General features: G+C 39.5%; 3 protein-coding genes across 7 annotated transcripts in view; all 3 read left to right on the top strand.

The window, feature by feature from the left end:
- The window catches only part of SERPINB2 (serpin family B member 2), a gene marked incomplete at its 3' end in the record, with an annotated part of 13322 nt that extends 3632 nt beyond the window's left edge, over positions 1–9690 (top strand). Inside the window, exons 2-8 of the mRNA XM_080684833.1 lie at positions 621–797; positions 2822–2938; positions 4956–5084; positions 5595–5712; positions 8056–8198; positions 8792–8956; positions 9286–9690. Of these exons, the coding sequence (XP_080540959.1) occupies positions 630–797; positions 2822–2938; positions 4956–5084; positions 5595–5712; positions 8056–8198; positions 8792–8956; positions 9286–9690 (1245 nt within the window). The 5' untranslated portion in view covers positions 621–629. The remainder of the gene's footprint in view (positions 1–620; positions 798–2821; positions 2939–4955; positions 5085–5594; positions 5713–8055; positions 8199–8791; positions 8957–9285) is intronic.
- A 4260-nt stretch (positions 9691–13950) lies between these two features.
- Positions 13951–31875, top strand: SERPINB10 (serpin family B member 10). Its single transcript, XM_080684832.1, has 8 exons — positions 13951–14040; positions 17560–17736; positions 19918–19983; positions 20428–20565; positions 21556–21673; positions 25598–25740; positions 27411–27566; positions 29604–31875. Exons 2-8 carry the CDS (start codon positions 17569–17571, stop codon positions 30006–30008), a joined length of 1194 nt encoding a protein of 397 aa, XP_080540958.1. The 5' UTR covers positions 13951–14040; positions 17560–17568; the 3' UTR covers positions 30009–31875.
- A 305-nt stretch (positions 31876–32180) lies between these two features.
- Positions 32181–56186, top strand: SERPINB8 (serpin family B member 8). Of its 5 annotated transcripts, XM_080683413.1 has the most exons (8): positions 32253–32405; positions 35941–36180; positions 37427–37564; positions 38547–38632; positions 39293–39410; positions 41058–41200; positions 42579–42731; positions 43814–45832. In XM_080683413.1, exons 6-8 carry the CDS (start codon positions 41180–41182, stop codon positions 44216–44218), a joined length of 579 nt encoding a protein of 192 aa, XP_080539539.1. In that variant the 5' UTR covers positions 32253–32405; positions 35941–36180; positions 37427–37564; positions 38547–38632; positions 39293–39410; positions 41058–41179; the 3' UTR covers positions 44219–45832. The 5 variants fall into 5 exon arrangements, with proteins under 5 accessions (XP_080539537.1, XP_080539538.1, XP_080539539.1 ...); XM_080683411.1 differs by lacking the exon at positions 38547–38632 and having other exon boundaries at positions 32181–32405; XM_080683412.1 differs by lacking the exons at positions 38547–38632; positions 43814–45832 and adding an exon at positions 55812–56186 and having other exon boundaries at positions 32195–32405.
- Positions 56187–71850: the final 15664 nt, after the last annotated feature.

Here is a 71850-nt window from a genome sequence, read left to right as displayed (position 1 = left end):
GTGTGTATTTGCAGGTGTATCATAGAGGTTGAGAGCATGACCCTGGAGTCCACTCACCTGACTTCAATTCCTAGTCAAGTGACATTGGTTACTTTTCTCATCTTCTCTGTGCAGTAGTTTCTTCCTCTGTAAAAGAGGAATTAGGGTTTCCTTGTAGGGTTTCAGTAAGTACAAAATGGTTAGTACAGGTAAAATATTTCGAACAGACTCTCTTACATAGTAAGACTCAGTAAGTGCTATTTATTGTTATTGCTGTTATTATCATTATTATTATATGAAGTGTCACTACTCATCATAAGACTGTTCACTACATCTTGGGATTGGCTGCAAAATTTGCAGAATCCAATGCAAAAGGGAAATGTAGAGCCCTTGTTTAAAATTATTGAGAATTTCAAGATGGTAAACAGCACAGTTTTGCACCAAGCTTGGGGCCCATATGGCTGCATGGGTCACATGACCCTAACACTGTCCCTGCTCTACTTCTTGTTGTTTCATGAAGGCAGAACAGAGAGGAAGCCCCTACCCTGTGCAGAGTACAGCCTGTACTACACCTCTGATGACATCCCCAAAATGTTGTCTCCTTTTTTAGAGATGTATTTTCTTCCTCACTTTCATTCTAGATTGAAACAATGGAAGACCTTTATGTGGCAAACACAATTTTTGCCATCAATTTCTTCAAGCATCTGGCAAATACAAGCACCACCCAGAATCTCTTCTTCTCTCCATGGGGCATCTCGTCCACCATGGTCATGGTCTACCTGGGTGCCAAAGGCAACACTGCAGACCAGATGGCAAAGGTAAGTTTCTGTTGAAGCTCCAAATAAGGACTGAATGATTCCTGAACCAAATTGTTGAATTGCTCTGAGTGTGAGCTTGCGATATCTTGACAATCTCAAGGTCAGCAATTATCACCTGCTATTACAACATTAGTTCCTTAGATTCAAATCTACAAAATAGGCAAATCATGAACCATTGACTGTAGATAGCAGAAGGCATATAGGAGTTTCTTATATTGCAGGGCTGCAAGTGATGAAAACTGATAACATCTTACATTATAATATTCTAATGTTTGAGAGTGTTTTGCATTCTCTATATCTCTTTTGTGTTTGTTGCTTATTACTGGGATTAATTACTCCTAATAGTTTTAAGAGAGTGTCACAAAAGGAAAGAATGTCCCAGAGCAGTGGTCATCACACTCTTGGAGATACAAGGAGAGCAATGTTGACTCAGCCATGTTATCAACCCTGTGAGATCATGTCAGCAAAATGCAGCCTGGCCTGATGATCAGTCTTCAAAATCAAGATGGACAGGGTGTCCGGCAGCTGGTTTCCTTCCTGAGTGAAGGGACAAAACTCAGCCAGGGGACCCTTTTACTGAGTCTAGGGCCTTAAAAATACATTGGACTACTTCAACTGCACATTGCAATATTCCTATGGGATGAATTCAACACATTGAAAATTCACATGATTCTATTATCTCCTAGGTCAGTGACCCAGACGAGGTCATCCTATAATTAAAATTCTTTTATACACACATGTACATGAACATTAATATTGAATGCTCTGGTTACTCACAGGCATATATTGTGCTTTCAAGTCACACCAAAGTGCCGCTGGCTACTTTGGGGTTTCCCGTGAGAATTGTACCTGAGTGTGTATATCCTTCCCAAGTACACGGTGACCCATTTAGAATGGACCTTGTTTGAAGAGTGAGAGTGTTGGCCAATGTCCTCGCAGGAGGAAAGTGATAGCTGCATCCTCCCTGTGTTTGTGGCAGTTTAAACATCAAGACTTACAACAAAACTCAATTTGCTCAACTCTAATGGCAGCAACATTTTGCAACCTTCCTTCCTCTTTATTTTCTTTGCCTTAAAAAAAATAAAGACAGTAAACTGCACAACTTTAGAACACATCAGGGTCTTAATTTTGTAAAAGTAAAGAAATCACTAGCACTCTGAAGCAATATATTTTGAGGGCATAAGCTAAATAAAGTACTTTAAGTTGTTAAAATAAAACCATTAATTTTGATACCAAAAGAAAATTAGCTTATGGGTTGCTCTGGGCCCAAGACAGTTTCTCTGTACCTGAAAAGTGCTTGAGCACATGGGACTATGCTAAAATTTTAAATCATTTTTTGTTGTTGTTCTGCTGCATGTACAGGTTTTAAAATTCAAAAGCAAATTTGGTTAATTCCCTACTTAAAGCAAGAGGAGAAGCTCTTTGGCTTGGAGGAGGGAGCACAAACTTTTGGAACAAGACCTATCTGTGTTTAAAATGGTGGCTTTGCCAGTGCTTATGAAGTGTATGAATGAAGGCATTGAAGTTCTCTGAGCCGAGAGACTAATGAGTAATATATATATATATATATATTGTGTGTGTGTGTGTGTGTGTGTGTGTGTGTGTGTGTGTGAGTAGTGTGAGGGGGTGCAGATATGGGTTTGACTATGAAATATATATATTATATATATATATATAATTATATATATATATTATATATATATATATAATTATATATATTATATATATATAATTATATATATATATAATATATATATATTATATATATATTATATATATATAATTACTCATTAGTCTCTCTCTCTATATATATTAGTATAAAATACATCATACTGATTCCTGTGAGGAAAATTTAGGTTGACTGACACATATTACATATAAAAAGTATCTGTGCTTGTATCCCATACACAATGACAGGGAACGAGACATCGGGCCACTAAGAGGTACCTGTTGGCAATGGTTTAAAAGTTAAGTAATTTAGCAGGAAAATGTAATGTAATCATTTCCTCTAATTCCAATTGTAGGTGCTTCAGTTTAACAGTATTGGAGTCCATGAAGTGACCCCAGTGACCCCAGAGAATGACACCAGCTGTGAGCTCATGCAGCAGATGCAGGTCACTTATCCTGATGCTATTTTGAAGGTATCTGACTCATTCATTCATATTTCTTTTGTACTTTATTTCTAAAATCTTCTTATCTTAAAGTCATGACCTTAGACTGAGAAGGAACTTAGTACAGATCTCCCCACTTTCAGAAAAAAAAAAAGATTCAGAATCCTTAAGTAACTATTCTAGGGTCTCACTGCTAAAAAAGGATAGAGCCAGAGCAGAATCCAGACTTCCTGACTTCTAGGCCAAGACTCTTTCTAAATTATGTCACACCAACCTGCCTCTAGTTGGGTTTGTGTAATTTATTCTAAAACTATGATAGACTCCTAGAATACACAAGCATGAATGCAGACTTCCAGAGGAGAAAGGATAAGGAGTGACAAATAGTTGACGAATGAAGAAGGTCAGGATCAATGACTTCATAAGAGGCCAATGACCTTTATATATCCCCCATATCTATCTATCTATCTATCTATCTATCTATCTATCTATCTATCTATCTATCATCTATCTATCATCTATCTATCTCAGGATGTATGATCTTTTCTCAATACTCAATTCATTAATTATTAGCTATCCAGCTGAGTTATAGGAATGGACACAGATGTGTTCCTATTGGTAACCAACTTCCATAATTACACTCCTGAGAATGGTTATGTGGCAATATCTCCCATAGTTTTCTGGCTATTGCAGAGGGAATTGTGGGCTAAAGGAGGTGGAGAGGGCCCATATATAGAGATCCAGCCGGGTCTCTGGAGACAGCTGTCTGTCACCTGCAAGTCTTCTGCTTTGACTGAGTCCCATGTCCATCATCCTGTTTACAAACTTTAGGTACAGTTCTATGACACGTGCTTGAATATTGCATTGTGAGCCCATCAACCAAAATCAAATAATGTCTTGTAAAGTAACATTTGAATATAAAAATTCCTTAGAGACCTTAAGGTTTACAAAACTATAGAAGAAGCCTCACTTTCTTCTAGAATGTTGGTTATTTCATGGTAAAATCCAATCTATGGGCAAAATAATGAAACAAGTAAAACATTATCTTATATGTTTTGCACCACATCCATATCAAAAGTATTTGTTCAGAGATTCCTCTTAAGTACCAGAAAAAAGTATATGTTAATGCAGTATTTTCTTTTTTTAAAAAATAAATCTTTATTGTTCAGATTATTACAGATGTTCCTCTTCTTTCCCCCCATAGCTCTGTAGATTTCTCCTCTTTGCTTGGGGTTTGGAAGTTGGAGCTGTCTGACCCAGCTGCAGTGTTAGGTTAAGCCAGTGGTCCGCAAACTCATTAGTCAACAGAGCAGCAAACTGCGGCTCGAGAGCCGCATGTGGCTCCAGAGCCGCAGTTTGCCGACCAATGGTTAAGCTGCAAAAGGGCAGGCTATTCATATGCAAAAGCTGCTGCGCACAGTTTGGGTAGGTTTGTAAATTGGGTGGGGCAGTGTCTCAGGGAATCAACAGGGCGTGGCAAACAGTGATGGCTGCCAGTCAGCTGTCTCTGCGTCTCTGCGTCCCACGCACCAGCGCAATAAACAATGATTCCTGAGCTGAGCGCACCTCTGCAGAAAGCCACCCTCACTTTCCGACCCGATGCCAGACAGTCCAGCTTCTCCCCGTAGGAGTCTGGGTCCCCAGAGTCTCGCTGGAAATGAGTTCAGAGCAGTTGGGAGCTTATATCTCCTTCCCGACTGAAAAAAACAGCACACCCAGTCGTCAGCCTGATTCACGCGCCTCCATACCTCTGCTTTTCCATGCCTCTACAGGTCCTACTCGGTCTCAATGCGCTTTTTTTCTCTCCTTCTAGTTGTAGAACTTCTCCTCAGCCAGCTTTCCCGTGGTTCTGGGTGATAGTCGTTTTGTCTTTTATTTGTAGTTTTGGTGTGGTTGTGAGAGGTAGCACGTACAGGTGTATACCTTATGCTGCCATCTTGGTTTTCCCTCCAGTATTTTATTATTGTATAGAAAAAAATACCATTGCTTAAGAAAGATCTTACTTAGCAGTCCCATGTCATATAAAGAGAATCCCTCCTTTCTGTTCAAGGTACAAGCTGAAAACGCAATCCATTCAGGCTTCCATGCTCTCATCTCTGCTATCAATGAGACCAAGGGGGGTTACATATTGGAAAGTGCCAATAAGCTGTTTGGAGAGAAGACTGCGCAATTCAAGGAAGTAAGTGTATTTCCTGTTATTGAAATTCAGGGACCTAAACCTGCAATGAGGTCACTTTCAAAGCTGTTCTCTAGGATTCATGCTTGTAGGGAAAGTCAGAATTGCACAGGGCTCCCTAAGGCTCCCTAAGGCCTTGGCAGTGTCCTTGTGCTCCCCCTGTTGGTACTTCTCTACCTGCTGAGAAGGTAGAGAAGTAAGGAGGAATACAACTGACTTCCAGAGTCACTGTCTGCAAGGTCCACCTCCTTCTTATTCGCTGTCTATAATGTGAATAATGCGGGAGGGCAAATAGTATTGGGACTGGAGTGTGGGGAAGGAGGTCCACTGACCTCCTTTATAATCTGCTTAAAATTTTCTTTGTCAGCAGCATCCCCCCATAGTCAACCTCTGCCCCCACTGCACCCCAACCTCAGGCCCTCCAGTCTTGACAGGAAGCCCATAATGCACAATTGCACCAAGGCTTGTTCAGCATATATTCTATGTAACCTCCTGCATTTTTCTGCTTTAAAGGAATACATCCGACTCTCTGAAAAATATTACTCTACAGAACCCCAGGAAGTTGACTTCCTAGAATGTGCAGAAGGAGCCAGAAAAAAGATTAATTTCTGGGTTGAGACTCAAACCAAAGGTAAAACCAAGGAAATATTTTCTGTTCTTTCCACTTAGAAAATTGAATCTATTTTTTAAAACCATCCTTGAACTTAGTCCTTAATCCCTTAAAATTCATTCAACCCTAGTTATTTTGGTTAATGCAACCTTATTCTTTTTTTTTTTTTTAAATATATTTTATTGATTTTTACAGACAGGAAGGGAGAGGGATAGAAAGTTAGAAACATCGATGAGAGAGAAACATCGATCAGCTGCCTGCTGCACACCCCCCACTGGGGATGTGCCCGCAACCAAGGTACATGCCCCTGACTGGAATCGAACCCGGGACCCCTCAGTCCCCAGGCCGACGCTCTATCCACTGAGCCAAACCAGCTAGAGCAATGCAACCTTATTCTTATTTAGCTGAGTGGGTGTTTTAATTGAGGGCTACTAATAGAAGACATGTTTAATACGCAAATAATTGGATTTTTGATATTACATTAGAATAGAATATGACAGATGGCAGGTGTTTTCAAATATAGAAAACATCAGGATTGAAATAATTGTGACACTCCATCCACTGTGGACAAAAAACAACCAAAAAAAAAAAAAAAAAAAGGATTTTCTTAACTTCTCAGATTAAAACATCATTTCCAGCAATAATTTTGTGTCTTGATTGCTTAGCTACCATAATGGGGGGAAAAAGCACATGAACTAAGTGCTATAGAATTTAAAATATTTTTGTCTCTCTGAAAGTAGTTGATCTATTTATATTACTTCTCCATTTCCATTCTGGATTTTTAAACCACTGTTCTAAAACACCGACAAACTGCTGCCACAAAGGAGATGGGAAAAGTGAAGATTAAAGAAGTGAGAGTAAAAATGAAGTGCAAAATTAAAGACACATGGAAGTTATGTCTTTTGAGAACAGCATAAATTTTCTCTTTAAGCATTGTGCCAAATGGCTGTAAATGAATATCAGTTGTATTGCTAAAATGCCAAGGAGTAATTGGGGCTGATTGTTTTACCAAATTTTATAATTTGAGAGAATTTTCTGTTTTATTTGTTATGATCAAACACTAGTTTTGTCACATGCATCATAAAGTTAAATAAAACGTTAGTAGATTTCAATAGCAATCAAGAATTTTAATTGCCTGGAGAATGTATTGAATGGAGATATTGAGCAGATATATTGAAGCTGGTCAGAATACAGTGACCTTTTTATTAGTCCTTTTTCTGTCAGTAGGACTGGAGGGTGGAGGACAGTGGAGACAGAATCCTAACTAGCTTACCAAGAAGATTATTAACCTCTCTCACAATGGTGTTCTTTTGTGTAAAATGGCACTCATACTCACCTAATAGAGTAGTTGTGAGGATTAAATAAAATAATCCATTTAGTGGTTGAAATAATGCAGAGGAGGTATTCACTATAATGGGCTATTTCTTAAACAACTTAAAAAAAAAAGCTTTCATGCTCAGATGTTTTCATTTCTGAGAACCTTCTCTAGCTCACTCTTTTACTTCCTTTTCTTTTTTTGTCATAGTACTATGCATTATTTAGCTCTATTATAGAATTTATCACACATTTTTCAGAACTGATTTTGAATGCCACTTCCAATAATACTCCCACCAGAACATTTCCTCCTTGCTCAGCTCATGAATCTGCATTACTCCTTGTATAGGTCTAGTCCAGCCGTGGGCAAACTACGGCCCGCGGGCTGGATCCGGCTGTTCTATCCGGTTCTCTTGCTCTCCCCTCTGCTCCTTTACTTTGAATTTATTTTAGTTCACACAAACACTCCATCCATGCTTTTGTTCCGGCCCTCCGGTCCAGATTAAGAACCCATTGTGGCCCTCGAGTCAAAAAGTTTGCCCACCCCTGGTCTAGTCTAAACTTCCAAAAAAATTGTCTTGAGTGAATCAATGGGTCAGACCCATAGACTGTCTAGACCAGATCTAGCAGGAGCACTATGTGACATAATGTGGAAAGACACTATTATCTTCCTTAAGAGAGTATATTTCACTTCCAATGGAATTAAATAACTTTATGCAACTGTAAAACTGAGAAAACAATATAAAAGGAAGTAAACATTTCCACTGCAAATTTGATAGTAATTCTAAATTTTAAATCCATTACTTCTTCATTTTCCCTTGAATTTTGGAAACATTCTGAGAAATTTGCTCTGATTTTTACTTATGCTTTAAATAAATAGAGAGGGAAACTTGAGTTTGAAGATCAACATCTCTGTAGAGTTTTCCAAATGTGTCTTCTGAGTTAAATGGCAGCGCAAAAGATTCAAGAAATTATAGCAATTTCACAGTTTTTGATCATGAGATCTAAACAGACATCTTTTTTTCTTTTTCTTCTTTTTTTTTTTTGTAGGTAAAATTTCAAACTTGTTACCGGAAGGTTCTGTAGATTCCTACACCAGGATGGTCCTGGTGAATGCTGTCTACTTCAAAGGAAAATGGAAAACTCCATTTGAGAAGAAATTAAGTGGGCTTTATCCTTTCCGTGTGAACTCGGTATGAGACAACAAGACAGATTTTCCTAACATGTATTGTAGGGTCTTAGACAAGACAGAGAAAGAAAAAATAGAGACCACTTGTTAATGTCACTACATGATGTGCTAGTTATAACTTATGGACATTGGATAGTTCATTAACTCTTTCTAGCTACTGAATACCACTCAGTAATTTTATGAGGTCATAAGAGTAATGATGAAAAACCATGGGCTTTATACTTAAATCCTAGACTCAAATGTAGGCTCTACCACTTACTTATGTTCCATGAATTCCACTTCATAATCAACAAAACTTGGATAATAATAATATCGAACTCCAAGGGTTATTATAAGGATTCAATGAGGTTTAGCAGAGTTTTTGGCCCATGATAGGTACTAACAAATGTTTTAGTATTATTATTATTATTGTCCATAATGGGTGTAATCTTGAAAAAGGTAATAAGATCAGAATATTATATACAAACAATTTATTTTGTTGATTTAAAAAATATATTTCTTAAACACTAAAGCAGAACCCATTCTCTTTTATGTTAAATTGCAAGTCTCTTGATGTATTAGTATTAACTTTCATATTTTACTCTTTAATCACTTTAGACTCAGCGTAAATCTGTACAGATGATGTACTTGCATGAAAAACTGAACATTGGATACATAGAAGACCTAAAGGTTCAGATTCTAGAACTGCCATATGCTGGAGATGTCAGCATGTTCATATTGCTTCCAGATGAAATTGCTAATGTGTCTACTGGCTTAGAGTTGGTAAGCCATTCCAACTTTAGTTGTTTTTGACTTCTGGGACTAAACTTGCTTTTTATGATGAACATGTATACATCTTAGGAAATTGTGTGCAATTTCTTACATGAATATATGAATTGGTTGATAGTAAGTGTGGCTTGTCTCAAACTTTCATTCATTTTATGTCATACCTATTACCTTCTTGCAAAAACTTTACCAATCTATTAAACTTTTATATCACCCACATTGTAGTAACATTAAAGTCACTGATTTTTAACATTAGACTTAGAAGTTGTTTTCCTTCTTTTCTAAGCACTCACTGTGTTTTTGTTTTTTAACTTTTGGATTTGTAGCTGGAACATGAACTAACTTATGACAATCTCAACAACTGGATCAGCAAAGACACAATGGCAGAAGATGATGTTGAGGTGTATATCCCCCAGTTCAAATTAGAAGAGCACTATGAACTCAAACCCATTCTGAGAAGCATGGGCATGAATGATGCCTTCGTCAAGGGCCAGGCCAATTTCTTAGGAATGTCAGAAGGAGATGAACTGTTTCTGTCTGAAGTGTTTCATCAAGCCACTGTGGATGTCAATGAGGAGGGCACTGAAGCAACTGCTGGAACCGGGGCTATCATGTCAGGTAGAACTGGCCACGGAGGCCCACAGTTTGTGGCTGATCATCCTTTCCTCTTCTTTATAATGCACAAAACAACTAAGACCATTCTCTTTTTTGGCAGATTTGTGTCACCCTAAAATTGGAAGTTTCTGTTTCTATACAGAATTTTGTAGCATGAGGTATAAGCCTCAGAATTGCTATAAGTACCAAAAATGTAGGGACTTTTTCTATGTGTTTCTGTGTTTCTGAACAATTTCTACTACACACTAAATATAAATATAGAAATAACTAGACAACTGTCAATCATAACATTGCAACCCTAAAATGGGATGATGTCGAATTTAGTTCTCCCTTATTCTTTGTTTATTTTATAGCATTAAGTTTTATTGTATTATTTATTATTTTATATAATTTTATTATTGTTAACTGTCTATTTAATGTAGCTGATACAGTTACAGAAAGCAGGTGATTGGTTATGCTTCTTTCTAAGGAAGTACATTTATTTGTTTTTATGAGGAAGGATGAATAGGTGTCTTTCCATCCCCTTCTATGATAAAAACCTAGAAGATAGCATTGAACAACAAGCAAATATACATTATGTACATTTATAACATTATATATCACATAGATGTGACTGTAACTGATGTAAGATTACAAATACATAATAAATAAATATGTTTCCACACAATCATTTGTTTGTTGCCATTTTATGTCATTTTAAGTCTCATCTTTGGATCATGAGACTTGTTATAGCTTGATTCCCAGGACAGAATAAAGGAGCCAAAGAGATAACCACCCCTTTTACACAGAGCCCCACTCTTGGGATTGAATGGAGTTGTGTGAAAAATGGTTTAGAGCTGCCTTTTCAAGGCAGCCAAAGGTGTAGCAATTCAGAGGAATAGTCAGCATTCTTTGGACACTGGTGTTTAAACCTCAAGAACATCAGGAATAAATGCCAAATCCAGTGGTTCATACATAGAATCAAGGTCACAGTCATTGATCTGAGAGTTCAAAGGAGTTAAGATGGGCTGGTGGCAGAGCAGGAGTGGAAACACAAGAGACCTTCTTTAAAAAAATATTTTTATTGATTTCGGAGAGGAAAAGAGAGATAGAAAGATCAATGCTGAGAGAGAAAATTTGATCAGCTGCCTCCTGCATGCCCCACCCTGGTGATTGCCCCACATTAGGGATTGAGCCTGCAACCTGGGTTTATTTCCTGAGAATCGGACTGTGACCTCCTGGTTCATAGGTTGATGCTCAACCACTGAGTCACACCAGTCAGGAGAGCTTCTTTTAATGGTGTTTGTTCCAAATAACACTCAATGCTTTTGAGTGGGTCAGAGGTAGAATTTAACATAATTTAAGACCTAGGAACTAAGACATCTAACGTTTGGGGGAATCTGAACTGGCTTGAGAGTCTGGCTACAGAAGTGTAGCTGGATGCTGGAAATGTATCCCAGGTTCCACCCTCCCTATGATGGAAGGGAGGCAGGGGTGGATGACCCATGGAGCATGGTGGTTAAATAGGCCACCTCAGGACTGACTATATGCACCTAAATCCCAGTTCTAACACTTTTGAGTTGTCTAACCATGGATGAGGAATGGTGTTTTGCTATGCTTCCTTTCTTTCAGTGTAAACTATAGAAAATAATGCTTTTCTTAAAAGGTTGCTATGATGGTTAAATGAATTCATGTGTAATAAGCAATTAAAATAATTTTTGGTGCATACAGTATTTAAAAATACTAGTGATTATGATTATTATCTTTGTAAGTAATAAACTGTCTCTGGTTTTATTTACTTACTGTCAGCTGATCAAACATAAAATCTCAGAAAATTATTCAGTTAAATAATTTTTAAGGCTTGAATTGTGGTTTATTTTCTCCAAGACATTCTTGAAAATTAGAGATTCTTTGTGCATTCTCTCACTTACTTTTAGATTCATTTGTCTATGTACTTCCATAATTCATTCAGCAAGGCAATAAGTTGTGAGTCTTAAGATATCCATATTGCACTGTCATTATTGAGTTAGGGTCTGAGTGTAGAATTCTAAGTTCAAAACACTTTTCAGCATGTTAGGGTATAATTTTATTATCTTCTGGCACCAAAGTTGCTGATGGGAAAGTTGAGGTCAAGATCATCCTTACTCCTTGTAGTTCTAGTAATTTTCTTTTTGTTCTTGGTAATGTTCTTGAAATTTTGTTGCATTGAGTACTTTTTAAAATGGGTTTTAAAAATTAATCTTGTTCATCAGCAGCTTTATTCCATCTGGAAGCTTGTATCTTGCTTCAGTTCTGGGGAACTCTCAGCCATTGCTATGAACTGAATGTTTGTGTCCTCCCCACTACCATACATATGTTGAAACTCTAATTCCCAATGTAATGGTATATAGAGGTAGGGCATTTGGGAGTTAGGATTAGGTTAGGTCATGAGGGTGAAGTCCTTATGATGTAATTAGTGTCCTTATAAGGAGATGAAGGGAACAGAGCTTCCTGTCTCCAGGTGAGGACACGGAGAGGAGACAGCTATCTGTGAATCAAGAAGATAGCCCTCACCAAGAACTCAACCATATCAGCACCCTGATCTCCAGGCTCCAGAACAGTCAGAAATACTCTTGTTTAAGCCTTCCAGTCAATGGTATTCTGTTATAGCAATGCAAACTGAATAAGACACAGTTATTAGGCCCTTGTCTCTGCCGGACTCCACCTATTTTCTTTTTCTGGACTCCTATTAGAATAACATTGATTCACCTGGAGTAGTTCTTCTCCTCCTCCTCCTCCTCCTCTTCCTCCTCCTCCTCCTCCTCCTCCTCCTCCTCCTCCTCCTCCTCCTCCTCCTCCTCTTCCTTCTCCTCCTCCTTCTCCTCCTCCTTCTTCTCCTTCTTCTTCTTCTTTGCATACCGAATCAATTTATGTTGTCTAAACATCAAATATAAAAAAAACTAGAACAAAAACTCTCCCTCCCACCCTCCTTCCCTATTCATTTAGTTCCTCTCCCTCAACCCCCCTAATAATATCTGTACCTATTGCTAAATATACATAGGGCAGGCCATAAATAAGAACAACAAACAAATAAAATCATGCTAATAATATTACATTGTTAACTTAGGATACTAATACCTCTTCCCCCACCCTCTAAACAGGCATCAGAATTGTGCACAACCATGTTGTTGTTTTTTAATGTAGGTAATCTATTTGTAAGAATTTTAATCAAGAGGTAAGTGAGAAAGGAATCTGGTGAAGGTTTGGGGGAAAATAAATAAAACTTAGCCTGTGACTTTAAAGAGATGAAACAATTTTTTGGCTGTTTCAGCCACATCTACATTGATACATTTAATGGATCATATAACTGGAATGTCTTCATGATGTGCCAAGAGGCAGTGCAAGTCGCTCTCTGGTGGACTACTGTCTGTCACGATAGACAGTCCCTCTATCTAGAGCCTCCATTTGATACTTGCAGCTAAGAATAGTCTGGAGGCATCCATGGATAATAATATCTGCTCAGCACACATCAGGCAGGCATCACAGAACTTCCTACCACAAGTCACACTCCCTAGTGAAATCCAGAGGAACATTCTGCTCTAAGTTCCACACCAACCTTCAAATACCAAACTCTGAGCCAGTTTACCAGAATGTTTGTGTGCCCCTAGGCAGAGAAAAATAAAAACCGCATGCAGGAAAATGTGCCAAGTACATTACAAATAGGCTCCTCCTTTCCTTTCATCCCTTTTGGATTGTTCCTCCATTCCCACCGCTCCCTTCACTCTCTCCTGCATTCCCCCAAGCAATGCAGCTGTGATAGAAAATAAAACTATACCCTATTATCTTCCTTTCCAATAAATATGGTGGAGAAGTGAGGGGAACATTTATAAGGAGAAACAAAAGAGAACTAGAAACTGATGAAGCAACACCAGACTCAGTAACTGATCCAGACCCCTTGTGCCTGGGGCAGGGAGATGGACATCCCACTCATCGTAGTTATTCTCAGGTTTCTACACCAACATAAGCGGGAAGAGGTGCTTTCGCAGTAAATACTTCACCAGTTATATTTTCATTTTATTGTCCATTGTTTTCCCACTAATTTGAGGCTTTCTTTCTTTCTTTTTTTTTCTTAAGAAGAAGCACTCTAATAATTTCCATTTGGCAGATTAGGAAGAGATTAAGTAAGGAAACTGTGAGTTACAATTTGTCAGAATTCAGGTCTCCACATGTGGAGACATGGAAAATGTGAGTAATTAAAGAATGCAGGCAAAACCTTGCTCATCTGTTTCTCTGTCTTTTGATTTGAGCTTCTGGCCATGATGAACCTGAAAGGAAGAGTGTAAGGGCTTGTGAAAGTGAATCAAAGGGGTGGGGCTAAGAAGAGGGAGGTGTTACCATTTTTTTTTTTTTAAGTTCCTACAGTTAAAAGTTACTTAACTACTTAACTCAGCCACAATTTCTTACTTTAGGAACAAATTTCCACTTCTGCTCCAGGGGAAGAAAACAAGGTATTGTAAATACTTTTTTGTTTAAAAGTGTTTATTTATGTTTTCCTTTTTTGTTGAAGTGCCTAGCTCATTAACAAATGATCAAGAGGCCCAGAAACAGAAACAGTATATAGAGCTCCATCCCCTGGGAATTCTGTGCAAGTCAGAGAGATTTAATCCCGAGCTGGTTCAACATTTCTTCTGGAAAGAGGGCGAAGGGAGGAGAGAGCAGTCATTTTCAAAGAAGCTAGAAAAATAGTTTTATCAGGATTGTGAAACTATGAATGGAGTTTTTTTCAGTCACATTTCTGTATCTGTCACCCTAGGCAGAGAAATAGAATCTTCTCAGAATAACTGAGCTCAAATCCTTCACTTGGCAACATGAATTTGATCGTAGTCATTAATATGTGGGACTAATGGCTTGACTCTCTACACTCCTGTCTTGGCCACCATACCATGAGCCATTAACTTTCCTCTCTTTCATCAAATAATATAAATCCCTCTCCCCTCCCAACGTTATACTAGGTGCTCATCATAAAACACCCCAAGCTATTACTTCCTTCGGAAAATAGCATTAGGTGAATATAGACATGCTGGGGGGTGGGGAGATGTCATCTTCTGACATGCTCAACTCCATGAAGTAGATGAAAACATCATCAGGATCACGAGGAAGTCAAGGGACTTTGGACCTCCTCTTGTGGAAAAGGGCACGGGACTCCTTTCCATGCCATCCTCCTGCTCATCATTCCTCTTTTCACCCTCCTCTTGTCCGTCTTCTTTCATAACCTGATTCCTTGATTTACCATTAAAATCTTAGCAACAATGAAATACAAGGACAAAAGCAAGTGTATTCAGAATCCAGAGAACGGGATTGTAGAAAACTCTGCTATGAGATAGCTGTGCCTGCTGGTCGGCACATTTAACCTCTCTGGCCTTAGTTTCCTAGCTGATAAAATGAGGTAATTGGATCTGAAATTCTTCCCAATTCTGATATGCAAGAGTATGTGTATTTACAATGAGACATTCTGATGAAAGACATAATCATTTTCTTATTTTCATAGTTCTCTAGATTATCCTCTAAGCCCCTTCACAGATTGAGCAAAAGAGCATTTCATTCTGAAAAAGGCACAATAGGCTTCTGATTTAGAGATTTATAGTCTTCTCTGAAAAAAAATTGTACAACCTTTATATGGACAAACTATTTCCTATAGAATTACATCATGAAATTTCATATCCTTCAGAAAATACTTTCCACTGTTGGGTTAAACTTTACTAATAACTGGCTTAGCACTTCTGTAAAAAATTTTTTTTTTCTGTTGAATATGAGCTAATATATCCGGGCTACATCTGATATATTAATAATGATATTAATGAGAGAATTCATGAAGTGGGAGATAACTGAATATTAGTTTTCCACAAGAAATTAGCTTTCATTGGAGAGAATTATTGTTTGCAGGAATTTGTTATAAGTAACTAAATTCTACAATAACTAGTTAAAAAGATAAAAATCCCAGACCCTAAGGTAGTATTTTTTCTTCTTCTACCTTCATGGTGAGTATGGTTTGGCTAACCAGACAAACATTTTCCATATGAATGTAATGCATGAAAAAGATGAAGTAATATATAGGCAGCAAAGAAAGCATTATCTGAATAAATATCACCCTAAAGGAAAGAGAGAGGTTATTTCCAAGTTGACATTGAATCTGATAAGAAACAAAATACTCACAGTAAAGTTTCTAATGTTTTATGAGGGTGTAGCATTACTATAAAACTAAACTTTTTTTTCTTTTCCTTTAATCAACAATGTCAGCCTAGATTAGCATCAGCCTCTGGAATACACAGGAGCTGAAAGTAGGACATGATTTAGAGGCTGGGAAGCTGTTTTGTTAAGTACAAGACTGTGGCTAGGAGTAATGTCAATGGTATCACTTAATCCCAGTTGTGATGAAACCAAGACTTTGCCTACACATGTCTCTCCCTTGATTCAACTATTTGACTAGGGAGAACTGGCTTTTCTTAAGTTCTCATTCTAGTTTCCTCAGAGTGTCAATGGAAGACTCAGTTGTAGATAATATTTTAGGAGGTTCCAGGCCCAGGCATTTGATTTAGTTTTAGTCATTTAACAAGGTTGAAAAATTATTTGACTATAAAGTGACAGTAAATTAAACTGCTATTTTTAAAAATAGAGACCTGGTTCGAAAAGACTTAAATTCAAATGTTAGGGTAACTAAAGGTGATATTTAGAAGTTGAAGATAATATCAAAAGAGAGAGAGAGAAATCCTGAGTTCCTTTGTTCAAGAAGACCAGTTTCAGAAGGTCACGAGTCAGTGAGAATAAAGGCAAAAAAAAATATATTGGTTTCTCTACTTCTCTACAAGCATTTCCCATTAAATTGTGCATGATTTCAAGTTCAAGTAGCTAAAAAAAAAAAAAGGGTAGCGAGAGCCCAACAACGAACATGATGAACAAAGTATTTCTATGAATCCATTTTGTGCAAAGTGCGATTACTAGATGTGGGATGTATGAAGTAGCATAAGAAAATTTCACTCCGCCGAAACTGGTTTGGCTCAGTGGATAGAGCGTCAGCCTGTGGACTGAAAGGTCCCAGGTTCGATTCCAGTAAAGGGCGCGTACCTTGGTTGTGGGCACATCCCCAGTAGGAGGTGTGCAGGAGGCAGCTGATCGATGTTTCTCTCTCATTGATGTTTCTAACTCTCTATCTCTCTCCCTTCCTCTCTGTAAAAAATCAATAAAATATATTAAAAAAAAAAAGAAAATTTCACTCTGGAGGAACTTACCCTGGAGTTGGAAAGACAGAAATAGAACTAGCAGTGTGACAAATGTCAAGCATGTGGCCAGAGCTATGTTATGGGACCTGGTGGCAGACAAGCTCCTGTTCACCCCAAAGGTCAGGAAAAGCTTTCAGGGAAAAGGAGGTACAGGAGGTACTTGGACAGAGTTTGGATTTCAATAGAATAAAGGAGGAGAAAAGGCATTCTAGGAAACAGGAATATCATATATAAAGTGATAAACAAGGTTAAGAAATAAAAATATGGATGAAAGTGGGTGAGAAAAAGTATAAAGTTGAAGAGATGCATCCATATTCCTCATTTTCTGTGCAAAGTCAAGCAGTAATGCATTGTATTGAAAAGAGGCACTGGCTGAGAGGGGGACCTGGATACATTGCCACTTTTATCATGACTGTCTCATCAAGGAGCTGCTGACACACCAGAACCCAACTGTTCTCTGATGTACATCAGCACTAAAATTTGAGAAAATTTTCTTAAACACCCTGGACTTCAGTTTTCCAATATGTAAAATAATAATGTTGGACTAATACTTTTTTAAAGCCCATAAGTCCATTTAGGTCTTAGGAATACAAATTGGATAATATATATTTGTGTTATTTCACTGAAGTATAGTAAAAAAGTAATATATAAGCCAACAAATTGTTTTACAAAAGTAAAATGAATAAAAAGAATTATTAAAATTATTAACATGGTCTCTCTTTCTCTACTTTTTTTTTTTTTTTTTTTTAGATTTTCCCAATGGATTCTCTAACAAAATCAATCAATCAATTTGCCCTGGAATTTAGCAAAAATCTAGCTAAATCTGCTGAGGGTAAAAATATTTTCTTTTCTCCTTGGGGCATCTCAACCTCCTTAGCCATGGTGTATTTGGGCACCAGATGTACCACTGCATCCCAAATAGCCCAGGTGAGTGGCAAAGCTCAGTCACCCTCTCTTGCCTTAAAACAAAATGTTTTCTTTACCTTTTATCTTCATTTTCTCCCAAATTACAGATAGCTCACATTTTATAACCATAGCCTCCAAAACAAAAGATGCGCTTTAAGAAGTTTTCTAGCCTGGCCAGTGTGGTTCAGTGGTTGAGCACTGACCTAGTAGCAAGGAGGTCAAAGTTCGATTTTTGGTCAGGGCATATGCCTGGGTAGTGGGCTTGATTCCAAGTGTGGGGCGTGTGTGCAGGAGGCACCTGATCAATGATTCTCTTTCCTCATTAATGTTTCTATCTCTCTCTCCCTCTCTAAAATAAATAAAAATATATTTAAAAAAGTTTCATGGACCATAAAAAAAAAGTCTGTGAAAGGAAGTTGATTTGCTAGGAAAACCATTTAAGAACCTGTGTTCTCTAGCAAAATCATACACAGAGATGATGAGTTTATCAAGTTTGGTTCAACACCAAAAATTATTTTATTTGGATTATCAAGACATTGCAAGAAGTAATGGCTCAGACATTAAATAGTAGAATTAGTATGTTTTGAATTTCAGAAGGATTTTCTTGAAAACATAAATAGAAAAGTCAAGTGAAATCTGTTCTTTGTACCTTGGTTGTTTCTTTTTTCAATCCCTATTTGTCTTGAATCTAAAAAGCCTATTTGGAGCATGAAAATGCAAAACAACATTATTGTATAAGCAATTACTTATTTGGTATAAGCATCCTCAAAACAGTGTAAGTATGTATGTATGTGTGTATGTGTAAGCATAAATAACATAATAAAATAGTCACATATATGTGTATGCATGCATATGTAAACTTATACATATATGTGTGTGCATTTTAAATAAAAATAAACCAAAAAAGAATAAATCCAGCCCTAAATCATATAACAATGGAAAGTCCAAATGACAGAATTTCCATCCAAGAAGGTGTCTTCTGTGCCAAGTATGGACATGGGTACAGCCAATAATTCTGGGTAAGACAGGCAGAATATATATTCTGTGAGTTTAGGTTTAGGCTATCAACTTTATTCTTGTAGTTCACAAGATACTATGGGGTTTAAAACAGCAACAACAGAATCGTGGTTAATAATTATCAAAGGTTTAACCATTCAGTGATAGACTTAATCTTAGGTGAATTTCACTTTGGGTTTGTTTCATATAAATATATTGCTGGGTGTTTCTTGCCCTTGTTTTATTTCATATCTATTTAAACATTAACAGCTTCAGTTTGCACCCCTTTTCCCTATGGCGAATGGTCCCCGTGCTGTTACTGTGTGTCAGCAGGAGCTTTGGTCAGACTTTGTTCCTCATTGTGAGCTGGGTCAGGATGTGGGAGATGGAATTATCGCCTTGTTTTTTTACTGTTGTACAATTCAGGGGAAACAAGGGTGCCCACATCCTTCCTATTAACCTGCAAATAAAACTCTGAGATGTAAATAAAGAATGCATTCATATGTCAAGTGGTGATAAACAATGGGAACAAAAGCACTAACCTTGGAAAAACAACAATTAAAACCCCTGCATTTCCCAGATAATAGGGTGGTGACTTTTGCTTAAATTGCTAATTGGACTCAATTGAACACATAGCCTTCTTTTCAAAGCAATCATAGATAAAAATGAAACTTGTGAAACAAGAGAATTTTACCTCTAAGGGCATTTCTAACATCATCCTAAATGTCCTATATAAAATATTATAATAAAGAGCAACTTAAATTAGACTTTCAAAAATTTTATTTAAAAGCAACTCTTTTTAAAAAAATTATTGATTTTAGAGAGGAAGGGAGACGGAGAGAGAGATAGAAACATCAATGATGAGAGAGGATCATTGATCAGCTGCCTCTGCATGCTCCACGCTGGGGATGGAGGTCACAACCTAGGGATTGAGCTCACAACCTGGGCATGTGCCCTGACCAGGAATTGAACTGTGACCTCCTGGTTCATAGGTCCATGCTCAACCACTGAGCCATGCTGGCTGGGCTAAAAGCAATTCTTTCTTGACTTACTGTACTAGTTCAGCTAACATACTGTTAAATCAAATCAGAACCCCCTTGGTTCATTAATTATATGTTCTGTAGCAATGAATTTATCAAGGTGTGTTTGATATGATTATTTCTCTGTAAAGTGCATTCACATATTGTCTTTTTATTGAAATTACAGGTGCTTCAATTTAATAGAGATCAGGACATCAAATCTTATCCTGAAGGTGAAAAGAAAAGGAAAACGGTATATTTTATATTTTAATATCCATTTGCTGATAAGAGGGAAACCACTTTTAGCACATGCATCTTAATGGCTAATTTAAACAAACTTTACTGGGTAAATATTCTTAGTAACATATGTTAAATTTTTTTCATAATACAAAATGTCTACACTCTTTGGAAGGGTTATCTTTTTTAACCTTATCTCTTTTCCTCTTTTGCTTCCCTTTCAAAACTGCTCTACTTTCAAAATTATTTCTGCTTTTGCAAAGTAACTGTGAAGAAAATGTTGCCCTCAATTATTTTTATGTTTTTGTCCTCATAACATTAGAGAAAACATTTATCTATTTTATAATTAATTTCATCTTTTGTTCAAAATACACCAAATCATTTCATTAGTTGTAGGTTGTTCCTATATATACGATTCTTGTTCAATGTTTTTATTTGACTTTTCCCTTTTCTTTTAAAGGACTTCAACTTGGGGAAGGTTGAAGAAATACACTCCGATTTCCAGACACTCATCTCCGAAATCAACAATCCCAGTAATGCCTATATACTTAAAACAGCCAATGGGTTATATGCAGAAAAAACGTACCCATTTCTCAATGTAAGTGCAAATATGTTATTTAAAGCTGATGGGAAAGAAAGAGCCATGTGAGATCAAACAATGAACTCTTTGTACATTTCTTTAGGAATCCCAGGGACAACCTTAATGTAGTCAGCATTTCTGGTAAACAATCATTTAGACCAACCAATAAGTGTCTAATCGTAAAGAAAACCAATAATAGGTCTCAAACCAGGTCTAGTGATCAGATCTTTATCCAAAGTAGTAATATATAAATGTGATTTATATAATCTGTGTGCCAACATTTATTTCATGGAAAATGGAATAAAATATGTTGAGTATGGACGTAGGGTAAATCTGAAGGAGCGGAGGGTAATGTTGGCCACAGGAATATGCCTGGAAACTGTGTAATGGAGAGCAAAGCTGACATTGGAATCAGACAAATAATTTTCCATCATGACTTTAGAGATTTTGGAAGATTATTAACATGGGATAATATCAACTTTGCCCCTTCTTGAGTGGTTGGAATCCCATGGAGCAGGCCATGACTTCATCCTCTGTTCAGACTCAAGGGCTTTTCAGAGGGATCTACCCAGGAGCCAGGACAAGCATTTACTTGTCCCATATTTGTCCATTACATCTTTGGCACATTTTAGAAAGGAGCAGGAGGATAGAGGGGTCCAGTGGGCAAAAAGCAAGGACATTGGGCAGGGTAGAGCGATAGCAATAGAGTCAATAAACCTATCTTGAGATTTCAGGCAGTAATGTCAGAGCTGTGGGTGGCAGACCTTCCTTCTATACCTGGAGTTTTGCATGGCTAGTTAATGCCCAGCAAAATTTAAAGAGGAGGAGTGTAGTCTTTGACCAAAACAGGAGTGGGAAAGAGAGAAGGGAGCGGTGTGTGTGTGTGTGTGTGTGTGTGTGTGTGTGTGGATAATTGTTCTTCTACTTAGCTTTTTGATAACCTAAATAGACTTGATTTCTCAGTTTTGGAAAAACTCTACAAAAGGAAATTTTACCTGTATCTTTCAGAAATATTTAGAAGACATGAAAGCATACTTTGGTGCAGAGCCACAGCCTGTGAACTTTTTGGGAGCTTCTGACCAAATCAGAAAGGAGATCAACTCTTGGGTTGAAAGCCAGACTGAAGGTAAGCTGTCACCAAAGTGCCTGTCTGCACGCTCTCTACAAGCATTGGTTTTTAAAAAAATATTTTTTATTGATTTCAGAGATTAAGGGAGAGAGAGAAAGAGATAGAAACATCCCACACTGAGGATGGAGCCCACAACCTAGGCATGTGCCCTTGATTGGAATCAAAACGGGGACCCTTCAGTCCGGGGACTGACGCTCTATCCACTGAGCCAAACCGGCTAGGGCCAAGCATTGTTATTGTTACACTGTCCACAGTGTTATTGAAATTAACTCTCATGCTTCATTTTATCTGCCTCCTCTGAAGGATCCCATGCATAATAGCTCTAGTTTCAGCTTTGAATAAATAACATATTAAAGGCCCACTCATAGTTGTTACTCAGAATATTAATGTTCATTGGAGTGAGTTGAGGAAATTGGCAGCCCTAAATTCTCAGTTCCTTTTTCATGAAACTAGTGACTCAAAAGCCATGGCGAGGCAAGAGTGACCATTATATTGAACTCATTCCTGATTTGGAGTCATCCAAAAGTTGATTCTTTTAGAATTAGGATTAGCTAGGTTTCACTGGGTACTTGCACTGTTCCAGTTTACAAGAGGACCAAATAGGACTGTAGAAGCCATTGTAACACACAACTCAAATTCAACATGATAGAGGTGGGAGAATGGTAAGGGGTAGAAGAATAGTAAGGGGCTCAACTAGATCTCTGGTCTTAAATTTTTAGCCCAGTGCCTGGTATGTTGTCTGGAAGACAGTTGGGAACCTTACAGATAGGGAGGCTAGGAGCAAATAACTAATCTGCTACCTTTTCACCCAGCAAAGCCTTTCAGACCTAAGAGGACACCTGTCATCAGATGCAACATAGCTTGGTCCTTGTCATGCTTCCCCAGTGTAGATTGACACACTCCAGGGGTATGATAACTGTCTAGATGACAGAGCTGTACTGGAAATCTTCCTGTGATGACAAATGTGCCGTAAATCTGCATTGCCCAATTTGATATGGTCACATGTTCTATCCACATGTGACCAGAGATGATTTGAAATGTGGCTAACTCAACAGAGAAACAGAATTTTTTAACTTTAGTTCATTTTAATGAATTTAATTTAAATTTAAGTAGACTTGTGTGTCTGGTGGTTACCATATTTGACAACACAGATGCTATGTTTTAGAAGAACTGAACAAGTACTTTAAATTATGGAGGAAAGAGTAAACTTCAGATTATGGGTACTATATGGTCAAAATACAGAATGGGCACACTTTGAAAAATCCTCTGTTGTCATAGCACTCATCAAGTGAGAGGTCCCCAAAATTATGCCCACCCTGGACATGGTCAGAATCTTTTAAGTCCCTGTTTCCCTAATTTCATGTCTACATTCCTCCCGCGGCTCTGTGGGCTCTATTTCTTAGAAGTGGTACCTTCCAATGAGGAAGAAAGTTGAAATTTTTCTGTATGTTATTTTACACATTGGACACAAATATCTGTTATCTGGGGGCTATTCAACATCAATTTAAGTAAAGAATTGATTAGCTGTTCAGGAGCTTTGGCTTTGTCGCATCCTTATGGAGACATTGCTAGGAACTCTTTGGCATGCCTAAGTTCTAGCTAAAACACTTGAAAGAAGCTTCTTTCCTTAGCCCTTCCAAATAGGTCTTTTTCCAAATAACTGCATGGACTACTGGGACACAGAGCATTCAGAGTCAAATTCTCAAAGATAATACCAGTCATCTGTTGCTACAATTTTTTTCTAATTTGTTTTCCTTATAGTCTATAAGCTCCTAAAATGTGAAGAATTGGGGAAAGTTATTGTGTGCATATTTGTGATCTCAAAATCTATCATGCACTTGGCAAATTGGACCCTCTTGCAGTGGTTCTCAACCTTTCTAATGCCGCAACCCTTTAATACAGTTCCCCATGTTCTGGTGACCCCCAACCATAAAATTATTTTCGTTGCTACTTCATAACTGTAATTTTGCTACTGTTATGAATCGTAATGTAAATATCTGTGTTTTCCGATGGTCTGTCGCGATGCACAGGTTGAGAACCGCTAGCAGGGACGCCTAAGACCATCGGAAAAGACAGATATTTACATTACGATTCATAACAGTAGCAAAATTACAGTTATGAAGTAGCAACGAAAATAATTTTATGGTTGGGGGTCACCACAACATGAGGAACTGTATTAAAGGGTTGCAGCATTAGAAAGGTTGAGAACCACCACTGCTCTAGTGTCACATTAATATGTGCCCAGCAGGACTTACCAGTAACCTGAATTCTGTGAAGCCAATGTCCTTCCCATTACCTAGAGCTACCAAGGATGCGTGCAATGAGCAAGCCAGTAGCAGAACATGTCTTAGAAGAGTCAGTTTGCTCTGCATTACTTTGAAGTTGTCTGTAAGTACATTTTGTACATCCTTTGTCAAATAAACTAACAACATGGCTGTGGATTCAAGAGGCTATGCTCCTTGAAAACCTATGAACCCTGAGAACAAGGCAATGAAACTTAAATCAACTGGATGTCAACTAACTTGAGATCAACCTGTGTAAACCGCAGTCCTCAGTATGGTCTCTATTTGCATCTACAACTCTATCAAATTATAGAATAATTCATTTAGTGTGACACAAAGCTTAAAAAAACCTTCTGTGCAAAAACCATATTTAAAAAATGACACATGACTCCCCAGGTTAAATCATCAAAAAACATTCAAATTAAGTTTACTATACTGTCTTTAATCAGATAGAAAAAAAAATATGAAAGTTTCAGACAATTTTCACATCAGCATTGAAAAACAAATTTATAGTTAATTTCTAAAACCTAAAAGGTCTGTTTGGGGGTGGGGGCTGTGTTTGTTTTGTTTTGTTTTGTTTTGAGTAGACATGTTCAAGCCACACCTCAGATCTAGTGGAATCTCTAGAAGTGCTGCCCTTAGAACTTTTAAATAAAGCTGCACAGTGTTAGGGAGATGCCCCTGTGAAGACTGTAGCGGTTGAGGGGTATGTTGGAGCCCATAGCAAAGGCTCACAAGAGCCAGTTCGCATCTCTTCAGGGATTAGGACTTGACGTATCTTTTTTGGAGGATACAAACCCACAATGTTAGTGTTCTAAAAAAATCCTTAACCTAAATATTATCTTTGAGGAAACATCAGACAAATTTGAACTGAGAATTGATGGACATTCATTTTTTTAAAACATATTTTTATTGATTTCAGAGAGGAAGAGAGAGATAGAAACATCAGTGATGAGAGGGAATCATTGATTGGTTGCCTCCTGCACTCCACCTACTGGGGACCGAGCTCACAACCCAGGCATGTGCCCTTGACTGGAATCGAACCTGGTACCCTTGAGTCCTCAGGTCGAGGCTCTATACACTGAGCCAAACCAGCTAGGGCTGATGGACATTCTTATACAACTTTTTCAAAAGTATCAAAGTCATGGAAGACAAGCATTGACTGAGAAACTCTCCCAGATTAAAGAAGACTAACAACTAAGAGGAAATGACAACTAAACACAGCTTTCTAGTCCAGAAAAATAAGTTATTGGAAAACTGAGAAAATTTGAATAAGATCTGTTCATAGTATTCTACCAAAGCTAACTTCCTGGTCTGGCCGGTGTTGCTCAGTGGTTGAGCATCAACCTATGAATCAGGAGGTCTCAGTTCGATTCCTGGTCAGGTCACATTCCTGGGTTGAGGGCTCAATCCCCGGGAGGGGGCATGTAGGAGGCAGCTGATCTGTGATTCTCTCTCATCATTGATGTTTCTATCTCTCTCTCCCTCTCCCTTCCTCTCTGAAATCAATTAAAATATATCTTTAAAAAGGTGACTTCCTGGTTTAGATTATAATATTTCATAGTCATCATTTTTGTAAGTGTGATATGTCATCAAGATCTAACTATAACATTTGAAATCTGTCCTTTTGCTCTTGTAGGAAAAATCCTGAATCTCCTACCTGATGATGCTGTAGATTCTGCAACCAGAATGGTCCTGGTGAATGCCCTTTACTTTAAAGGAACCTGGGAACATCAATTCTTAGTCCAAGACACCACAGAAAAGCCTTTCAGAATAAACAAGGTAGGAATCATTTAATAATCAGTATGGATTTTCACGTGGCATTGTAAAGGGGATCCTATTTTAAATTCACTCCTCTTTTTAAATATATGTTCTTATAAAGTATGGCTCTTACTAGGGCACAGATGGCTAAAATGAGCATTCCCAGTTTCATCCCACCTTGAAATTTCCTTTTCTCTAAAAATAGACTATTCACGTATTTTATCATTCAGTCCTTGCTACAACTACTAGTAAGCTAGAGAAATAAGTTATATTTATTTCCCAGGTGAGCAATATAGTGTGGTTAAGTGACTAAGTTAGAAGTCTACTAGAACCGAAAGTCTTCACTATTACTTCTGTTTTTGTTCTACTAAACTTATACTATCTTCTACCAAAAAAAAAATAAATAAAAATTTAAAATATCACCTCTCTCAGTAAGGTTTCTATTCATGCTAGGACATAACACACTTGTTTTTGTACTAGGAACCCACTACAGCAAAAACGGAAACAAACATAAGATGAAAGATACATCTCATAGAATCCAAGGGCCAGCAGGTGGCTGGAACTTGGGACTTGCGTGGAAACGAGGATCCAATGTTGTCAAGATTCATTCTTTATCTTTCAACTGTTTCTCCCATCATTCTTCTCTCAAGTTGAGGTCTAACTTCCTCTTCTTCCCAGTTGGCAATGGCAGAACCTGGCTACCCACACACCTCTTCCATTCGCAAGGCAGTCTAATAGATCTTATTCCAAATTCCTGGGAAAGGAACTGATTGGCCAAAGTTTGCTAAAGTTGATTAGTTCTGGGGTGGAACATCTCATACAAACAGTGCTGCTGAGGACCTATTGCTGAAATCCTATGGATGTATGCAATAAGCAGTTCCCAATCAGTGGGATAATAATGGGGAAGGCTAACCAGAAATGAGCTAGATAGTCACCTTAGTATATTCAGCAGAAATTTTCAGTTGCAAGTCAGAGGAAAGTATTCCAAACTAGCTCCAGTAAAATGTGAATTGTGTTAGCATTGACTCATGTAAATAAGAGAAACTGACACCCCTAGAATCTCAAAACGTAATCTCAGTTCTCTCTCTCTCTGTCTCTCTCTCTCTCTCTCTGTCTCTCTCTCTCTCTCTCTCTCTCTCTTTGAGGAGGTGTCTGTTCAGATCTTTTGCCTATTTTTAAAATTGGGTTGTCTTCTTTATTACCACTGAGTTTTTAAGAGTTTTTTGTAAATTTTGCATACCAGTCCTTTATCAGGTGTGTTTTGTAAACATTTTCTCCTAGTCTATTGCTTATCTCTTCAATCTCTTAGTGAATTTCCATTTTTATGATACTGAAACACTTTCTCAAAATGTTTGCCTTTGAAACACACCTTATTCAGTGTCTGAATCATTAGCACTTACATAGTTTGCATAAGATTATATACTCTTTTAAGTGTTTGATAGAATCAGCAATTATAATATATACATGTTGCCACAATAATGTTAGAGAATGAAACTCCCATATCACCTGTTAATGTTGCTATCCAGTAGAAGACATATTTCCAGAAAGCAAAGTCTGAATAACTTTATTCAGTATTTAGCAGAGGATCACCAAATTGGTCCATGCCCCAGACTCCTGGGGACCAATGATGATAAAGAATGAAGGATTTGGTGGAACACCTCCTCAGTGACTTTGCTACTTATTTTCTATAGACTACAAGCAAACCAGTGCAAATGATGTCGATGAAAAAAAAGCTTCCTGTTTTTCACATAGAAAAGCCACAAGCAATCGGCCTTCAACTCTACTATGAGAGCCGTGCCCTTAGCCTGTTCATACTGCTGCCAGAAGACATCAGTGGGCTGGATCAGGTAAGACATCATCTGTCTGACATGAGGATGATTCTGGTGTTTACCCCCATGTAACATGGCCTCCCTGTCTCCTAACTTGTAGAGGAAGGCAACCAATACAATTTCAGCTTTACAAAACTCTGTAGGGTTGATATGGTTATTCCTTAGGAAGTGTCAGTAATTGATAGACACCTGTAGCCTGGGGTAGTCCCACAAACAGCAACATGAACAACAGATACAGATATTCTTTGTCAGTCACGAAGTTGTGTGGATTGATCGTTCAGGTATTTCTACTCCCTCTGGCAGGACCTACCTAATGGGAAATTAATTTTTTTTGTTAATCCTCACCCAAGGGTATTTTTCCATTGATATTTTTTAGAGAGAGTGGAAGCCTCCCTATCTTACCTTGTAAGAAGAGTCACATTCTTATAAGATAAGCCTTTCTTTCTAAGAGTGCAGGTTCCTGAAGGAGAGACTTGAGAGAGAGAGAAACATTGATTTAAGAGAGACACATCCATTGGTTGCCTCTTGCACGTGCTCTGACCAGGCCTGGGGATTGAGCCTGCAACTGAGGTTACTAGCCCTTGACCGGAATCGTACCTGAGATCCTTCAGTCCATGAACTGAGGTTCTTATCCACTGAACCAAACTGGCTAGGTTGGGAGATTAATGTTTTAATCACCTGTATTAAAGTAGCATTAGATGTACATTTTAAAACATTGAATTTACTTCCAAAAATTGTAAACACATTTTTATCATGTAAACAGTCTTCAGAAGAAATAGTCTATGTAAGTATCATCTTCAAGTATTATTTATCAGGCACATTTCTATTAAACCTGCTATAACTTTGGTCAGATGACATGCCTGAGCAATTTGCATGTCTAAATTGAATATTGATTTCTCCGTAGCAGGTGGCCTGTCTTTCTTTGTACAGTGTCTAATTTTTTATGTGTGCTAGACTCTTTATACTTAGAAGTTTTCACGGTCCTACTAGTATGTAGAAATGATTTCCCACTGTATCATAAAATTTTTGAAACTGGAAAGGATGGTAAAAATAAGACCACATGTGGACACTAAACCGTGAGAGTCACATTCTTACAAGATAAGCCTTTCTTCCTAAGAGTGCAGGTTCCTGAACTTAAGATATTGTCACATTATTAATGTATGTCATTTAAAAGTATGTCATTGACAGCAAAACTTGGGTCTACAAAACTCACAAAATAGCAAAAGCACATACTTTGAAACAAACAGGTTATTAAAAAAACTCAATAACTGTTTTTCTTCACATACACATATGTATATATATATATACATACATATAGATTTATTATTTTAAAATTTATAACATAAAGAGGAGAAAAAGCACCCTCAAAATCACTATGAAAATAGTCATTACTCAGGGATAGATGGTGATGGAAGGAGACTTGACTTGGGGTGGTGAACACACAATACAATACGCAAATAATGTATTACAGAATTGTATACCTGAAACTGATGTAAGTTTATTAACCAATGTTTCCAATAAATTTTTAAAAGTCACTACTCTTAATATTTGGGGATTTCCCTATCTTTTTTCTTTTTTTCTTTGCATTGTTTATGGTTACTAAATTCATATTGTTGTGATTATAGACATCTTATTCTATCTCGGATTTTATGTTAAAAAATTGTCTCCCATGTTAATCAAACTAATGGTTTTTGTGCCCTGACATATAAGTTGTCCTATAGTATAAGCTTTTGTGTAGACAACATGGAAATTATATCTATTTTTATGTATCTGAGTGTATTTTTCATCTTTTGCATATTATCATAGAAGTACTTTCATTTTGAATCAAGATAGAATTCTCTTACATCCTGAGAACCATCAACCTGCAGAACAAAGATTCTGTAGGTCAATCATTGAAGGATGTTGTGATCCAAAGAATTTCCATATGTGTGTTTTTTTTTACCCTGGGTAATGGGAGTAATCATAATTCATCAATTATATAGAGATCTCACTCAACCAATATTTCCCACTCCACTTTGGAATTACTGACTTTTTCTCCTTGTTCCACACCTGCAGCTGGAAAAGGCCGCCACCTATGAAAAGTTGAGTGAGTGGACCAGCGCAGACATGATGGAGATCTATGATGTGAAACTGCACCTTCCCAAGTTCAAGCTGGAAGAGTCTTATGATCTCAAGTCAGCCCTAAGCAGCATGGGGATGAGCGATGCCTTTAGCCAGAGCAAGGCTGATTTCTCAGGAATGTCCCCAGAGAAAAACCTATTTCTGTCCAATGTTTTCCACAAGTCCTTTGTGGAAATAAATGAAGAAGGTACCGAGGCTGCAGCTGGTAGTGCGAGTGAGGTGGGTTTTCGAATTAAACTCCCATCCATTGAATTCAGTGCAGACCATCCATTCCTCTTCTTCATCAGGCACAACAAAACCAACAGCATTCTCTTTTATGGGAGATTCTGCTCCCCCTAAGCCTGCTTCCTTCTCATCAAGCAAGACAATGTGAAAAATACATCATAAGATGGAAAAACAATTATAATAAAAACTAGTTTGCAGTCTAGATATTTTTCACATTTGAATATTAGCAAATAAATCTTGAAATAATGCATTCTAGTGATACTGTCATATCTTTATGGCTAGAAAGAATGGCAAATTTTATTTCTACCACTAGACATTTTTTTAATGTGGCTTTTACTTACATTTTAAAACTACTATGCTATTCAACTGAATGCCTTATAATTCTTGAGCTGTCTGGTCATGGTATTATCACTTATGTTTCACATGCATCATTTAATGAAGAAAAGTCTTTATAAAGACGATATATTGATAAACAAGAATTTTTTTAGAAGTATAATTTTGATAGTTCATAAATTACCACTGGATAATTAAATTCCCCTTTTCTGTTATCTATTTAAAAATACGATGTTGACATTAATGGAAAAGCTAGTGAAAGCCAAATGAAATTTGGAATTTACTTAACAGCAATGTACCAATGTTGGCTTCTTAGTTTTCACAGATGTGTCTTGGTCATGTAAGATGTTAGTGTCACTGGAAAAGGAGCAAGATCTGAACAGGGTTGGCCTATAATGCGTGGGTTCTTGACTTTGTGCAGGAAAGATTTCACAGTACAAGTCCAAGTAATTTTTAGAATATGTTTATTAAAGCTGAGAATATGAAACAAAGGGAGGTCTCAGGGGAGAAGAAGCAGCAGGACAGAGCCTAGGTGAGTGCTTCGGCTCTCTAGAAACTGCTTATTGGTAGTCTCACCAGCTGTTATTATAATTTTAGAGATTGATTCTATCACTCTAGATTTCTTGTTTGACTTTATTTAACAAATGGAAGAGTGGGTAAGACCTGAACATTATTATATAAATTAGTACTAGAAAATGTATTAAACAAATGACTATGTCTTAGCTACAAATATGGGACATTTTAATATATATGATATTTTATCATCTCTTTATGAAACATCTCACATTAAGTCACAATGAAAGAAATCACTTATGGGGATTTTGCTGCTTGGCATTTTGCTTCCATAGGCCAGCTGTAGATTGCCCACACCTTCCTGTAATGGCAGACAGCTTCTGTGAGCTAATTCTGACCTCCGGCAAATTTCTTTGCCACTGGCAGACAGCACATTTCTGTGTCAGCCATACCTTCAAAGAAGTCTGAATCTCAGCCCTGGGGCATTAAGTTGCCTGTAGGTAAAGGTGCTTCTTGTCTGTGAATGAGAAATCAACTATTTTTTTTTAAAGACTATGGAGTGATCATTTTAAGAACATCTATTTGTGTATTTTTCCATCACTAGGTGATTTTATTACAAAAAAATATTAAAACTCTCATATATTTGCATTTAAACTTGGAAATACAATTTCAAAACTTCATAAAAATCTTCCAAACAGAAAACATTTGGTGGTCTTCAAACTGTAAAAATGTTAAAAACACAACATTTAGAAAAATTATCTTGCAGAAAGAACTGATTTTCAAGAGGATGAATGGTTTTTTACTAGTGAGATTTCAACTAGAAATGTTTGCACAATTAGTATATGGATTGAAAAAAATAAAGTGTCAAGATTTAGTAAGTAGAACCAAAGATACTTTTATTCCATTTAAATCAACCCATTTTCCCAGCAGCCTTTCTTCCTGACAGCCATCAATGATGCCAGTTTAGAAATAAACTGAACTTAAAACCAGGTCTTCAAATTAACTCTATTTCAAAGCCTTAAACTAAAATGAAAACAAACAAACATTTAATTACACTGGTCTCATTAAATTTTTAAATTTTTGTAAGCAGAAAAAAAGTGTGTTTCTAATAAAATTTTTATTTCTTATTCGTTTTAATTTCTGTTTATGCGTTTTATGGTGTTCATCATATATTAATAGTTAACATATTAGTACACATAATTTCACATAGGTACTGGGGATGTATGCTCAACAATTGTTTTGATGGGGAACCCTACGCAGTTTGGAAACAAATGGCTTTAGGAACCATTTTTCACCTCTGGTTTTGCTTTTGGTTAATTTTCAAAAGCAAGTCTCAATGTCCAAACTTTTCTTGCATGCACACACTGAGCAGGAATTCTGCGCATACTAACACAGGAAAATGAACCAATCCCCCACTGGGTGAAGGACGGGACATTAGGCTCCCCGGTCAAGCCATCTGCACTAGTGCCTGGGCGGAGGGTGAGCTCCAAGCTCAGGCTCCTCCCGGGCTACAGCCTGGGGATGCGGAGTCAGATGGCTCAGGCCAGTGCAATCGGACTGCTGTGAGTCATCGCCGGAAGCAAATCAGAGTGAACGGGAAGCATCTTCCAAGTTGGACTAGTAGCTGCAGAAGCAGGAGCAGCAGCCGCAGCTGGAGCTTCTCAGGTACCGGGGCTGGGAGGCGCTGGGGCCCTCAGGTTCCCACGAGGACCCCTCTGGCCGGAAGCTCGGGCGCAGGGCGGGAAGGAGGAAGGGAGGGAGGGAGGAAGGCAGATGGCAGATGCTAGAGAAGGAAAGGGTGGAAAGGACTAGGGGAAAGGTGGCGAGGGGTAACCCGGCAGGATTGCTACTGGACTGGGGTCCCGTGGTCCCCGCGGTCCCCGCCGCGCCCTTGGCTCCGCCACGCAGTCTGGTGCGTTACCCTGCGGGGCGTGTCCGCCTAGACAAGGGGCGTGGGACCCGAGCGCTGCCGAGCGGCGACTGGGTCAGAGGGTCCCCGGGTGGGAGGGAACTGCGGCCTGCTAACGCTACTGCCTTGCCCTTTGCCAGCAGTGAAGGAGTAGCAGGTGACCCAGCAGGGTGGGCGGAAACATTGGGAGGTGAGTGGGAGGAGCCGCAGGGTGCAGCCGGAAGACTGGAGTGCTAATTGCACCCTGGCCTGGATTTTCTGTGCCTCCTGGGGCAAGTTCCGGGGTGCTGGGCGAGCCACCTCCCGCGCAAATGCCTGTCCCCTGACCATCTGCGATCCAGCTTGTTTGTTTGTCTCTCTCTCCCCTTCCCTCTTTCCCTCCCTCCCCCTCTGATTCCTTCCTTCGTCCCTCCTTCCTTCCTTTCTTTTTCCATTTTTCTTCCATTCTTTGTCCATTTTTCCTTTCTTTCATCTGTTCTTCATGGGCTTCTCTCTCTCAGCTTGAGAAGGTGCGCCCTCACCTGTTGTCTTCGCAGCAGCCAAGTACTTAATGGAATGGAGTCCTCACTTCCCAGACACTCAGCCCTGTAGCTCCAGGCCCTGCTCCCTCTCCTTGCTGAGGCTGCTTCTGGCCCAAACTGCCTCAAGTTCACTACCTGCCTGCCCCCTCCTCCCACCTGCCTCCCAGCTTCCCTGTCTACCCCTTTCTCCCCACTCCCCCCCTCCCCAGACACACACACACACACACACACACACACAGGCTCCCAGATCTCCCAGAATGTCCCTGATTGCTGGGTGGCAGTCCCTGCCCTCTTCCTCTTACTACTTGCAAATATTGAACATTCTCCAGAACTAGGTGACATTCTTGTCTTCTGCCTCCACTGTACCTTTTGAGTAATATCATCCCATTTGCCTAGACTCTTCTGGAATCAGGATGCTGTGGTTCCCAAGCTCTCCCTCTAGGACTCGTGCTCACCTATGTCACCTGCTGACCTTGGCAAACGGCCTGGCTGTCATAGTTCTGTTCTGTTGGTGTGGTGTGTTCCACACATGTCACCTGGAATGTACACCTTCCCCATTCCGTGCTGGCTCCTCATATAAACTTCCTGTGGTTCCTGGCCCCTCCACAGAATAATTAGTTAGCAGTCTATTAGAAGATAAACTGAGGCACATTAAACATTCCAAGAGTTTATTTGAGCAAAAGTTCAGTTTAAGTCTGGCAGCATCCAATCTAGCAGACAGAAAGGGGCTTCAAGGAACTGTAGAAAACGAAAGGCTTTTGTAGGCAGAAGAGACCAGGACAAGGAACGTAGACTGGCAACAGGCCGGCTGGTTATTGCAGTTACTTTCCTTTAGGGCCAGCAGGGGTCTATCAGGCAGATGACCTAACTAGTGCTGATCAGGTGATCCCTGATTGACTGCTTTAAGATTCCATTTCTGGGAGAGCTGAAACTAATTAAGTCTTGGTTTGGTGATGTGGGGCTTCACATAAGTGACTCCACTTTGGGTCTCTTGTCTTTTAAGAAGCTTCAGCGTAATCCTTGACTCCTGCCACTCCCTGCCCTGATGTGATCAGTCCCCCAGCAGGGCAGTTCCATCTCCGACTCTCGGGTGCGTGAGCTTCCTCTGTATTCAGCTGTACTGATCAATGGCAGTGGTCCACCAGCTGGGACTCCAGCCTTTTTTTTCATGCTACAGGGAGAGCCACAGTATTTCTCTAAAATTCCAATATATCCCTGTAAAGCATTTGTATAAAAAGCATGCATGGCTTTCCATCCCATAGCTCAAGTTCAGACTTCTAAACCTGGTACAAGGGGCCCATCCTGTCTCACCACACGCTGTCCCTGTGAGGACACCACACAGACCCACTGGCTGGCCACACACAAACATGTCCCCTTGCTACATTCTTTGCACCTGCCAATCCCACAGCCACAGCCTTAAAATTCACCTCCCCCCTTTCACCAGCTTACAGAAACCTTTGCCCCACCTTGTAGGGCCAGCTCACCACTCATCTTCACCACAGGGGCTGCTAAAGTAAATTCATTCTGCTGTTCTGTGGTCTTCCATGGCTCTTTGTAAATCCTCCTGTTGCAGGGCCCCTGGCTGGCTTGAAACCATGCATTTATGTCTGTGTGTCTCCCCTGGGGAGGGAGCTCCCAGTCAGGAATTATGGTATTTATTGTTCATTTCCTTCCCCAAACCCATATAAGGAAAGGTCTGCTTAAATGCTCTTTGAACAAATTCACGTTGGGATGTGTGTGTGAGGAAGGGGAGTGGAGCAGGGAGTTGGCAGGGGTTCAAAGCCCCCAGGGAGAGGAAGATGACACACACTTGGTACCAGAAGGCTTGCTTTTGCAGCCGACTCGGCCACTCTTACTATGAGACCTTACTATGAGTCCCGACCTTGTCTGTTCACCTGCAAAGGGAAAACTAGTTCAATGCCAACTCATTTTATTGACTGGAAATCACATTGTTGTGTTTTTATGACACAGTTGCATTGTGGTACTGGTGCCCAAAGGTGTTATTTTGTTTTATATTGAAATTAATTCCTTTTTAGACTCATTGAGCAAGGTCCATTTTGTGTAAAGTTCCAATCCTCAAACAGCTTTAGTGTACAAATGAGATTAGGAGGGTGTCTGAGCCTCTGCAGAAGTCCTGTTGCTAAGGGTGGGATCAGTTATGAGCTCTGGTATTTACATGATGAGTAAACCAGTATATTAGTTATTTATCGATGCTGTAAAACCTTACCATAAATTTGGTGCTTGAAAGCAACAAAAATTTATTATCTGACAGTTCTGGAGGTCAGAAGTCCAAAATAGGTCCTAAGAGTTACTGTTTTGTTTTATTTTTCTGAAGGCCCAAGGAAAGAATCAGTTTCCTTGCCTTTTGCAGCCCTTAAAGGCTGCCTGCATTCCTTGGTTCCTGGGTTCTCATCATTCTGACCTTTGCATCCATCATCACATCTCTGACTTTGATCTTCCTGCCTTCCTCTTGTAAGGACCTTGTGATTATAGTGAGCCCACGTGGATCACCCAGTAGACTCTCCCCATCGCATTATTCCTAATTAAGTGTCATCATCAAAGTCCTTCATGCCACATAAGATAATGTAGTCACAGGTTGGGGAATTCAACGTGGATGTCTTTGGGGGTAGGGTTATTCTGCCGACCACACCCGGTGTCAGAGGGTTTGGCGAATGTGCTTCTGTGTTGTGTTTTTATGACACAGTTGAATAGTGGCACTGGTACCCAAAGGTGTTAATTTGTTTTAATATTGAAATTAATTCCTTTTTAGATTCATTGGGCAAGATCCATTTTGGTATCATCCATCAACAGACCTTCCCTTGGTATCAACAGACCTTCCCTGATGGATGACTTTGGGGAAGCAAATGGCACTTTTGCCATCAACTTATTAAAAATGTTGGGTGAAGAAGACAACTCACAGAATGTGTTCTTCTCTCCCCTGAGCATCTCCTCTGCCCTGGCCATGGTCTTCATGGGGGCCAAAGGAGACACTGCAGCCCAGATGTCCCAGGTAGGTGTGCTGCCACAAAGGAAGAGAAATGCATGTTTTTTTTCTCTGCTTCCACAGTGCTGGTCTTCTCATATCTATCCCAGCTGACAAAAGCCAGTGTGGCTGGTAGGTGGGAAAGGGGACACTTGCTGATGGACAAAGGGCAGACATAGGTAGAGCAGGTAAATTATATAGGACAGGGCATCTCCTCTTAGTGATTATGGGAGAAATCAAGTCTTAGGTTATTTTCTATGGATAAAGCATCAATATGCTACAGCAAAATTATATCTTTGAAAATGAAGGTAAATTATAATTTTGTCCCATAAGAAGGCCAAAAATTTAAGCTTTATTATATTTTAACTTTTGCTAACACATTTCAAATGGAAACGTAGCTATGTAAATGAACTTTTTGTCAAACAAGTTATTTCTAATGTATGATTGTGCACAAGTGGAGGAAGAATGCACGCAGATGTGGACTTTTATTATCCAGAGTCACTTAGAAGGAATATATGATCTGACTGATCTGATGTGGGTTCTGTGTGACCTCAGCTACACTGAAGTAGAGGATGATACCTTAGGGAAGGAGTCCTTAACCTCGTTGTGTCTTAGTTTCTTTGATCGTCTTGTGAAAGCGACCCAGAAAATTGCTTATGCTCATCACTTTGCCAGTCACATCAGGGTATACAGAAGCATGTCCACTGTCTGAATCTCTGTGGTTGCTTCATCCAGTTCACGGGAGGACTGAGGCTTTGGGCTGGGGTTGTTGGTTGATACAGGAACAACCTGAATTCTCACTCTGGTTTGACATTTAAATCACAGTCTGGGCTGGAGAACCTCTGTAAAATTGCTGGTGAGACATTTTCATGTTTATTTCTGCTCATTCTTGAAATTTTCCCAGATCATCCATTCCAGCCACCTATTTGTTGTGTTCTGTCTCCCTCCTGAGTTTTCACATCCTGCCTTCCTGGCCCCAGGGGTAGGGGTGGGGCGGGGTTTGCAATAGAGGCAGGAGGCAGTTTTGGTGGTTATAACTGAGAGGTACTGCTGCCATCTAGTGGGTGGAGGCCAGAAATGCTGCAACATGTGCAGGACCGCCCCAACAACAAAGAAACTGGTCCAAAATATCAGTAGTCCGAGGTTGAGAAACCCTGCGCTGACTGGTGAAAGCAAACTCATTTCGAGATAGGATCCGCTGTGATTTTCAGCACGGAGATTTGTTTGGAGGAGCAAAATGGCAATGTTAAAAGTCTGTGTTTTCTCTTACCAGGCACTTTGTCTGAACAAGGCTGGTGATGTCCACCAAGGTTTCCAGGCACTTCTCTCGGACGTTAACAGATCTGACACCCAGTACTTGCTCAGAACTGCCAACAGACTTTTTGGAGAAAAGACTTGCGATTTCCTTCCGGTACGTAGTACTCACACATTTAATTAATTAATTAATTAATTATTTTTAAGACATGCTTTTATTGGTTTTAGAGAGAAAGGAAGGGAGAGGGAGGGAGACAGAGAGAGAGAAAGAGAAACATTGATGTGAGAGTGAAACATCAATAAGTAGCATCCACACAAGCCCTGACTGGTGATTGTACTTGAAACCTGGGTATGTGCCCTGACCAAGAATTGAACCTGTGATCTTTAGGTGTACTGGACAAGGCTCCAACCAAGAGAGCCACATGGGCCAGGGCAGTAGTACTCACACATTGATTAACAAGAAATTGAAAATAAAATGAAACTTAGGAGGAACTGAGATAAAGTATAACTCTACTGCCTTAAACATTTGCTTAGAATTATACCTCTGTAATTATAATTTTGAATTTTATGATGGCTTCTGAATTATGTCCCTTTTAAATTGTTTCTGGTATATTCCTCCTGAACTTTAATTTCAGTATGTCCATCCTCTGACATCCAGACTCTTTCCCCCTTGATCTGAGTAGTTCCTATTGATTGCAGTGTATAATTCCAGGGTTTCCTTGTCCAGTGAAAGAAAGCCTGCCATGATTCAGTAAGTGAGGTCCAAAAAATGATGCTATATAATATGCAGAGAGATGCTATCTTGAGATAAATGAACTGGTCAGGATGAGCCTGGCCATCTTATTGGCTGGCAGTTCCCAGGATTCTTCTGTAGGACTCACATCCCTGCTGGTGGGCGCTACCCCATGGAGGTTGCCTGCACTGGGCATAAAAATCATTGGAGATGATTCTGGATCTTTTAGCTGGCTAGGTCTTCTAGGATAAGTATGATTCCAGGAATCTACTGGTTAAACAATGTTCATTTTGAACATCAGCTTAATCTTTGAATATTGTAATTGGGAGTATTGGGGACACAGGGAACCACCTGCCACCTTTCTCAGTTGCTGGGCTCTTCTCTCTACATCTTCTTTCTTCTGTAGAAGCTAAACTATTTGAGAACAGGAGATGGGCGGAGGATAGGCACCAGTTGCCAGGCACATTATATCTGAGACCAAGTTTTTGTGAGGTGAGTTATTGGTGGGTTTTAATATACTGGGTACAAGGCCTTCCTGATTTGATCTGATCTTACATTTCAAAGCTCATCCACTGCCGCTGTGTTTTCCCCCTCTAATCCCTTACACACACACACACACACACACACACACACCAGTCACATTCCACTCCTGGGAGACCTGTAAGATTTCTTGATAATCTAGTTCTGCCATGGAGTCTCCCAATCAACCCACAGCTATGTTTCAGACCCTGGGGCTGGTGTCAGTGATGCAAACATGAGTAAAGAAAGTTACAGTGCTGAGTGGGGGGAGGGAGACAGAAAAATCAAACAGAAAGTCAATACACAGTTTAAGTGCTTGATGGGCATTCATGATGGGCTCTTTGGTGCATGCCTGCCACCCTCCATGTTCTCAAGACATCTTGTAACTATCTGTGTGTGTACATCATCTCTCACAGACTGGGAGCCACCTCCAGTCTTATGCCATGTTTTCACCCTGGTGTCCAGCACCCAGTGGGTGGTCTGCGCATTTTTGTTAATTGCATGAATGAGTGTTAACATGCAGGATGAGCTGTGCAAGCAGTTAGGCTGGAAACATGTTCAGAAAAAACAGATGTGTTTCCACTGTGGGGACCTTTGCTGCATGGGGCCGGACTCGGTATCTTGTGCTTGCAGGCCTTTAAGGAATCCTGCCAGAAGTTCTATCAGGCCGAGCTGGAGGAGCTGTCCTTTGCTAAAGACACCGAGGAATGCAGGAAGCACATCAATGACTGGGTGGCCGAAAAGACTGAAGGTGAGAGATTTCATTTCAGTGGACTTGGGAAGCTGCGAAGGAACAGGAGATGAGAGGGCCTGGGCTATGACCTCCACAGTGTCGCTACTGGCACCCTGTAACCAGCATGTGTGTGTGTGTGTGTGTGTGTGTACATGCACGCGCGCGCATGCGTGTGTTTGCTGTCATTTCAGGCCAGCCATGCATTTCTGTGATTTTTCTTGGGCTTGCAGGTCTTTTCTGATTGCAATTAACAATCAGATTACCACAGAGTGGTAATTTCAAATAAAAACTTAAACCAGGTGTAAGGGTCTCAGATGCCTTCCCCCCTGGACTCTACTAGAAAATACCAGAAAAATGCATCCTCATGGGGGCCCTGTTTGTCTACTATCTGGGAGGAGCCTTGCCCCACTCTGAGGGCAGGATGACATCCAATTTGGGTGGCAGCTGAGATAGGGCACCTTTCACGTGATCTCCCTGTGGTAATGGAACAGCTCTGGTTTCATCCTTGGCCTGCTTCTTCTTTGTCACGAGGCTGTGGCTAAGTTTGCTTTTAGAGGGTGACATTTTCTGAATTTGCTCCAGATTCAGGAACTACAGCCTATGCGGAGCCTACAAAGTCCCCTGTCCAAACCACATTCCGTCTCAGCAGAAATAGTTCTGCCAGTTTCTGATTAGAGTGCAGAGAAAAAGGACATGCTTTTAAGCGCTCTAAATAGCTAACATGTAGAGCCTTCCAAAACATGGGGACTTCAATCACTCATTTCTTCACGTGCCCACCCAGCACTCATCCATTCAATCTTTGTGGCATCCCTGCCATCTCAGGCAGCAGCAATGATCATGATTATACTGAAAGCCCATAAAATAATGACTGTTGCAAGGGAAGAGCCTTTCATGTTTTCTTAGGTGTTTTGTGCGGTGGTCTCTCACTCCCCAGTAGTTGGAGCAGCTGTAAGTCACTGGCGAAGACAGAAGCTTTGTACCTCACCTTCCTTCACCTGTTGCGTCCCCTCCACAGCTGTTCACACCTTTCCTTCCATCAGGCTGGCCACCCACATGTTTTCCCAGAATATTAGAGCTGGGGGGACTTTGGGGATCACCTTGTCCCCACTTTCATTGAACAGAAAGTTGGGCTCCTTCATGGAATCCCCCTAATTCCTTTGCTCCATTCCCCCTGTTCAGGAAGCCTGCCTTCTCCCATGATCAGGCTGCATTTCCCATTCTTTGGAAGGCTCTCCTCCCCTCAGCTAAGAATTATCTGGCCTAAACTGTCAACAGTGGCATGGTTGAGAAATTATGGTACCAAGGTTGAGTGGCTTATAGTTAAAATCAAGTCTCTTGGATTATTTTCTCAGCCCAGTCACTAGCCATCTAGTGACCTTAGCAAAAAAGTCAGGCAAATGCTCTGAACCTGAATTTCTGCATCTGTCAATTGAGGGCAAAATGATAGCTGACCAGCCTTTTTCAGGATTGCTCCTTAAGGACAGACAGTACTCTGTGTGGGGGCCCTGCCCGAAGCATCATCGCCCCGAGTCATCAGGCAGCCGAAAAGACAGGATTCCAGCTTGGCTGTCAACCAAGCCTCAGTGTTCTATGTCAAGGGGATTTTTGTAAAAGAATATTTATTCTCCCCCAAATAGCAATAAACTTCTATCCTGCTCTTTACAGGTAAGATTTCGGAGATTTTGGGTGTTGGCACCGTTGATCCACTGACCAAACTGGTTCTGGTGAATGCGATCTACTTCAAAGGCAGGTGGAAGGAGCAGTTCGACAGAAAGCACACAAGGGGGATGCCCTTCAAAGTCAACCAGGTAGGGACAGCGATTTCAGATACACGCTATTTTCTTAAAGTAGCACCCTGGGAATGGTTGTGAATGGGAAAAAAAAATCAATCATTTATTTCACACTATTTTGATTGTTGACCCATTTCTGAATGTATTTCATGCCTCCTATATATGTTATTGGAAAAGGGAGGAGAAAAATGAAAATAATTTTTCTATTGATAGTTTCCTTTTTTCAGTCCTTGTTCAAATTGACCTTCTATCCCTGGTCACATTATTGCGATGGAAAGAAAATTTCTTCTAAGCCTTGGAGTTATGCTTGTATTGTACTATCACTGTCTATATTTTCTTAGACACCTCTTTAGTGGCAGCTGAGATAGGGCCACCTTTCATGGAAAGGTGATCATGGAAATCTGTGCCTATTTATTGCCTTAGAATCCATGGCTATGCAGTTCAGAGCACAAGGAAAAAGTTGTTAACAGATGTTAAGGCTGAATATTTATTTTTAATTTTGGAGGGATCTTTTAAAAATAAAAATCGTATATATTCAAGGTGTTCAAGATTATGATTTAATATGCATAGTGAAAAGCTAACTAACATATCTCTCCATATACTTACCTTCTTGTGTGTGTAATGAGAGCCCTGAAATCTACTCTGTTAGCAATTATCCAGTATTCAATACAGTTTTATTAACTATAGTCATCATGTTGTACATTAGGTATCCAGACTTATAAGTCTAACATTAAAAATACATCTCTACATTCCTTTTTGTGTATGATAATGGCTGGTGTCAATAGCTGTTAGCTTGGAATTTCACCTCCATCAGCTTGACAATAACATTTTGCACAAAGATTTAAAAATCTAGAGTATATTTGATACAAGCTTTAAAAATGGTGGACCCTACACATTTTGTTAATGTTCTCCCTTCAAGAAAATCAAAGCTGTACAATCAGCTGTATAATTGAGCAACTTTTCAGAATAAAAGTCTAACTTCCTCTGGCCTATACATCTTCTCTAACCTGATCCTCCAGCCCAAAGACCTGAATATTAGTTAATTCTCCTCTAAACTTAGAAAAATAATTTTTAATTATAAGGTCTCTGGGAGTGCTTCTTTATGCATTTTCTAAAAAAAGAAAACCTAAACTCCTTCCAAAAATAATGAGAGAGTTTTATGTCTGTCCATATTTTACAATTTATTCTCTTATCTGGTTATAATTGATCTGCTGGGGCATGAGCATATTATACTCAATACTAATATGTAATAATGAGGATTTTTGTATCTATCAGCATAAATGCACAGAAGTAATCATTCTCTTATATGTACCTAGGGGTTCTGTGAATTAGATATATTTTTAGTGAACTGTGCTCATTTTTCAATAATCTGATTTTAATTTCATGTTTTCATTAGGAAAAAAAGACAGTGCAGATGATGTTTAAGCATGATAAGTTTAAAATGGGCTGTGTGGAGGAGGTGCAAAGCCAGGTCCTGGAGCTGCCCTATGCGGGGGAGGAGCTGAGCATGGTCATTCTGCTGCCTGATGAACACATTGATCTTGCAGAGGTAAGCCCTGGGCAATGAGTCTGTGGATCCAGCCTTAGCTCCTTTCTTTAAGGCCATCCATCAGATAGCATTTGAGGTGTTTTTAATTATGGGTTATTACAAAGAGTACTGGATGAACACTATTGCATGTCTTTGGTGGGGGTGCATATGCATTTCTGTTGAGTATATATCTAGGAATGGAATTGCGGATAAGGACAAATGTTGAAGCTAAGGAGAGTTCCAAGAATTTAAGAGAATTATTCATTAATCTTTATTCTTTATTCTGAAGAGAGGGGCTAGTTGAGGGCCCAATAACTGTTGAATGGAAGTACTAGAAAAGGACAGGATTGATCTGGGCAGAGTTCCTCAAACATTTGTGTGCATACAAATCTCCTGGGGATCTCCTTACAATGAAGATTTTGACTAGGGGCTGTGGCCTGAGATTTTTTGCATTTCTAACAAGATTCCAGGTGATACAGGTGATTTATTGGTCATGGATCACATTTTGAGTAACGAGAGTACAGGTGAGCAGTGTTATCTTAGACAGGAGCAGAGAACCCTCTTCCCATGACAGAAAAGGACCAGAGTTCAGGAGGAAGGTAAATTTGTAAGATGGATGATACAGGATCAAGTGTGCTGGCTGTCTGGATCCCTGGGTGATGGAAGAAGCCCTCATTTATAATGTTTGCTGATTTCATGCAAATACTCCACTTGGCTAAGTTTAGGTTACCAAGAGTTTAACAATTGACTGTTGCCAGATATACAAGCCGGCTCCTCCAGCACACCAATGCACAGGATTGGTGGGGTCTGCCTGATTATTAAAATATATTAAATATATTAAAAATATTTGAAGTGAATTTGATATAGATTGTTTAAAAAAAAACCTCCCATTGTCTTAGGTGTTTTCTAGTTGTTTTACTCTTGGTTCCACAAAACAGGGAAAAGATGAGAATTTGAGGGGAAATCTTGATATAGGGACAATCTGTAGATTGTCTTGGATCAGAACTCAGCATCTAGTTGCATGTTATGGGGGATGGGATAAAGGGGGTGCACACCAGGCTATTGTCATCTAGATTTTAGGATTTGACTCTTCATTATTTCAGGTGGAAAAGGCACTTACATATGAGAAGTTCAGAGCTTGGATGGATCCAGAAAACATGAGTGAGATTAAAGTTCAAGTTTTCCTTCCCCGGTTAAAACTGGAGGAGAGCTATGACTTGGAGTCTTTTCTTCGAAGTTTAGGGATGACTGATGCTTTTGAGGAAGCCAAGGCAGACTTTTCTGGAATGTCAACTAAGAAGAATGTGCCCGTGTCCAAGGTTGCACACAAGTGCTTTGTAGAGGTCAATGAGGAAGGTACAGAGGCAGCTGCAGCCACTGCCGTCATCAGGAATTCCCGGAGCAGCAGAATAGAGCCAAGATTCTGTGCAGACCACCCATTCCTTTTCTTCATCAGGCACCACAAAACCAACAGCATCTTGTTCTGCGGCAGGTTCTGTTCTCCATAAAGAGATGCCATTGCTTACAGGTGCTCCTTTCCCTTCTGCCAACCTTGCCTTGATTCAGATTCTGTAGGACCAAATTGGTGTATGTGGTGGCATGAATGCCAAAATAAAGTGTTTGCACCTAGGATATCTGTGAACGTCTTTACTGAATATTCCATGGCCGCTGAGAATAACTGAGATTTCAGATGGGTGGAGTTTGGGAAGGAGAAGGGTATGCTTGTTCTGGAATGTTTGGGGAGCTCTTCCCTTTCAAAGAATCTGCCCTCACCTACCTGCCATAAGACGGCCAGCAGTCCTCAAAGTCTGTGCCCATTGTGGACATCTTTAGGAACATGTCAAGGATTGACAAATCAGCCTTCCACATGCCCTTCCATTCTGCAACGATCTCAAAGATCATTGAGGTGCCCACCACCACTGCCAGGCTCAGCTGGAGATGCCAGTGTCCAGGCCCCCTGCACACAAGGCCAGGGGTGGATGCTACAATGAACACTAGCCACCCATGTCTCATAACAGCTGGGACAGAGTGTCCCCTGGGCAGTATCACAGAGACAGCGTTGCATGTCCCACATCTCACACAGTCCCTTAGGCAAATCACTCCTTCAAATCTTTTTGCCATAAACCTGATATGAGTTCAGAGGCTCAGCAGGGAGCTTCAGGACTGAGTTTGGAGCCAAATCTCTGAAACGTGCCCAGTCCTCTCCATTTCCCTTGCTTCTGAAACATACACACAACCAGGAAGGAACCCACACCAAGCACTTCTTGGAAGCAATGACCCTCTAGTTAATCACATGTAGTCAGACATAGCTCAAGCACCCGCCTTGTTGAAAAGCAAATCTCCCTACATCGTTTTTTCAGATTGAAAAAATACACTTTTTTTTGTATTATGGCAACACTTTGGAAACTATAGAAAAGTATACAAAGAAAATCAGTCACTCACAGTTCCAATACCCAGCAATCAATACTGTTAACAATGATATATATCCTTCCCTGTTCTATATATGCAAATAGAAGTTTATAAACATTTCAACACAAGTTAATCATGCCCTTCTGTAGCTAATTTCTACCCTTACAACTATCTGCTTTTGATTTGCAGTAACATATTTATAGTATTTTCTGCTCACATACATATTGTTCTCTCTATGCCCTTAATGTAGTTCCATCTATTTGTCCTTGAACAAGCTGCCTTTTTTTTTTTAAATTAGGAAGGCTTTGTAGTATGTCTTAGTCATTTATCTCTGAAATAGAGAAATGCTGTCGATTTTTAGAGTTTGATCTTAGATGTCATTGGCTTCCTTATAAATCTTACTATTATGGGTCTCATCTATTTTCTTTTTATTTTAATAATTGTGTTTTCTTATAAGATATTTTAAATTGTTTACTTTTTTATCACTATTATCTTCTTTTATTTTCTTATTTAAAATGTCTGTTGTGCCTGGCTGGTGTGACTTAGTGGTTGAGCATTGATCCATATACCGAGAGGTCACTGGTTCGATTCCCAGTCAGGGTACATGTCCAAGTTGTGGGCTCAGTCTCCAGTAGGGGGTCCCACAGGAGGCAACCGGTTGATGTTTCTCTCTCATCAATGTTTCTATCTCTTCCTTTCCCTTCCTCTCTCTCAAAATCAATAAAAATATAAAAAAATAAAATGTCTGTTGCAACAGTTCTGCTTCAAATGTTTAGGTTGGTTAATTTCTTTCCTTTTTTTTTATTGTTGACACTACTACAGATATCCCACATTCCCCCTTCCCAGCCCCCTATCCCCATTTTGCTCACCTCAGTCAATTTATTTTATAGTGTTTTTCTTCCTCAAGTATCCAGTTTTTGGCCTGTGGGTTCAAGTGCCTTGGGTTAATCAGATATGATCTGCTGATAAGGGTTGAGTAAGGCTTCAAAGTCAGACCTTCTTTTTATTTTTTATTTTTTTAGTGACAGTCCTACCCATTTTGATGACACATTTTCTGTCAGTCCATCAGGAAAATCTCATGGTCAGGGTTGAAGCAATAATACTCAAAGGGTACGAAATTCACACCTGTTAACTTCAACGCCTCCCCCCTACTAGGCTTTTAAAATGCACCAATATAACCTCAAGGATGCTAATACAGATGATATAGTCTATTGATTTAGAGTTTTGTTCTGAAGGAACAAGGCCAGCAAGGCAGGAACTTAAAACATCTGGCCCAGCCTATCTTCTCTGTAGGCAGCAGGTGTCTCCCTTTCCAAATGGCAGCTGTGCACTGCTTGAGCACCAGAGTCTAAGCACCGTTCTGCTCCCCTTGGGTGGCTAGGCTGTCTTGTTGCTTGGTGATTCTTATCTTGCTGTTACTATTTGTTTGATTGATTAGCTCTCTTGTTTCTCTCCTGCCTTTAATTTCTCTAGAGCTGAGTTCTGGGAGGAGAGTCAAACTCCTGCTTTGTGGCATCTTTGCAGGAAACGGAATCATCTTTTTAATGATGTTTGTGCTGATATGTCAAAGTAAAAAAAAAAGGCATATTTTACCACATACTGATAGACCATTAATAAATTTGAATTACTCTTTAAAAATGTAAATTATATTTTATAGTCTCTAGATTAAAAAAAAAGCCTGCAAATACAAAATCTTGGCAAAGATCAGGAGCAATTCTCATGTAAAGCTGGAGGAAGCAAAAATTGGTAAAACCACTTAGAAAAGGAATCCAGCATGACTTAGTAATGTTAAGCATTTGTATATACTATGACCAGATATTCCACTCCTGGCTAGAAACCCTAGAAAAACTCTATGTTCAAGAAGCATGCAAAACAATGCTATAATGCTCATAGCAACATTGTTCATCATAGCAAGGAAAAAATGTAGAAATATAGGAAAAACACTGAATTATTAAAATGAATAAATCATGTTGCACTCATGCAGTGGAAGGAATCAGGGTCATTGCCTTGCTCAGCTCTGGGGCACCATTCACATAGTCTGCACATTTCATACAGAACATAATGTTACTGGCGTCTTCTGGAGTTTGTACAAATTTGTGCAGAATACCATATATTAGGCAAAATAAATTAACCATAGCTACCACCATAAAACACAATGCCAACCAAAAATAACAAGTATCAGTTGCATTCGCATAATGTTAAACAATAGGCAAACTGATTATATATATATAAGAAATTCATGCAAAACATAGAATAATATCAAATCCAGGAAAGAATGTGATTAGCTAGGTCAGCAGGGAGCTTTAAAATTATTCATGATTTTCTGTTTCTTAAACTGGGTAGTGAATATTAGATATTTATTCAATCTACTATTAACTTTTAAGTATATATGTAAATTCCTTGCATTATATGTATGATGCATTTAACAATGAAAAGAAATTTAATAAAAGAATGGATAAATCATGGTATGATATGATGTGGTGAGAACTACAATCAGCTAATTTAGAAAAAATCAAATATTGCAAATTTAATAATCAAACTAAATGTAACTTTCCTGTTAAAAGACAGAAAAACCTTTTAGATTGGAGATGAAAAACAGTATTTTGCCAAATGTGATTTCAATTAGCATTTCTCAAACAAAGTGACACAAAATATGTACGTGAACTGATAGGTAAAGATGTATTAGGCAAATTTAAAAAGACAGCAGTAGTCAAGCTATTAATAATATCAGAACAAGTAGACTTTAAGGAAATTAATAAAAATGGATAAATGCTGTTATTTGATATAGAAAAGGGCATGATTGATAGGAAAGGTAAAATTTTCAATACTGGACAGATGAACATAGAAAAAATAAATCATAAAAGTTGGATGAAAAGTTCAATATTACACTGTACTTTACACTAAGACCCATTTTTGTACACTTTTATACCTTTGAAATTAAGATATGTCTTGATGTAACTTTTATTGCCCATACATGCTTGCATTTAGTCATAGATGCCTATAATTTTTTTCCCACTTTAAGTTATCTTTGGTGATATAGGTGTTGAGTATAGTTGTCATTATTTTTAAGATTATATTATTATTTGACATTGAGAAAATTATTGTGAATGTCAAAAATTATTGAAGTGAAATTGATGTGGAATTTGATATTAGAGAAGCAAACACTTTATATTTGGAGGAATTAGTGCATTTTTCTATTTTCTTACAAAACCGTGGCCATGATTTATAGGAGCTAAGAACAGACAAGCAGCAAAAGTTGTGCTAAAGGATGACTGATCACATACCAACAGCAGAATCTGCAGAAAGGGTATTAGCCACTTGGAAGAAAATCCCAGAGCCAATAGTGTTGTGTTTGCTCCTGTTTGGTGGTGTTTGGTGATATCCACATAGCAAAGCTTTTGATGGCACAATCAATACACAGTGTTGTGATGAAAAACATGAACATCCTTAGTTTATGCCCCATGATGATGAAATTGACTCAAACTCTAAATATGTTCTAAGGTTATTTTGAATTATATATTGCAAATATTTAATTTTATTTATGAACAAGAATAAGGTATATTAAAATATATATCTAAGTACATAAAAGAACTCTACATATATGTAGAATAAAATTTTAAGTGAATGAAAGTATCATATCATAATTCAATTGGCAGAGCTTTCATTTCCTTAGTGGTACATGAAATAATAATGCATTTCAAAGCTGAGGTCATTTTAGAATTGATGAAATGGGGTATAGTTTATTGGCTTATTTCTTCTCTTACTATCTTACTGTCTAGAATGCATGTGAATTGAGTGTTGGACCCTACAACTCAACTTTTTTCTATTTTCCCTTCTTAAATTTTAAAATATTTCTTGAACTTTTTCTCCTAGTTCCTCTATTGATTTGGGAGGCAATAATGAGGTATTTTTTGCCTTTTGATTATTCCTTTTTTCATATTAGTGTGTGTGTTTGTCTATGTGTGTATAAGCATGTGTAAAACTTCTAGAATTAGCTAAAGATATTAAGGTTTTTCATGTTCTTACCTAATTGTTTCTTCCAGATCAACTCTGATGAGTGTCAATATTTGTCCTTCTGTAGTAAACCAATGAATAAAGCATTTTACATTGAGGAGAAATACATTTAAATTTATAGTTTCTAAAGATTATTTGGACTACCAAATGATGAATAAAATAAAGGGATCAAAAATGGGAACAAGAAGCCCAATTGGAAGATTATTTAATAGCCTTGACAAGAGATGAGGCCTGTTCACACTGGATTGGTAGAGAAATATATATAGGAAAGGGAATGCAGTGGAGACATCTTTTAAAGAAGAAATCAGAAGTCCAAGTGTTGGACAGAAAGTGTCAACATACATGTGGGGTTGGTGCAGAGAAGTAACGTCATTGAAGGGTTGGGATGAGCAAAGGAATGAAAAGAGATGTGTTTCCTGCAATAAGGGACAGCTGAAGGGGATCAGGAGTAAGAGTTTTTAGGTGGGATGGGGACCAAGAGTCCCATCTTGAACTTGTTAACATTGAGATTCCACCATTTTATTTCATGAAGACAGCTTCATATTTGGGTCTGGAGCTCAGAAGACTGTTTCAGCTGGAGGAGAGGCTGGGAAAGCAGGAGACCTGGGAAGAGAGAGTGCATTGAGTCCTGGAACATCCTTCCTTATGCAGTTATCTCAGTCTTGCCATGCTAGACTCGTCTCTCCTTGATTGTGTGATCCCATTTCATGAATAACACATCTTGACTTTTGCTGCATATTCCAGTACACTAGATTCTGCAGAAGATCTTTCTCCAATTGTGTTTCTCTGAGTATTTTTCATGCTGCTTCTTTCCCTTTGATTTGAAGTTGTTTTGCTCTATATGCTCCATGCTTTGTAAAAAATGTTTTTTTTTCACATTTTTAAAAAATGTATAATCTGTTTATCTGAAAGGCAGATTAAGCTACAGAGCTCCAAATCCTTGACAAGTTTCTAAAAGGTAAATTGTCTAAATATCTCACCTATTGACTGATCCTCAGGACCTCTCATACTGAGCAGTGTTTAAAGTTTTTTATTTTTAACTAGAGGCCCGGTGCACAAAATTTGTGCATGGGGGTGGGTGTCCCTCACCCCAGCCAGCACTCTCTCCAATCTGGGACATCCCTCTCACAATCCAGGACTAATGGCTCCCAACTGCTTGCCTGCCTGCCTTCCTGATTGCCCCTAACCACTTCTGCCTGCCAGCCTGATCACCCCCTAACCACTCCCCTGCCAACCTGATCGACGCTTAACTCCTGCCCTGCCAGCCTGATTGCCCCTAACTTCCCTCCCTTGCAGGCCTGGTCACCCCTAACTGCCCTCCCCTGCAGGCCTGGTCCCCCCAACTGCCCTTCCCTGCAGGCCTGGTCCCTCCCAACTGCCCTCCCCTGCTGGCCTGATCACCCACAACTGCCCTCCTTTGCAGGCCTGGTCCCTTCCAACTGCCCTCCCCTGCTGGCCATCTTGTGGTGGCCATCTTGTGTCCACATGGGGACAGCCATCTTGTGTGTTGGAGTGATGGTCAATTTGCATATTACTCTTTTATTAGATAGCATTTTTTTTTTAACTTTTTGGGTTTTCTATCTTTTCTTTGATTCATAATACTTAATTCTGTGGGCTTCAGTTTCTAGGATGCACCATGCCTTCTCTATCCTTTTTGCCCAAGATTTTTCTGGGATTTACAGTCTTTGTCTCTATCATGTCAGATAATGACAGGCTGAATCTACAGCTGAGGGGGTGGTAGTCTATGGTAGTGATGTGCCTTCCAGCAAGTCTATGTGAGCAGAACACAGAATAGATCAAAGACAACAAGACAAATACGAGTCCGCAGCATCTAGTGACCTTGAACTTCAGTAGCTAGGCAAAGGTAAGTTTGCAGGTTGAAGACTTCAGAAATTGGCTCTGTGGAAGCAAGAAGGTAGTTGCTAACAATTCAGAAGTCACTAACTAGTTATATGACCTTGAACAAGTAACTTAAAGTCCTTTGGGTTCAGCACCTCCTCCTTTGTAACATTAAAGGATTTGTCCAGATGATCCCTAAGTGGCTTCCAGCTCTAACGTTCTCTAACAAATGTGCAGCACGAGGCTATTTGGGGCCACATGCTTTACTTTCTACCTTGTGAGTTTTCATTTCGTTACAAGCTTTTGTTATTTCAAAGATGACTTTTGTTGTTAGAAATCTAAGTATGCTCTCGTGTGCTTGTTATATCGATAACCTTTTTCATTTCAGTTCAAGACTTTGATGACAGTTGCCAAGGAGAGCATCGCCAAATAAAATCATGTTTTCTGTTCTAACATTTGTTTCATCTTCATCTTTTGTCAGCGGAAATATTGCTATTTGGCATTTCAACATTTTTCAGTGACACTTCTTCCCTCACTCAGGGCCTTTGAAGATTTTCTCATCAGAATTAAGGCCTCTGCTAATAGTTCTCAGGGCTGCTGCTTGTGCACCAGAAAGAGGTTTAGGCAAACCTTCTTGCGCTAACCAAGGTCTCTGGGCAGTCTCCTCTCCTCCCAATAGAGAGCCAGCATTCAATTAGGGGACCACAATTTGGAGGAAACAACTCTCTTAAGGCTTGGTGGCTCCTGTAGCCTTCCTGCTGCTGACTGGAAGTTGGCTTATTTATATTCCAGACCCTCTATGCCTCTTCCCCAGGAGAGGCCTGGGAGCCTTGGGTTTGGGGCGGGCGGTGTAGCTGACCTGGTTATCCCTTCTTGAGAAGCATAGCTGGTGAAACACCATAAAGCCCTTCAGCCGGGAGAGGCCTTGCTTATTCAGTGGGTCAGAGAGCTTTCCTGAAGGCACACAAAGAAAGCGTCCAAGTGGAATCAGGGAACAATGCAGGTGTATCTTCTGAGAAACAGGTTTGAAACCAGGTTTTCTTTTCTAGCTTGAAATCAAGATTGTTCTGGTTGAAATCAGGTTTGTTCTAGAAAGCCCAGAATCTCTGATACTTCTGTTTTCAGGGGAGGTTGAAGGGTGATTTCTGTATGTTTAGGTAGCCACCAGAGAGAAATACCAATGGTGATGAGTGGAAGGGATAAATATTGTTATTGCTAAGACTGACAAGTGATGGAGACTGGTTTGTTGGAAAGTCACAGTTTTGGTATTTGAATGGGAAGGGATTTTGGGAATAATCTAAATACCACTCTTTCTTTTATGATATCTAAGACCTATAGAGCTTGTATGGCTTGCCCAGCACCCTGCACATAGCCTTACACATTTTATAAATTTATTAACTATTTTGACTGAGTGTTGTGGAGCACAAATCTTGTTGGTGGCAGTCCTGAATGATGGGTGTGGAAGAAGGGAGGCATGAGACTGCTGGTACTTGTACATAATATTTCAGCTGTAGTGAACGGGGTTCTTTGATGAATATCCCACATTGCTTCGTGTCCTCATGCCCATGGGTATCAGTTAAACAGGGGCATACTCTCTGTTTCTTTTCATCATATGAAGCATCTTGCAACCTGGATAACTCAGGTGGTTCCAGGTAAATGTAAGACAAGAGGTGCCCAGCTATCTGAATGTGATCACAGATCCACTGTTTGGCCTTTCCTCATACAGATGAGGTTAGGTTTCCCATTTTAGAGATGGAGGAACAATGTATTAATGAGAGATTTTAAATAATGGGCTGCAAATAGTATACCTAATAGTCAGCAAAGAAGGATTTAACCTTTTGGGTTGAACCTCCCATTGGTACTTCTCATGATTAGAAGCTACCTCTGTAGAATGCTGACGCCACATTGCTCAACACCTGCCTCCCCCTTATTTCTAAAAGGATAAGCAAAATTACTTATGCTCATTTATGTACTAATCATTGTTGTCTCAATGGAATCTCTTATTGGACTCTGAGTCTGCGCTGGAGACAAAATTTGTGTTACAGAAGCACTGATTGTAATTATAATTTTAAAGATTCCACCCACTTAGGGCCAGATCACAGATAGGCTGGTACAGTAACCATTCTCCCAGGTTGTAATTTCTCTCAGATGTTTAAAAACTAGACTAAGAACATTTCTAACATGATACCACTTGATGTCGCTGTTAGCCTGTTGACCAAACAATGATTTCCTTTCCGCGCATGCCCGTGTGTGTGTGTGTGTGTGTGTGTGTGTGTGTGTGTGTGTGTGTGTGTATTCTAGACAAATGACAACTTGTTTATTTTAAAGAAATACTTTTGGGCTAAGCTGAAATAGATCTATCAGAATTCAACTAAATGTCTTGTTTTTTAATATTATTTTTCAAAACATTGGGTTTATTTCAGTAGACACATTTCTGAAAAAAATAGATCTTCTCTAATTAAGAATAAAAAGCCTTGGTTATTGCATCCAAGTCTTCTCAGTGTATTGAGCAGAAATAAAAGGACCAGAAGGAAATTCTTAAAAATGCTGTCAAGGCCAAATCAATGCAAAGTGAGTTGGAATATTTAGAGTTGTTTTTTTTCCAACTAGTAATTTGGTTATTAGTACTGTTCTAGTTTTTATGGTGCTGAAGTTGTAAGCATGTGGTCCACTGAGGTGGGTAAAAAAAATATTGATTGAGTACTTATCATGTGAATATATTTTGTTAAGTAATTTACATTTTTAAAGTCTAATCATCATCATTATGACCATTTTAATTCTTTAATATTATGCAGTTAACAAAGCACTTATCTTAATGACTCCCATGAAGCAGAGGGAAAATGTCAAAAAATACTCAGGGGAACCAGAAACAAAGAAGAGACAGGAGAAACATCCATGAGTTATACTCCCTATTATTATGGATTTATAAAAGTGTACTAAAGTTTATTAGACATCTTGATATTTGACTGCACATTGTTCCTAGTACTTGCTAAATTCATCATATTTCTTCATGGTTAAAAAATACATATTAATAATGAAGACAAAAAGAAAAAGAAAACTGTCTTCAGTTTTTTAATTCTAAGGATTATAACCTTTATTTAAGAGTAAATACCAGCTGGGTGAAAAATCAAGGCCAGCCAACATGCATGAAGGTCACCTACATCATGATTACCAAATCTTTATGTTAGTACTGATTTTGCCTTGAGGTCTAGACCTGTATAGCAAACTGCCTAGACTTTGAGAGTGTTTGGAGGTATTTCAAACTCAGCATATTTCAAAGTAAAGACATTTCCATCCCTGTATCTGCTCCACCCCAACCAGTCCCCATTTCATTTGCCCCCTGGGATTCCAGGGGCACCATCATTCACCCCATTCTTCAAGCCAGAAAGCCTAGAAGTCATTCTAGACTTCCCTTTTCTCCTGTCTCTTATATCCAGTTACTCATGTCTTCCTGTTTGTCCTCTGGATACTGATATCTCTGACAATTTGTCTTCATCTCTCCATACCCATGGCCAATAACCTAGTTCAAGTTCTCATCATCTCTTTCACAGACTAGGACTATTTCCTAACTCTTGCTCCAGTTTCTCCTCTACTCTGTCCTCCAGATTGTTGCCAGAACCAGCCAAGAAAATCTAATCAAGTCACACTTGTGTTCAGAATTTCCCAGCAGCTAACCATTAACTACAGGATAAAATCAGAAAGCCCTTAGTATCTGCTCCCTGTGTAATATTACAGTACTCTGTCAAGATTTATGCCATGGCCCCATTGAACTACCCAGAAAGTGCTCGGGGAATTTTGAATTTAAGTGTGACTTGATGGAGAATAGACTTGCACCTCAACCCTGCCAACTGTCACAACACCACTGAAACTATTTTTGGGGGAGGTCTGGAAATTTGAGTTGGGCTAAAAAATCCTCAAAAATGAATGATTAAGTAAATATGTGAATGCATGTGAAAAGATTTGGGAGTAATAAGATTTATTAGTTTATACATAAATTTTTGGTTAGTCAGCTAAGCAGCTTCACTATGCAGAGATGAATCTTCTGTCTAGAGTCTGGGGTATGGCAAGAGGATGCTGTAGGTACCCTGGACTTTCTTCACAAGGTAGCTTAGGGCCATTGCTGGGAGGAAATCTGTGTAATTCTGGCTGCCATAGGTAGCTGTATAATCTTGGTTAAGTTATTCTACTTCAGTTTCTCCCAAGCAAAGTTAAAATAGCAACATTAATCTACCCCCCACAGGCATGTTAATAAGTACATTTTCCCCCAAAGTGCAATGTACGAATTTTCATTAGTCATAGGGCTACGATAATAGTTAATTGTCTCTAGTTCTCCTTGTTATTTACTGCTCACTCAAGCAAAAGATGCTACTGAAGGGACTGGGGGGGAAAAGTTGCAAAAGATGCTGATATGCCAAATAAGTTGCCAAGGTAATAAAAAATGTAATCAAGACTGCAGAAGACCTTCTGATTTTCATCCCAAGTAATCATTAGAGATTCTATTGCAAACTAATTTTCTTATCTCTTATCTCCAAGTCAGCTCCTCTGCCAAGGACTTAAGGACTCAATTTATCATCTCCCTTAATAGGTACATTGGCTGCCAGTGTGCCTTGGCCTCTGGACCTACCCAAATGATTTAAAGCAAAATTGATTCTGACTCACAGTATATATGCTCTGAGTTTTAAATGCAAATGCATAAATGCTGAAGTAATAGACGATGCAACACTTATACTATGGGTATACAACTTTTGCTCTCCCAAGTACCTCTTCTGAATGACAAATATTGTCTTTAGAATCAACCAAATGTATCAAGTATTCTTTCTTTCTCTCTTCTCTTATCAGAATATGAGAAGAAAAAGATAAGACAAAGGAAACATAGCATGAAGAGTCTCAAGAACATCAAATATCGAAGCATCTTACCAAGGTTTTTATGTAGGTTACTGTCTATTTCAACAATATGAAGATAATTTCCCCAAACCTGCCACAGTCTGACTCCTCTCAAGGCTGGGCCCAGGGTGCATGAAGTCAAGTCTGGACACAGCCATTGCCTTTGCCAGTAATTGCAGAGTTGAGGAGAGGACAGCTCCCAGCAGGCCCTGGGCATGGTTCTAGTGAATAATTCATCAGGATGGCCACTGGCTGGGGAATATCTTTCTTCCACTGATTACTTGCTTTTTATCCACACATTTATCTTCATTAAAGACTTTGTTTCCTCTCAAATACTTGTCTTTAATTTTTCCCACTTAAAGCTATTTATTTTCTCTCCTGGCTTTGAGTTTTTAGATAAACTCTTTTTTCTTTTTCTTTCTTTCTTTCTTCCTTTTTTTTTTTTAACCGATACCAGTACTAACCACAAATTCCCAATGCAATGAAAGTTTAAATCCTCAGATTACTTTCACTATTGAGATTTAACCAAATGTCACAATGTTGGGTCTTGATATCATTACTATAGGGTACAGACTAATGGAAATTAGACTTCCAATAACTACTCTGACTCTTCACTAGAGATTTCTTTTATGTGAAGATAATGATCAGTCTTTCCTTGCCAAGGGCAGATCTCAACGTACATAGCTAAACTTCTAAACAAGTCAATTCAAAGTAATTTTTCAAGTGAATGTTTGATTTTTTACATTCCAAATTTATAAAACTATATATGTTCTTAGTCAATGTAAATTTTATTTTCCTTCTCTCTGCATTTCAGTTGTATTGAGGGGAAAAAATTAAAGGTTTTTTATATTGTGTGTTTTTTAAACAATTATAAGCTCATGATTATTATGATTCTGGTGCCATGATCTTTTTGTCATGTACTACATTCTAACCTTATGATTTTATTAATAATTAATATAATTCATGAAAAAATTACTCCCTGGAAATTTCTGAGTTCATTCTTTCTGATCTTTTCCTGAAGCTGGACACCATGCTGCCAGTATCCAATCTCCTATAAGAGTTTTGAAATACCATTTTAAGTTAATTAAATTTCTTGACTAATTTCCTTAATAGGCTAGGGCCGTGGTCGGCAAACCGTGGCTCATGAGCCACATGCGGCTCTTTGGCCCCTTGAGTGTGGCTCTTCCACAAAATACCACGGCCTGGACGAGTTTATTTTGAAGAAGTGGCATTAGAAGAAGTTTAAGTTTAAAAAACTTGGCTCTCAAAAGAAATTTCAATCGTTGTACTGTTGATATTTGGCTCTGTTGACTAATGAATTTGCCGACCACTGGCCTAGGGCATTCAGACATATTGCTTAATATATGTCCATTTCCCCCTCAATAATTTTCTCACTTATTCTTTGTAAACAGCAATTTTTACATAGTCTTCATTAGTTTCTAATTGTTCAAATTTATTTTCTTCATTACACCTGCTAACAACCAATTTTAAAAAGAATTCATTTTCCCTGCTATTTGAGAACTGATGTTCTTTGTTTATTACAGAATTTACATTATTCCAGTATATATTGCTTTTGGTTTTGGGAACAGCTAAAAAATCCTTTGTGTGTTTTTAGCATATTCCTTAAAAACTAAAATTAGGTATTTTGAGAAAAAAGGGTTTTTTCTTCATTATGAGTTATACTAGAGGCCCGATGCACGAAGATTCATGTAAGAATGGACCTTCCTTCCCCTGGCTGCTGGCACCGCCTTCGCTCTGGTCTGGAGCCACCTTTCTGCCTTCCCACGCTGCCCAGAGGCCTGGAGCAGCTGGGGAGGTACAGAACGCCTGTGTCATCGCCATGATTGGCTGGTGGGCATTGTGAAGGTATGGTCAATTTGCATCTTACTCTTTTATTAGTGTAGATAATAACATTTCATCTAAATCTTATTAAATAAAACTTTCAACGGTTTTAGTTACTGAAGCTCATAACTCACTTAGCCTTTGTTTTTAACACATCTTACTGCCAGTCAGACCAGAATGCTCTATGCTCACATCCACACTAGGAGATTTTCTTACCACCTACCTCAGAATATCCTAAGTAATGACATTTTAATTCTTTAAAAGTGACTTAGGCAATTATTGTTGTGATGGAAAGTTTTTAGTCTTTTGTATTTAACATTTATTTTACCTGTAGCTTTTGTCTCTATCTTAATATTTGCATTCAAATGTTAAAAATCAGATGTTTTAGCTCTGGCAGGTTTTGCTCAGGGGTTAGAGTATCAGTCCTCAGACTGAAGGGTCATGGGTTCAATTCCAGTCAAGGGCATGTACCTCGGTTGCAGGTTGGATCCCTGGCCCCCTGGGCCACTTGCGGGAGGCAACCAATCAATATGTCTCTCTCCTGTCAATGTTTCTGTCTGTCTCTCTTTCTCCCTCCCTTCCACTTTCTAGAAATCTATGGGAAAAAATCCTCTGGTGAAGATTATCAACAACAAAAAAATCAAATGTTTTAAATTTAATATATATCCACAAAATTGTGTTTTTACCCCCTCTCCTTTTATGACTTTGTACACTATAGCAGGCAGAGTCCGAAAACAAAAGTCTGACTTTCACATATGAAGTAACAGTCTCCAGAAAACCCTATTAAGTCCGATGTAGTCAATAAAGTTTACAACACTGTTAAAAATGATGTCATACCTCAGAAGTTTAAAAACAGAACACACAATTATAAGACAAAAAGTATCCTTTTCAACTATGTTAATTTCTATCTCTCAGAAACTATGCAAATGGAATTGGGCCACTCCCAAACTGCTCTTCTTTCCACTTCCAATTTCAAGTGTAGCTGATGGACGAATTTCCTTCCCTCATGGAACACCAGAGTCCCTCCCTTTTGGCTGCAAGTCAAATGCAGGTCCCACCTGGTGCCTTTGTCAGAACACCCAGGCCCCCTCCATTTCTATTTTCACCCCCTGATTCAAGCTTCTCCTCCTTGCTCATGCCGCCTCCTCCCTCCCCTCCCACTCGCTCCCTGGGCTCCCTCCTCTTTCTTCCTCGTGTTCTTACTCCCACAGCCCCTCTGGCAGGCGGGTGTCCAACCTTCCATCTGGAGGAGCAGATTCTGCTTCCCTCACAGTTTCTCTCAGAATGACAGTTTCACTGAACACAAACAAAAAGCCCCAAACTAAAACCAAAACAAATAAATAAAACACTATCTAGCTTTCTCTGTCATCCACTCAACAGCTGTTAGAGACTCAACATTTTGATGTGATTGAAAAGCTTCAAATCCCAATTCTTTAGGTTGACACAGTCCCCAGGACACGTAGCCAGAATCCTGAGGGCACAGGAGGCTGTCAGACTGAGGTCAGCTGCTTTGAGGGTGTGACTCTGTCCCCCTCGATGTCACCTGTTGGTCTACTCTTGTCATTCTGTTATTTCTGTGGAGCTGCTGAAGCTACTAGGTGGAGAGTGATGGTCAGTTCTCCTCACAGATTTTCCGATGAACTCTCATTTCTTCTTCCTTAATTTCTTGTGTCTGTTCCCAGCCCAAGTGTCTTTTTTTTCATTCTCCTGACACCTTTCAGAGCCCTGGAGTTCCTTAGGATAGGCTGGTCTATGATGGTGTGACGTCTATGATGGCTGGTTACTACCTGGCTTCCAGATAGATATTCCCACATTGCTTCCAAATTGTGGAACGAGAAACCCTGGCTGAGACTTTATAATCATGTACGACACGTCAGAAGCATTTCATCTGGGCTCAAAAAGTCTAGGTGAGGAGGAGCGTGTCCTCACTCAAGAGCATGGAGTTTTCACTCTTCTGATCAAGGTAGTGCAACTTGGTCCTTTGGGTCTCAGTGCTTCTCATATGGAATCAGAGTGATTTGTAGTGAGGCCAGCCCTCCTCCGACAATGTGGAAGGACTGCGTGGTCTGTGAAAGTGTGAATCCCCATTTGATGGTAAATAGCATGCCTAGGGTGGCGTACAGGGAAAACTTTTGGATTGCTATTAATATCTCAGAGTGTTTGGCAGATGCGTTATTTCCATAGATACCACAGGCAGAAAGTGGGTTAGGTACTCTTTCATGCACACACTGGATGCTAATGCTGTTCTAAAACAGGGAAGAACTGTTTGTGATGAAGGAAAAACAAGTACAGGATGCAGGGGCTAATGCTGGGAGGAACCAGTGTATAGTGGACTAGAGAGCTGATCTCCATAGAAAATATAACCTGCTCTGGGTGTTACAGGAAAACCCAAATTAGTTTGAAAACATGATGTCTTGGAGAAACATAGAGTCAGACTGAAATTACGATGTGTGGTGGTCAACTGGGGGCTACTGGAAAGAGGGTTATTTTGACTGCCTATCACCTCTGAACCTTCCTCCACCCATATGCTTACCCCACCTTGTGGCCAGGTAATTACAGCATTCAGTGAGAGGAACCAGAATGACATCTTGAGCCCAATAAAGGTGCTCCTGCATAAGTGCACCACCTCCTTCTCTCCATATTCCTAGGGAAGGTTTACCTCTTGATACAAAATGTGACCCATAGCCAAATTCTATGTAATCCACTCACCCCGTACTTTGGCCACACCTCAAAGAACGGCTGTGTGTGTAAGCCAAGGCTAGAAAGATTCTAGAACGCTTTGGCACTGGGTCATGCCCATGTTGGCATGGAGTGACAATATTGGAGCATCACACTGAGGAAGGAGGATCATTCTCTCTCTCTAGCATCTAGAGAAACTCTCTCTAGGCCAGAAATTTAGTGAGTCCTCAGTCACTGTAGCTCCTGAAACTAACAGCCACATATGTTGGCAATGGCTATAATTGAGGAGCACATGAGCCTGCAGCGTTGAGCATGCTTTTTACTTTTTCTCATGCAGGGGCACCAGTCAAACTGACCCTTTGCATTTAAAGGAACCCAGGGAAGGTGCCCATTGTCTAGGAAAGAAAAGAAGACATTATTACAAAGTGGGAACTGGACTTCAGAAATGTTTAATCAAAGTAGTAAATGGGTGACAATTTATTGTACTGCTCAAGACATTTGAGGGAGTAAATCATTAAAATAACTTGTTCCTAATAGCTTTCTTCTTGTGTGGTACTTGCCAAAAAAATCATCGTATTATGTTATGAAATAATATGTGAGGTTTTATTTCAATATTTTGTGCTAGCAAATTCACATATCTTTGCACTGAATCTGTCTTACCAAAATCTTTATTAAGGTAGATTATTGAATGAAATTGATAAGTTAGTTCTTTTTACAAACGAATAACAAAATGCAGACACTGGCAAAAAGGAACATTTATAGCTTCAGTCATTGTTTAATCTAGGTTCTCAGTTGGTTTCATCAGAGTTCAGTTTTTCTCCATTTCTGGGCTCTGCCTTCAATTGGGTAGCCTTCATTCTTCGATTTCATATGGTGGTCCCCAACATTTCTAGGCTCATATATTTCCATATTGAAGTCCACAGATGTAAGAACTTAATTCTTTTCTAATAGTCTAAAAAAAAACCTTATGGGGGAGATGTGGTTTCCCTCAGAAAATTCACAGTACTTCAGGCATGATTCCCACCCATCACTGCTATGTAGAAAGCACAAATTGGATAGCAGTATCAAGAAAAGTGGGAGTTACTAAAAATACAAGATTCTGCCCTTTCCCGCCTTTCCCTGACAACCATATGTCTTCTTCACTCAATCAGAATTAGGTGCCTGTCTTTTCAATTCGGTATCACAGCATCTCATAGGTAAGAGGGAAAAGATAAAAGAAAAATAACTTTAGAAGTGTACAAAAACATACAACTAAACTAACTGGAGCAGGGGTGAGAAAGAAGGTGAAGCTAAAATCCTGTAACTACAGCCTCAGCCCTGGAGCCAGTTGCTCTGGATTCAGTGGTCCCAGCCCTGTTTGCTCTGCCTCAGGCTGGGAATGAGGAAGCTTTAGGAAACTTCTCTTCACACTCAACACATCTGCCTGGTTGAGGGCCCCAGGGCCTGGGTGGAAACTAGCTGACACATTGCTGGCACTAAACAACTCACAGTTCTTTTCTCCCTTCTTGATTCAACATGGGTAAATCCTAAGAAAGCAGCCATCCCTTTGATGTTGCTGCACTGAGCAATTTCAATTGGGTTTCTGATAATCATTTATTACAATTTGTGAATGAAATGACATAAGACTGGTAACAAGTTCAGTTTGAAATCAAATATGGCCTAGACATAACTCTCAAATCAACGACAAATAATATTCTGAAAGATTATATTTATTCACTGAAAGCCTGAAGGACACAACTAGAAGGTGGGAGGAAGACAGATATGTCAATAAAAGTAACAACTTTCCAACAATTTAAACTGGTCAAAAAATGAACAAACAGCCTCAGAAGACAGTGAGTTTTCTATCATCTTAAATCACAGGATAGAAAGAGGTCCTTTGTTGGGTGAGGTTGCGCCTGAAGACCTTCAATAGCGAAGACTCTGTGCTTCAGAGAGCCTGTGAATCTGCTAAGATTTAATGGAAGTTATGGACGAGTCAAAGACCTTACATTGCATTTCTTATTTTTTCACTCATTTAGGTGTGTGTGTGTGTGTGTGTGTGTGTGTGTGTGTGTGTGTGTACACTAGGCCCTGGCCTAAGCACCAGGGATATAAGATGAATAAGATATATTCCTTCTCCATGATGAGCTGAAAATCTAACAAAGGAGCAACACATGTAAAATAGAAAATGCAATATAATTTGACTGATGCTATATCAGAAGACTGTATAAGGTATCATGGAATGCGCAAGTGGAGGTAATCAGTGCTTTCTCTTTTTGGTTTAATCACTTATTTTCTTTGACAGTTTGGCCTAATATTTGTGTTTGAACATTTTAATTCAGTCACTAGATTTTTCTGAACAAGCTCTGGATATCTGCTCTGCAGATTGCAATCAAACGGGAAAACGATCCTCACCACCATCCAAACAGTGGGAAGGAAATTGCCTTCCTACTGTTAACTCTACCTGAAGTTACAATTTGAGATTTAGCAGTGAAGGTAGTGATTGGAGTAATGAGAAAAGGTGAGCTGAATCTGGGATATGAGACAGATGGAGAAGAAAGAACCAAACAATAGGAAATAGTTAAAGATCACTGGTCTGTGTATATGCTTGGGTTGTTTAGTTTCCCTGGATAGAATCAAAGCATGCACTGGTTGTGAAATGACATAGCTATGGGGATGCAAACCATAATTCTTAAATTGTGTAACACATTAAAACAATCTAGAAAGAGCTACCACCACATAACCTGAGAATGTAGCACAAATATTAGTTCCTGTCCACAGCACACCTTTCTTCACCTCTAGGAACTCTGTATCTTTGTAGCCCTGAGATTTATTATAGAGGATTAGTGGCATCCCAAATTACTCAAATGTTAGAAATTAGGACCCAGAGGTCCCGTTTTTTTAAAGATCACATTTATCTAGATTGACACTAGTCTATTTCTCTAATATAAGAAAGACCCACTTCCAAGTGTGCTGAGAGAAAATGTTCTAATATAGCTTCCACTGGGGTTGCTAGTCATCATTTGATAGAGATGGTGAAGCTTTGGACTTCACACTATGTTTCATATTCTGCAAAGGAGGGGACATAGACTAGATTAATAACTCACACATAGAAGAAATGTGATAATTAGAGCTGCATTTTACAAAAGGCATGAGCAAACAGAATAAAACCATTGGTTTTGTAGTCACCAGATTTTTCAGCAAGCATAATTTTGTGTTAAAATATTTCAGAGATGAATAGGAAGGAAAAATGAAAAACACATTTCACTAATAATAACCTATCTGTGGATAGGTAAAGAGATATGAATTAACTGCTTTTAAATGATTATGGAAGATGCTTAATTAATATCCACTCTTCCAATGTCTTCTTTTAGATATTAGAGTTAAGAGACAATAAAAGTACATTTAACTAAATGTGTGACTAGAGGGTAAGGAGCAAATCCCAGTAGTTTTGATAGGTCATCTGTTCCAGTTTCATGTGGGAATTTGAAGTTGAAAGGTTCTATTTGGTATTTAAACTGACTTAAAATTTTTTTGTGTGTGTTTGCTATTACAAAAGTGATTAGGACAAGTAAGCAAACAAACAAAAAAGAGTAGAATAAAAATCACCACCAGAGGTCACCATTGCAAACATTATTCTCCATGATTTAAGTCACAAACTCTAGCTGTAGGGTAAGGTGAGTCCCAGACAATAGAAATTTTTTACCTTATTTTTAAAATACTCAGAGACTGTCAAGGGTCACTCAATATGCCTTTGAAGTTAGGAAGCTATGAGTGCTGTCCATTGTGTAGAGGAATGGATGAAAATATAAGGTCATGTGATATGAAAATGAACAACAGTCCGAATAGTAGCCCCTTTCACAGGACTGATGTGACTCCCACATGCAAACGTTTTCTTTTTGGGAGTTATATAGGTTATACTTCAATGAGGAATATGTCAAAGGGTAGCCATAATGATAAAGAGTATTCTCTTTATGTATCACAAAATAAAGAAAATACCTGTATCTTCAAAGTAATAGCTATATGCTTTATAAATATTTCTGGTAGTCACGTTCCCTTAATTGTTGAATACAGTATTCTTTTTGGTGAAGTAGAGTCAGTTAACTCTGAGTTTTATAACTCTTATTCATTACTATAATGATGCCCTATGGGTGAGAAGGATATAAAGCCTTTAAAAGTTGCCCTTAAAAAGAGTGGGTTTTATATAAGCAAGAGGGGAAAAAAGTGGTTTCTGAAATTGTTGGTCTCAAATTATTTTTCAGCCATTGATAATTGAGGTGGTTTTATTGAAATAAACAAGGTCTTTTGACATTGATTTTACTTAAAAACTCCATGATCAAAAGTGGGCATTTGTAATGTAGTTAGAAAGGGGATTTTGCAGACTGTCTGATAATTTCTTTTGTGAGTCTATTGACACTCAACCATGAGATTATCATCATAACCACCCACAGCAGCGCCAGCTCCACACTGGTCACCCAGCCTGGTAGGAAATGCCTTAAGGACCGGAAGAAGTTGCGATTGGCTGTCTCTAATAATATTAAATCTATACCACACAAAACAATGTTACCACGCTTAGCGCTTATTATAATCCTTTTCTTAATTAACTAAATCCACAACCATGCCACTTGATTTTTATTAAGACATCTTAAATGTCTCATAATCCAGACGAGTTCAAGAATTAAACACTGGGACTTTAATCTTAGCCTGTGCATAGTGTATGACATTTTCAAGTTGTTTCTTGAGAACTTTAAAAACTGGTCATGAGGTTTGAGTATTTTAAAGTAGGCTTATTTTCAAAAGCCCAATCTTTAATTTCTTCTTGAAAGTCTTAAGTAGCAAGAAAATTTTAGTTGAATTCAAACAGCATCTTTATAGATTTAAAACTCTCTGTAGGATTATGAATGTCAATAATAAAAATTTGAATAAAGATGGATAAATAAAACTAAAATAGAAAAATAATTATTCTTTATCCTCCAAAGAAGTGAAAGACCACTGAGAAATTTAGTTAATAAACATCTAATGAATACCTATTTGAAAAGTTGTTGTAAGAATACCAATAAGTAACATAGAGCCATTGTCAACAAATAAGATAGTCATTTAAAGTAATCACACACGCGTGCGCGCGCGCGCACACACACACACACAAACACACACACATAAGCCTAAGGGACCATTATGACCGAACAACCGGAATGACTGGTCAATCAGTCACTATGATGCACACTGACCACCAGGGGGCAGATGCTCAATGTAGGAGCTGCCTCCCGGTGATCAGTGAACTCCCACAGTGGGAGCGCAGCTCAGCTGATTGACCTGTCCCGGGGGCCCACCAGCCCGGTGGTAGCCACTCACTCCTTCAGTAGTCCTGCAGGTCCAATCTCTGGAGGATGGGCCAGGCACCAACGGACCAGTACCAGCAGCACGATCCTGACAGCACTTCTGACCTCCTGGAAGTTGGCCTCCAGCACTGTGGCTGCTTCCCCTCACTGGATGCTCCACAAAAAAAGAAACAATATAAAAGCGGCTGCCAGGTGGCTCCCAACAATTGACATGAATGTCAGGGGGACAGATCTGGATCCCGGGCCTGCAAGGGCGTCCCACCACCCTCCTGGAGGGCCCATCATGTCCCGGCCTCCTCCCCCACTCAGGGACCCTACCTGTGCACAAATTCATGCATCGAGCCTCTAGTATTTATATAATAGCTTATACATTATTCATTGGTAAACCATTTACTGAGCACCTAAAGATACCAAACAATGGGAAGTACACTGGAGAATCAACAATAACAATAATGGTCATTTTAATGGTGATAGCAGCAATCATTTATTGAGAGCCTTTTATGTGCCAGGCACGTAAAGTCTCTAACACAAATGTTCATATTTATTTGCAGAGCAGGCAGCTAAATTTTAATCCATTTGGCTAAAAAGATGCTCAAATAATATCATACTACTTCTCATACAAAGACATACAAGATAAATCTGTTTTCCTTTGAAGATCACAAATTATAAAGGTGAGGAAGACATATAAATGGTTACAAAACACTGTAATAATTGCTATGATGCAGATATATCTATAACATAGTATATGTTAGGGGGAAGGGACTGTCTCATGTGGGCCATTCACAGAAGAGGTGATGATGTACATTTTGAGTTGTAGTATGACAATACTTTTTAAAAAATATCACACATTTTCAAGTTAGTTCTCACACAATTCAATGCTTTCCTTTTGTCCTAAGTTTATATAGTAAAATCTCATTTTTAATTCCAACTATCTGAAAATTTGTAATAGTTATGTGGCTGGTTGAAGTCTACCTTGGTACTACCTAGGTAAATTAATAGGGTGGAAAGGTCTTAGGGGAGTATTTAATGTACTGGAAACAAACCATTTGCAAAGCATTTTAATTTTAACAACCACCATTTTGATGTTTTAATTGCAAACACCTATGTTTAACTCTTGAAAAAGTTTAACTCTTCATTAGAGACTGTCCAAGCAGCTCTTCTCTTTGGCAACACTTTGTTAATAGTACCATTAACCTTATGTGTTCATTTGAAAGTAGTAGACATGTATTTCATGGAATATTCTAGAACCCATATTTTCAATTCCTGTAAAATTCTCTTCAACAAGAGTATTAATTAATGAAATTTCATGTCCTTTTATGTTCTTTGGGAAGGAGGACTATCTATTGCAAGAGTGATGAAATTTGTGCTTAATCATTTATCCATGCAGCAACTTTGTGCCAGTCTTTAAAATTGCTGTGAGCCTCAGTTTCTTCCTTTAAAACACAACAATGATTTCATGGGGGGAGCAATTAACTTCTTCCTCACTCAGAGTAACATACAAGTTTTTTCTTTATAAGTGAAAATAAAGGAGAAGTTAGAATCCTTTACAATTTCTTGGGGCGGGGGAGGATGCTGTCAAGTCTGGGAAAAGATGTATACTCCTTGTGTTATTTTGTAAAGAACTTTATAAATTATTCTGTTAGAGCTTTTTAAAAGACAGAGAGAGCCACTGAAAATATGTCTCTTAAAGCAGGTGTCCTTTGGTTCTGGCTTGAGTGACTGAGTAGAGGTTGCTCACTGTTGCTGCTCTGGAGAAAGCAGCTTTGGTGTGATGGTGCTGAGGACAGTAGGTAGTAAATGTGATTTAATTAGTTTATCAAGGAGTTTAGCTATGAAAGAAAGGCAAATGATATAAATACAGTATGTGGGAGGTGTGATTATTTTTAAGATGGAAAGAAATTTAGAAAGCTTGGATTTCAGGGAAATGAGGAAGAAAGAGGATGGAGAAACAAGATAGACAGAAAATACTGATTGGGCAAGGCTTGAAAAGGAGTGAGATTTACATCATAAACCTGGGACAGAACAAGAAGTGACTCTGTCTAAAGCAGAGGACTTGAGCAGTTAGGCTGGGTGTAGATGTTTTTCCTCAGGTGGGAGGCAGGTTGATTGTCAGAGAGTTATGAAGGCTTATAGGAGCTTTGAGGGTTTGAATTAGCCATTGTGGGGAGGGGAAGAAAGTGCATGATCAAAGATGGAAAAGGCTTACTCAGGAGTTTTGAGGGCCTATCTGACCTTGAGATAAGTAACTTGAAGTGACATCAGTCTCTTTTATTGTGAGATCTTCCTTCCAACATTGCTTAAGTTCCATGAAAAAGTCAACGTGCAAATTGTTAGACAACCAGTGTGGTCTGTAGTAAGGTGTATGTGGCAAGACAGGTGCAGGGAGCTGAAGATGCTGGCAAGAAACATGTTGATATAATAAACCGTGGGGTCTAGGCTGAACATGGAAGTATGTTGGGATATAATTCTCCACAATCTGGCATTTCTGCACATCTGAGCAAAGGATGTTAACAACTTGCCAAGGATGTTTGCACAGTAGACGGGTATGGGGCAGATAGAAAGAGATTCCCTCCAGAGACATTGAGGGCTTTCTCTCCCTGGATGTCTCCTTCCCATCACTAGGGGTGCTCCTGGGAATAAAGATAATGTCACTTTTTGGAGGGAGAGAGTGGCAGGTTTGCCAGTGGGTCCTATATAAGATCAGGATCTCCTTATCTTGGAGTTCCTCAACTGTGACACCAATTTATTATGTGTGCAGTATCCACCGTGGGTCTGCCTCTATTTGCACCACAGGACCTGGGGGACACGGTTGAACAATGCAAATATGATTTTCAGGCCTCCTGTGCCATCTACATTAATAAAAGAGAAACATGCAAATTGACCATCACTCCACTACACCCACCAGCCAATCAGGAGTGAGTATGCAAATTAACCCAACAAAGATGATGGCAGCCACAGAGCTGGAGTGAGCAGGAGGCTTGCGTTGCCCCTGGTGATGGAGGAAGCCAAGCTTCCCGCCCACCCTGGCTACCACTGAAGGAGGGGCTGGGAGCCTTGGTCCTTCCAGCCCACCCTGGCCACTGCTGAAGGAGGGGCTGGGAGCCTGGGTTGCTGGGGGGCGTGGCCAGCCTGAAAAAGGCCCTCAGCCTCTCACCCAGGCTGGCCACTCCCCCATGGAGTAAGAGTCCCCACTGGGGTGTGTGGCCAGCCTGCAAACAGCCATCAGCCCCTCACCCAGGCTGGCCAGGCACCCCAGTGGAAACCCCCACCCTCAAGGGGGTGTGGCCAGCTTGAAAACAGCTCCCAGCCCCTCAACCAGGCTAGCCACACTCCCTCCCCCCCCGCCCCCCAGCAGGGACCCTCACCTCATGGGTGTGTGGCTGGCCTGCAAACCACCACAGGCCCTTCGCCACACTCCAAGGGAATCCGGACACCCTTCAAGGCAAACCAGCTGGCCCCTACCTGTGCACCAGGCCTCTATCTATACTAATAAAAGGGTAATATCCTAATTAGACTGGGAGACTTTCCAGGAGACCTTCCGGATGTTCTTCTGGACAAAGCAATGATGGCAGGGCTGAGGTAGAGGTGGTTAGAGGCCAAGAGGAGAGGGCAGTTGTGGGTGATCAGGCCAGAATGGGACAGCAGTTGTGGGTGATCAGGCTGGTGTGGGGGGCGTTGGGGGTGATCAGGCTGACGGGGGGGCAGTTGGGGGTGAGTAGACCAGCAGGGGGACCAGTTGGAGGAAAGCAGGCCATCAGTGGGGGTCAGTTGGGGGTGATCAGGACAGCGGGGGGGGGGCAGTTTGGGGTGGCAGGCCAGCAGGGGGGCAGTTGGGGCGAGCAGGCCAGTGGGGAAGGAAAGTGGGGGCAAGCAGGCCATCAGGGGAGGCAGTTTGGGGTGAGCACACTGTCACAGGAGGCAGTTGGGGGTGATCAGGCTGATGGGGAGGCATCTGGGGGTGAGCAGGAAGGCAGGCAGAGTGGTTAGGGGCAATCAGGCAGGCAGGCAGGCAGGTGAGCGGTTAGGAGCCAGCAGTCCCGGATTGTGAGAGGGATGTCTGACTGCCGGTTTAGGCCCGATCCCTGTAAACCAGCAGTAGGATATCCTTCCAGGGGTCCCAGATTGGAGAGGGTGCAGGCCCAGCTGAGGGACACCCACCCGCCCCAATGCAAGAATTTCATGCACTGGGCCACTAGTAAGTAATAAACCGTCTAAGTTCATTTGGATTCAGTTTAGCTTTCTTGGCCGCATTCATAGATGTGTGATGGGCCACACTATTGCTGGTAAGTTGCTGAGGCTTAAAGATAGTTTGATGGCTTGACAAAGTGAAGCCAGGGGAGGGGAGACCAATTATGGAGTGGGTGTGAAAAGGAAAGGGGGCCTAATGGGCGTGAAGAGCATTGTGAGTGCATGGTAGGAAAGAGTAAATGCCCAGAAGTTGTTAAAAACGAAAAAGCAGTATGATATGGGGAGGATGTGCAGAGGAGGTGAGGTTTAGACTCAATCTTAAATGATGTGTAGATGGACAATGATTTACAGCAATGGTGCTACTTCAGGGCAGGTGAGCAGATAGTAACCTGGAAGTGGAAGCTGGGGAGTAGCCTACCAGGCTCCATGTGGAAGACCTTTAATCGTGGATTAAAACATTAAATTAAGCTTCGGGGTTCACTTATTTGCACCTTAGTTCAGTATCCTCTGAATTCTTGTTGGATCGTCTCCCATAAGGATGTTGCCTCTGCCCAGGCAGACCTCTTGCTGCCTTCAGTGCGCGTGTGCAGTCGCTCACTTCACATGGTGAGTTGGGCAGTGCCGGGAAACCAGGAAAGGTCACATCCTGGGCTTTGGTTTTCACTCTGTGTGCTGCCCAATGAGCTCAGGCTTAAGCTTTGGAAAGATAGCCCCCATCTGCTCTAATCACATACACTTCTTGTTGCCTCCTTTCTCAGGTTACAATAAAGTTACTGTAGACCTCCTGCCCCTCCAAATAGGGGAAGTGAGAGAATATGGCATTTCTTTTTGTGAAGTTCCAGGTTGTAGTAATGTGCTTTTTGAGATGCACTAACTGCTTCAGTGTCTGGAAACCTAATTCTCAAACAAGGAGATTAAACGGATTTGCTATTAATTGTGTAAGGCGAAGTGCTACACTTGAGTTTGACCTTATTAAACACACACACACACACACACACACACACACACACACACACACACACCTTGAGCAAAAGTAACTATTTAAAAATTTCGATCTTTATAGGTTGAGAGACATATCCTTTGGGGGACAAGTTTACAAAGCTGCCTTGAAGCCAAAGGACTTGGATTAATTTAGAGTTGTTTTAATAAGAGAAAATGTTTCCAGGGCTATATTTTGGTTTAGTATCTGCTCCATTGAATTATTTGTTTGTTTTAACAAGAATATTGTACTTCCTTTAGAACTTTGGTGTTTTTCTACGTTTTCTAATTCGAGAAGTTCATTGGGTGGTTTGAGAATTTATTTTATTGCTTATTGGATTCTTATTGTTTTTATGAATGTGAACTATAACATTTTAATTTTAACTAGGATGCATATTTCCGTGAAAGCTGCTTTTTAAAAATTTTGACTGGGTTTATTACATTTACTGTAGTATAATTCCCTTCATTTTATTCATCCTCTGGAAATGTCATTAGGGGAGAAAACTAAAAGGGCAAATTAAGATATCTGGGGAAACAAGCTGCCCTTGCTTTTCTTCTGGATGAATTATACAACAAGGTTACTCTCCCAATTAGATAATGTCTTGGGAGATAACCAGCCACTTTCTAAATACAAGCACATTTGAATTTTAAAATATTAGCTCTATAAAAGGTGATGCATTTTCAGTTTCTGGGCTAAGTGTTAAATGGAGTAGGCCAGTCTAGGTGTGGAAGTACCATAACACATGTCAAGAGACTTAGGCAACAACAACTACAAATACAAACATACATACATGGGTATTACATAGGTAAAAATTTGCATGACACTTAATGTATTTTTATTTGATCATTTTGTTGTTGAGTCATTGTATTTACTTCCTTTAATGTAGTTTTTTTTTTTTTTTTTTACTACAATGACTTTATTCATATTTTGGGGAGGGAATTCAGAGGAAGAATCGTATGAGGTTTGTCATTCTTAGGTGAGATAGAGA

This window comes from Plecotus auritus, assembly GCF_963455305.1.
Source record: "Plecotus auritus genome assembly, chromosome: 8".
NCBI lineage: Eukaryota > Metazoa > Chordata > Mammalia > Chiroptera > Vespertilionidae > Plecotus > Plecotus auritus.
The sequence above is the reverse complement of the archived record's forward strand: the minus strand, read 5'-3'. Positions and strand labels throughout refer to the sequence as shown.

Excerpts from the sequence above, each read along its gene's own strand:
- SERPINB8 (XM_080683411.1), top strand. The coding sequence starts at position 36,013 with ATGGATGACTTTGGGGAAGCAAATGGCACTTTTGCCATCAACTTATTA. Across the intron at positions 37,565-39,292 it reads AGACTTGCGATTTCCTTCCG|GCCTTTAAGGAATCCTGCCA; the intron begins GTACGTAGTACT and ends TTGTGCTTGCAG. Across the intron at positions 41,201-42,578 it reads TGCCCTTCAAAGTCAACCAG|GAAAAAAAGACAGTGCAGAT; the intron begins GTAGGGACAGCG and ends TGTTTTCATTAG.
- SERPINB10 (XM_080684832.1), top strand. The coding sequence starts at position 17,569 with ATGGATTCTCTAACAAAATCAATCAATCAATTTGCCCTGGAATTTAGC. Across the intron at positions 20,566-21,555 it reads AAACGTACCCATTTCTCAAT|AAATATTTAGAAGACATGAA; the intron begins GTAAGTGCAAAT and ends TGTATCTTTCAG. Across the intron at positions 27,567-29,603 it reads ACATCAGTGGGCTGGATCAG|CTGGAAAAGGCCGCCACCTA; the intron begins GTAAGACATCAT and ends CCACACCTGCAG.